Source organism: Chlamydotis macqueenii, chromosome 2, assembly GCF_036417535.1.
Source record: "Chlamydotis macqueenii isolate bChlMac1 chromosome 2, bChlMac1.mat, whole genome shotgun sequence".
In the NCBI taxonomy this organism is placed as follows: domain Eukaryota; kingdom Metazoa; phylum Chordata; class Aves; order Otidiformes; family Otididae; genus Chlamydotis; species Chlamydotis macqueenii.
This window is the reverse complement of record NC_141557.1, coordinates 69989417-70049921: the sequence shown is the minus strand read 5'-3', so window position 1 is coordinate 70049921 and position 60505 is coordinate 69989417. Positions and strand designations below refer to the sequence as shown.

At 41.6% G+C, this 60505-nt stretch overlaps 1 protein-coding gene across 1 annotated transcript; it reads right to left on the bottom strand.

Annotated features, from left to right (window-relative positions):
- Window positions 1-1556: 1556 nt before the first annotated feature.
- ELOVL2 (ELOVL fatty acid elongase 2) lies at window positions 1557-59286 on the bottom strand. The gene is made up of 8 exons (XM_086740225.1): window positions 59219-59286; window positions 29628-29691; window positions 24464-24651; window positions 12461-12538; window positions 11260-11431; window positions 9800-9924; window positions 7826-7960; window positions 1557-4272 (listed from the first exon to the last, which is right to left on the bottom strand). Exons 1-8 carry the CDS (start codon window positions 59219-59221, stop codon window positions 4144-4146), a joined length of 894 nt encoding a protein of 297 aa, XP_086596351.1. The 5' UTR covers window positions 59222-59286; the 3' UTR covers window positions 1557-4143.
- Window positions 59287-60505: the final 1219 nt, after the last annotated feature.

The window sequence follows — 60505 nt, the reverse complement described above, 5'->3', positions numbered from 1 at the left end:
CTTGGGTGCTCTGTAGGACAGAGGTGCTGCTGGCAGCATAAAGCTCTTGTGTCCATTCAGAGGAAAGGCAATGCCTGAAAGCATGTTAAAAAGGCAGTTGGTATTGCTCTCGTGTTTGGAGTATTGCCAGAAGATGAGCTTGGTAAAACAAAATGTGTTTTTGTGGTGTGTGGTTTTTTTTTTTCCCATACAACAAATGTTTCTTAGTGAAGGCAGGTGTTGTTCAGTTGTGATTTTACCTGTTGGGTTGGATGAGGTGCTGCCTCCTCTCCCATTCCCCTGGAGTGGTCTAAGCATGTTATCAAGTGAAAATACTCCTGACAAACTTCACTTTCTATTGATAGAATGTGGAATTTCCTTCTAAACTACTTAAGAACTGGCAATCCTTGCAAAGAAGTCAAATACAGAGAGATTACTGCTTGCCATGAATATAGCTTGAAGTGCCCCATGAACATGTAGTTGCCAGAATCCCTTCTCAGCCTCTATGTTGGTGGGAGCAGCTTTCAGACTGGATCCTCATTATCAGCTGTCACGGCTCTTACCTCTTTCCAAGTACACCAGCAACTTTTTCCATCCGTGGTGCTAGACACCATCTCTGCGTGGTACCATCCAGCACAGTGCTTTACAGCAGCACTCAGAACTGCTCTAGGTAAGTTTGAAATTCTTTTTTCTGAGGTTTGACACATAAAGCGATATTTGAGAGTAAGCGTTGTAACCATGGAGTGTCTCTGCTTTAACGCTGTCCATTTCAGTATCTTAAGGTTTCCCTTAGTGGCTGGAGCCAGGTATCAAGGATTCCTTTGCTCGTGATTTCTGCCTCTGACAGACTGCAAGTTATTGGCAAGCTGAACAGTTCAATCCAGAAACACTTTTTCTGTGGGATTGTGATTGTGAAGGGGAAAGTTCCTGTATGCGGCTTTTATTTTTCTTGCTGCCTGAGTGATTAGCGCACTGATATGTCATGTGGAGAAACCTGATTTCTATTCTCTTTTTTGGTGGAATAAAGTAAAATCTGTATCTCCCACCTTCCAGATGATGTATGTCAATTAAAAGCCTCTCATAGGTGCCAAATCTGGATGGGATTTACTGTAAATTCACATGTTTCTTTCTAGGCTGTGTTGACTGATGTTTTGGGGTTTTTTTTTTTTGTTTTTTTTTTTGTTGTTTTTTTTTTTTTTAGGTAGAATTCCCAAATCCCAACATCATGGGATGTTCAGTCTACCAAAGAAAGGTATCTCAAGTAGGAAACAAAAATGCTGTGTATAGACACTGTAGAAAACAGTTTCCTATCAATCTAATTCTTATGTATGTGTGTAAACATGATATGCAGAAATACCACCTGCCCAGTCAATGATGAGGGCAGAGCACAGACAGCAGTTGTGCAGAAAACACAGGGGAGCTTTACATTGGTGTGCATGGAGTTGGCGTGTAAAGTTGTTTCTCAGTCTGATGTGAACGTCCTAAGAGCTTTCTGAAAAAGTTTCACAACAAAAGTGGTCTCACATAGCCACTTCCTAGCAATTTGATGCCTTAAATAAAGGGGAGTGGAGACAGCCTGATAGTAAAATTTGTTTATTTACAGTGTTATGTATTACAGGAAAATCAGTTTAAAAAGTCAACGCTTCTCTTTCTTCAAAAATGCATCATGAAGATGTTAAGACAGATCTGAAGAATCTGATTCCAGCCAGACAGATCTGATTCCAGCCTTTCTGGCCAGTCTGAATCTGCAAGGTGACCATCTTGGTTCTTGCACTTCCCCCCGCCCCTACACCCCCCCAGCCCTTTGAGTTTCAAGTAAGGCATTTATTTAATTCTTCTTCTTTTGAATGAGGTTTCAACAAAAGACAATATCTGTGGGGTTGATTGCTCTAGTAAACTTAACACTTAGCATGCTGACATTGTCCACCTTGATAGTCAAATGCATGCTTTGCCATCAAAAGGTTATGGACTCCACTCAGCCTAAAATCCATGCTGGACCACACAACTGTTTTGTTGCCTGCCTTAGACGAATGGTTTGGCTAGTTGCCTTGTGTGCTATCTTGCCAAAAGTGTTTGAATATTGCAGCTACTTTAGTTACCCAGTTCATGATGCTGCAGCTTATCAGCCAGGCTGCTCAAATGTACTGCCTGTGCTGCAGCGTTATGGGCGTTTCGGTTTTCTGCTGGAGCAGAAAGGTTTTGTTCACTTTGTAATGGAGCAGGAACTAGGTGGGGACAGATGGGATCCAATGGGACTTTCAAGCACAAATTTGAACCAAACTCCAACCGTGAGACACCCTTCTCCATGCCACTTTCTCGTCTTGCTTTTGCTGGACAAAACCACCTGTTGTTCCCCTATCCTGTACTACGTCCTCAACCTATCCACGAGCCCTTGCGGCTGCAGCCTCTCAGGCTGCTCCCAGCTGGAGTCACTGCCCTGCACCCACATCGCTCCCTGGGACAAACCTTCTTGCCCTTGCTCCTGCAATCTCCAAGACTCCCTGATGATGGACCCATCTATGAAAGGATAACTGACCCCGGGAGGTGGAGAAGAATTGGAGGAACAGGATTTGGGACAGCCTCCTCTCCATGTGGGCCCTCTGTAGCTGCTTGGTCTCTCTGTGCTGGCTGAGCATATGGTTTGTCCCCTTCCTGCTCTGAGACCCCTGTGGGGTGACAGGAGGGAGATGACACAGTCCCTTTCTAGGACTCATTCGGTCCACGGGCTTGCTGGGCTGAGGTGATTCTGAAAGGTGTTTTTGTTGAGAGAATTTATACACGAGACTGGAAGAGACCATAACTACTTCACTGTGAAGAACAGAGAGAAAAAAAGGCTGTGTCCACTTTTAGTAGAGATTTTGAAGTGCAGTAGATGAGAAAAGGGCGAGGGGCAGATCCCCAAAGCTAATCTTGGGTACTCTTCACTTCTAATCATTTAAGTGGGAGGTAAATGCAGCTAACCGAAGCAGAGAAGATGGTGACTGGCTATTGTGAGACACAAACCTTTACAGTTGCAGACAGCAAATATCTCCTTGCTTTCCCTACAGAGGATGTTGCCTCAGACCCACCTGTTCCTCTAGTCAGAGACTGGTCTGAGTAAGGGCCACCTAGCACAGAAATTACCATACAAGGTACTTTGCTCACTGCTGAATTAACTTTTAAGATTTTCTGCGTCTTCCAGTCTATTAATATTTGTCATGTCAGTTTGCTTCAGATTAGCAGTGTTTGTATAGAATTAACTTTGTTCAGGTTTATGCTCAAAGGATTTATCTTCATTAAGTTGCTGAGCTCCCTTTTCTTTCAAAATCCATTTACTCAGAAGTCTATTAATTTATCACATCGGAAGTGACTTGCTTTACTCTGACTAGAGCTCAAAAAACCCCGTATCGTCATGTAATATCATGTATTTTAAATGCCATACTGGGCAGCCGCAGGTGCTACCAGTCCAGGCCTCTGAAATAACGAGCTCCCACCAGCCTTCATGGTGTTTGAGCCAGGTTGCACACATGTAAGTGAGCACAGTGCATATCTCTCTGCAAACTCTGGGATGGTGCACTTGGGCTCTGCTCTCTGTTAGGTCCTTTCCCAAGGCTCCCACAGGACCAAAGGGACAGCTGCACCTTGCTGGTGCCCACAGGAGGGACTGTGCTTTGGGGAACAGCTGGGAAGAAGCAGAGAGGAGTATAGTGATGGAAAACATGATTCACATGCCTTCACCCCCACCCCCCTTGCCTTACATTTCCTTTTCCTGGCCTTGGCCACAGTTTAGCTGAATGTGTTGGGTGCACTGCAAAGCCTTATGTCAAGACCTCTTGCACGCACAGAAACTGCTCACCGCGTTAGTCTGAACAGAGTCCTAACCTTTTGAAGGCATTGATGGATTTATCCATCAAGTGTTTTATAAGGCGTTTTTGTGTCAGCATTAGAGATCAGAAAGTTTTTCTTTTTCATATGAGAAAGATCTTGGCCTTCATGTTCTGATGATGATCTTTGACAGGACAATTCTACACATTTTGTTAAAATCTAAATAGCAGTACATTAGTAAGTGCCTGGTACAAAGAACTGATAAATGTAATCAAATGGGTTTTAAGCTAGAGTTTGTAATTCAGTCTTTTTTCTTCCTTTTTTTTTTTTAAAAAAAAAGCAACACAAGAAATGCTATACTTATTGTGCTTTCTTATTGTTCAGGAATCCATTGGCAGCAGCAAAGTAGTCCTTATGGAAACCGTTCCTAATTTCTGTTGTGACAGGGGTTTCCTTTATAGCTGTTCCTGAAGGTGCTTTCTGGTATGTCTATAAAAACAAAATCCAAAGTAAATATTTGGCTCTTCTAGTGTTTACAGACACTAAATATCATAGAATAGTTAGGGTTGGAAGTGATCTTCAAAGGTCATCTAGTTCAACCCCCCTGCAAGAAGCAGGGACATCTTAACTGCTCAGGGCCCAGTCCATCCTGGCCTTGAATGTTTCTAGCGAAGGGGTATCCATCACCTCTCTGGGCAACCTGTGCCAGTGTTCTACCACCCTCATTGTAAATAACTTTTTCCTGATATCCAGTCTGAATCTGCTTCCTTCTGTTTTAAAATCATTATGCCTTGTCCTATCACAAAAAGACCTGCTAAAAAGTTTCTCCTTAGTTTTCCTGTAGGCCCCTTTTAGGTACTGAAAGGCTGCTATAAGGTTTCCCTGGAGCCTTCTCTTCTCCAGGCTGAACAGCCCCAGCTCTCTCAGCCTGTTCTCACAGGAGACGTGCTCCAGCCCTCTGATCATCTTCGTGGCCTCCTCTGGACTTGCTCCAACAGGTCCACATCCTTCTTATGCTGGGGACCCCTGAGCTGCATGCAGTACTCCAGGTTGGGTCTCACGAGAGCAGAGCAGAGGGGGAGAATCACCTCCCTCAACCTGCTGGCCGTACTTCTTTTGATGCAGCCCAGGATGCAGTTGGTTTTTTGGGCTGCAAGGGCACATTGCCAGCTCATGTTGAGCTTCTCATTGACCAGCACTCCCAAGTCCTTCTCCTAATGGCTGCTCTCAATCCATTCTCTACCCAGCCTGTATTTGTTCTTGGGGTTGCCCCAACCCAGGTGCAGGACCTTGCACTTTGCCTGGTTGAACTTCATGCGGTTGGCATGGGCCCACCTCTCCAGCCTGTCAAGGTCCCTCCGGATGGCATCCCTCCCCTCCAGGGTGTTGACCGCACCACACAGTTTGGTGTTGTCTGTGAACTTGCTGAAGGTACACTCAATCCCACTGTCCATGTTACCAACAAAGATGTTGAACAAGGCTGGGCCCAATACCGATCCCTGAGGAACACCGCTTGTCGCTTGTCTCCTCTTGGACATAGAGCTGTTGACAGCAACTCTTTGAATGCAGCTATCCAGCCAATTCCTTATCCACCAAGTGGTCCGTCTGTCAAATCCATGCCTCTCCAGTTTAGAGGGAAGGATGTAATGTGGAACAGTGTCTAATGCTTTGCACAAGTCCAGACAGATGACGTCAGTTGCTTGTCCCTTGTCCACTGATGCTGTAACCCTGTCATAGAAGGACACCAAATTCGTCAGGCACGATCTGCCCTTAGTGAAGCCATGTTGGCTGTCACCAATCTTCTCCTTATTTTCCATGTGCCTTAGCATGGTTTCCAGTAGAATCTGTTCCATGACCTTGCCAGGCACAGAGGTGAGACTGACCAGCCTACAGTTCCCTGGGTCTTTATTTTTTCCCTTTTTAAAAATGGGGGTTATGTTTCCCTTTTTCGAGTTGGGGGGAACCTCACCAGACTGCCAGGACTTCTCAAATATGATGGACAGCAGCTTGACAACTTCATCTGCCGGTTCTCTTAGGACTCATGGATGTATCTCATTGGGTCCCATGGACTTGTGCACCTTCAGGTTCCTCAGATGATCCTGAACCTGTTCTTCTGCTACAGTAGGCAGTTCTTCATTCTCCCAGTCCCTGCTTTTGCCTTCTGCAACTTGGGCGATGTGGCTGGAGCCCTTGCCAGTGAAGGCTGAGGCAAAAAAGTAATTGAGTGCCTGAGCCTTCTCCATGTCCCTGGTAACCAGGTCTTCCATTTCCTTCTGTAGAGGGCCCGCATTCTCCCTGTCTTCCTTTTATCCCCAATACACCTAAAGAAGCTTTTCTTGTTGCCCTTGATATCCCTGGACAGATTTAATTCTGTCAGGGCTTTACCCTTCCTTACCTGATCGCTGGCTGCCCGGACAACCTCTCTGTAATCTTGCCAGGCTACCTGTCTTCGCTTCCACCCTCTATAGGTTTCCTTTTTGTGTTTTAGTTGGTGCAGGAGCTCCTTTTTCGTCCATGTGGGCCATTTGGCATTTTTGACCAAGTTCCTCTTTGTCAGGATGCATTGCTCTTGAGCTTGGAGGTGCTCCTGGAATATTAACCAGCTTTCCTGGGCCCTTCTTCCTCCCAGGGCTTGATCTCATGGTACTTCGCCCAGCAGATCCCTGAAGAAGCCAAAGTCTGTTCTCCTAAAGTCCAGGGTAGAGAGCTTGCTGTGCACCCTCCTCACTGCCCTAAGGATCTTGAACTCCAGCACCTCACAGTCGCTGCAGCCAAGGCTGCCCTTGAGCTCCACATTCCCCCCCAGCCCCCTCCTTGTTGGTGAGAACAAGGTCCAGCATTGCACCTCTCCTCGTTGGCTCCTCTATCACTTGCAGGAGGAAGTTGTCATCCACACGTTCCAGGAACCTCCTGGATTGCTTATGCCCTGCCGTGTTGTCCTTCCAACAGATGTTGGGGTGGTTGAAGTCCTCCATGAGGACCCGGGCTTGTGACCATGAGGGTTCTCCTGTCTGCCTGTAGAGGGCCTCATCTGCTTGGTCCTCCTGGTCAGGTGGCCTGTAGCAGACAGCCACGGCAATATTACCTGTCCTTGCCTTCTCTTTAATCATGACCCATAAGCTCTGTCAGCTCCTCATCCATCCCCAGGCAGAGCTCTATGCGCTCCAGCTGTTCATTGATATAAAGGGGGACATCCCCTCCTCATCTCCCCTGCCTGTCCTTCCTAAAGAGCCTATATCCCTCCATTCCAACTCCCCGGTCAGAGGAGCCCTCCCACCAGGTCTCCGTGATGCCAACAAGGTCGTAGCCCTGCAGGCGAACACACATCTCTAACTCTTCTTGTTTGTTGCCCGTGCTACCTGCGTTAGCATAGAGGCACTTAAGCTGGGCCCCGAGGAAGCCGACTTGCTTCCCTTGAGCTGCATGGTTAACTACTTACGGTTAACTGTAAAATGGAGCTGCCTGGAGTTTGATGATGCAGAGGTTTGTATTTGCTTCAGGCTGTGTTAAGGGAACTGTATTATTTTCGCTGCTGTGGGTGATATTACCTTACTAGTATTACTGTAATACTTCGTGATGTCAACAGAGATTTTTAAGCCCTTTTCACTAGAAGCTCTACGTATGCAGGCAGGCTGGAGCAGTCTCTGCTAAAAAAGGGTGAAGTAAACAATGCAAAGACAGAGCTGTTTGTTTGTTTGTTTTTTTCCAGGAGGAAGGAAAACTCAAGAAGTTGCCCAACAGAGCAAATTCAGTCCTGAATGCAGTACTTGCTATATGAGTACAGAATTGAGCCCTGGTACAGGACTGCACTTCACTGCATATGGAAGAGCTGAGCTGCGACGGGGAGGTCACCACTGCTGAATATCTATTTCTTGCAGATGCTACTGCATCGGTCATTCTTAACTGACATGACATACATGTTTTAATACAAACGTATTTTAGGTAGTGATGCTTGTTGTACCTGAGAGTTCATCAAGACTGCTGTGCAAAAGGTTATTTTTTTCCCTCACCCTTGTCAGACAGCTCTTGGAAGACTGCTTACCTTAATGTAGAAGTTTATGAAGAGAACGACCAGTGTGGCCATATAGGAGGACTGGAACATGAGGCAGCCAAATGGGAATCCACATGGCTTCACAGCTGCGCTGAGTGTGTGCACAATAGTGAGGAGAAACTGGATCTGGGGAGGAAAGATCAGTGTATTTGGTAAGCAAGGGTTGGTGCTAGCTAAATCAGATATAACAATGTCACCTGGTCCTGCTCTTTGAAAGTTTGAGTACTCTTGATAACTGTCCTGTTCTGAACCTGTGAATGTATTGTGAGGGTTAAGTTAAAATGGTGCTCTTAAGAAATTTAAAACATAAGTGGTCAGAGATTTCTAAAAATTACAAGTTTATAAATCTATCTGGCAAAATGAAAGCTTGCCTTTTTTTTTTTTTTTTTTAGGTATGGGTTGTTTTGTCTTCCAGATTGTGTCATGCCAGGTACAGCATTGTCTCTATTACTGGGCAGAAACTTGAGAAAACTCTGAAATTCTCCAGGCAATAGCTTTAGAATGTCTGAACAGAAAATGGAAATCCCAGGTCTGAGGAGACATTCAGGTAGGCTTAATGGAGTTAAGATGGGGACAAATGAAGCAAAAATGAGATGGAGAAGGAATTGCAGAAGACTCTGTATTTAGGACTGTGAACCACAGCCCACGTTGGTGCATCTGATTGTTCCCAGGCTGCTGAGCGTGCCCTCAATCCAGTGTGCTGGGGTGCATTTCAAACAGGGTAGCATATTTCAACTGCAGGGATGATCTCAGCTCAGAGAAGCAGCATTTGCTAAATGCGTTTCTACACAGGCATTTTTAAGTTTGCTGCAAACATTTGAATCCCAAATAATATGAACAGGCCCTAAGATAAAAAGGTGAAGGGAACTTTAATTTCCGTCAAGCCTTATAATCTTATTGATAGAAGCTTTTGATGTGGTACGGCAACTGTTGGAGTAGACTTTTAGAAGACAGACAACTTCTGTCTTGTCTAAGAGTTCGTTTACATCATTTTGTTAGTTGTACCGTGGTGTGGTGGGTTAATCTTGGTTGGCTGCTAGATACCCACCCAGCTGCTCTCTCACTTCTCTCCTCAGTAGAGCAGAGGGAGAAAATAAGATGAAAAAACTCATGGGTGGAGATAAGGGCAGGGAAGGTAATTGGTAAAACTTACCAATATCCATCAAAGGCAAAACAGGCTAGACTTTAGGAAGATTAATTTAATTTATTGCCCATTAATAACAGAGAAGGATAGTGAGAAATAAAACAAAACTGAAACCACCTTCCCCTAAGCCTGTGTTTCTTCCCAGGCTCAACTTCACTTCTGACTCTTCTACTTTCTTGCCCCAAGAGGTGCAGGGGAATGGGAAATGGCAGTTGCACATTGCTTTGGCTCTGCCGCTTCTTCCTCATCACATTCTTTCCCCTGCTCCAGTGTGGGGTCCCTCCCATGGGAGACAGTCCTTCATCAGCTTTTCCAATGTGTGTCCTTCCCACGGGCTGCAGTTCTTCATGAACTGCTCCCGCATGGGTCCCTTCCACAGGGTGCAGTCCATCAGGAACAGGCTGCTCCAGTGTGGGTCCCCTGTGAGGTCACAATTCCTGCCAGCAAACCTGCCCCAGCACGGGCTTCTCTCTCCACAGGGCCACAGCTCCTGCCAGAAGCCTGCTCCAGCTCAGGCTTCCCATGGGGTCACAGCCTCCTTGGCAACCACCTGCCCTGGCACGGGGTCCTCCAAGGGCTGCAGGTGGATCTCTGCTCCTCCGTGGGCCTGTAGAGTTTCTACTGTATTGTAGAAAATATTTCTGAGCATAGTTTCCTTTATTTATACCAGGCTGCACTAGTGACTTATTCTGTATGAGAGCTTTGTTATATTTGTATTCTAACTGGTTTAATTCTGCAAATGACAATACTTATCTATCATTCAACTCTGTCATTTTGAAGGATTTCTGGTTATCAAAAATGACATTAAGATGGATACGTACCAGTTGTGCCTGAGTGAGGTACTTCTTCCACCACAGATACTTGCGCATAGAAGGGATGACTGACAGTCCGTAGTAAGAATACATGAGCACGTGGATAAAGCTATTCAAAGTGGGTCCAAAGAAACCTGTAAAAGTACAACAAGGGAAACTTTATATGCCAATTGCTAAAAAGTGAGAGAAGATATAATTGTTAGCAATGTCTCCTGCATAAGGTAAGTCTTCCCTCTGTGTTTATCCTTTGCTAAAGACATTAGTGATGTGAAGAGATGCTGATTACTGATTAATTACTTGGCTACTGGTTTTTCCACTCCGTTAATCATAATAGTGCAAAGTTAGTGCGAAGCATGGGGAATATGTTCAGACACAGTAGAAAGCACAAACTCTCACTAATCTGTTTACACCTTTGTAGGAATCACTTGTAATTTCTACAAAATCCTTTATCTCTGCTTCTACTTATAACAGTCATTTACTTTGATTTTGCGCTGTCCATCATAAGTGCCAACAAATGTGAATTCTGCTTTTGGTTATGAAAAACACCTACAACAAGTTGCTTTACAAAATATTACAGTGGATTGAGGTGACTCCCTTTAATGGCTCAAAGTAAGAAAACTGATTGTCTTCTCAACTCTGATGACAATGCCACAGGAAGACTCTGGCTGTATGTTGTGTGTATGTTGTGAGACACCTGAAGTAGTTCTCTGCTGTTTAGACTTCGTATACAAATGCCAAGTGAGCAGTCTGTGGCACTGTGCATCATCTCCACCTCAACAGAGGAGATGATGACAATTGCAATATCCACCTACAAGCCAAAGCGTTTAGAGATTGCTGTTGCGAAATATAATGAACCCAAAACATAATAAGGCAAAGGATGCTGCTACTTCTGCTATTTCAATGTGAAATGTAAGACTGCGTTTATTAGTTCTGGTTGTCCAGTAGTTCTACTACTTGAATGAGATGTATTCTCATTTAAAACAAAACCAAACTCAAACTAGTAGTTTAATTAGCAATTATGTAATTAAAGTATCTCGCTAAATGTCAGATTGATGCATACAGGAGTCAAACTCGTAAAAATGCTATTGAGTTCATTTGTCATGATTGACACTGACTTTACTAGGGCCATGATTTCCTCCTACATCTGCTTTTGGAGTAGGTCTTGCATGTGATCACTCTCGTGTACTACTCAGCAGTGTTATCCTGTCTAAAAGTGGTTTAAAGAGAAGTAAATATGAGGGCTTGTGGCAGCTAAGTGGAAAATCTAGGGCCTAATACTCAGATATTACTTTGCCCTGGACCTTTAACCATGCTTTTAATTTTACTGCAATCTGCAGGTGTTTGGCAGTTCTGAAAGGCTTTGAATGTTAATGATGCTGCCAGTGATATGCTTGCTTTGCATGGTGATGTGGTTCTCCTCCAGCAACAGGTGACTTATTCCCCAGGTGATGAGGTGAACACAGACTTACTTTGCCCACAAGGTATCCAGTTCAGCACACACCACCAAATGTTAAACATAGTGGCATGGTGATACACGTGAAGGAAGGTGATCTGGCTGCTTTTCTTTCTCAGTACAAAGAAGATAGTGTCCATGAATTCAATTACTTTGGAAAAATAATACCACCACAGCACCTTGGCTACCTGTACAAGCAAGGACAAAGGAGCAGAAGATCAGTATCTGTCCATAAAAGGGTTCAAATACTGCTGTACTTCATCAGTCCCTCAGTATGCAACTTCCCAAAAGACATTAGTATCCCATTGAAGGAGGAGCACAAGCTCTTGCTTCAATTTTATTCCCATTTTGAATGAAGCAGTTTAGAAAAAAAAAATCATTTTTAATGTGATTGTATAAATATATAATTATCTAAATATAATTTTAAAAATACAAACTTTAAGGGTTTTCTAATTGTTCTTTTTTTTTCATCACAGATATAGTAATGTGGGTGTTTTTGTGGGTTTTTAAAAGGGTGCTACCATTTACACTTTCTTGGCAATGAACAGATTCTGCTGGAAGCTGCTTCTTTTTAAATAATCCGACTTTGACACTCCTCTAGAGCTGAGACACTTTATCAGAGCTCAGGATACGTCCCAGGACAGTTAAAGACAGTTCCCACATTGTTGATCGGAAAAGGTATTTAACTGACCTTTTCCTTGCCAAAAGACAGACAAATTTTGAAGACTGGGGAAAATGATAGAAGTTAACCAATCTTTCTGCCCTTGAGCTCTAACATTATCTGGAAAGCAGCCTAAAGTGAGGAATGACAGAGTTAATACACAGAATTGCTGTGATGCAGAAATAAGGGCTGAAACTAGAGATAAGCCAAGGCAGCACAATGTCTGCAGTTTTCCAAAGTTTAGAGTTGGGCTTAAATCAGTTTCTAACAAGTGTTACATTTCAGGTGACTGATTTTTCTTCCAATTTCTTAAGTGATCTATATTCTGTTTTAACAGTAGGGCAACACTGTTTTAGCCACAGATCTTGATATACAGCTTTTCAAAATGCCCCTTGTCATACTTTCTATGGCAAGGATGCCATTAAAACCCTCATGTTAAAAATGTCACTGATTGATAACATCCTTATAATTTCCATGAACCCAGTATTGTTGCACCGGGGATGCAGAGGGAAGGACTGCTGCGGATGCTGAGGGCTGAGTTGCTGCTCTCTCTCACCCGGATGTCGGCCTCCCCTGCGCTGTGGAGGTTCTGGCACTGCAAGTTGTAGCCTCCTTCCCATGTGGCAAGGATGAGCTGGAACAGAAAACACAGTAATTGTGTTCATGAACAGATGTACCAGTTTGCTTTTACCAGTTTGCTTTTGTGTTTACTGAAAAAATCAGCACAGAAGTATGGTAGATTCCCACCCCTTCCATGAACTGATGCTCTTAAACCAGACAACTTGCTTTGAAATGGAAAAGGCATCAGGTTGTGTTGGAGATGTACACTGAAATGGTATACCTTTTACATTTCTCTGGCTTTAGAGACTTTCAAGGCATCTATTAAAATCTCTTGTTACTTAATGCAGTGATCCTCACTCCAAAGCTCCTGCCTGAGTATTGTGTCTCTGTCCTGAAGCAGTATGAACAGAGCTTAACATAGCTACTTGTGCAAAACTGACCTTGAGAAAAATTCCCTGATGCCAAGCAAGCAAACGGAAGGCAAATCTAAAGTAGTGCAATGGAGAAATGTTTCCTAATGCCTTCCATGTGTCTCTTTATCATACACTGTTAAATGCAGGAGGGAGCAGAGGAGAGTGGGCATAGTGCTGAATGGAGGCATGAACAGACACACAAGCAATTTCTTAGATTCAGCAGTTGTCATACTGGGAAGCAGATAAAGCAATGAAATGTCAGGCTATCACACTGTGATGGAGCAGAAGGTTTCAAGAAAGCCATACAGTGGCTTTTGATGTGGAATATTTTTACAGTAATGACCAGCTAAAGCATTCAGCAGCCCCTTTGAAATAGGGAGCATAATCTGTTGTCTATAAATGCTGATTTTTAAAAAAGTCTTGCTTTTTCTTGAATGTGTGAAAAGTGGATTTTGGGGCCAGATTAAACAATTCGTGTTCTGGGGTCTGTCTCCCTCTCTACAGAGGCAGCAGTAGAGTGATGATGGGAGAAGTACATTGAAGTGCTGTGCTGTAAGTACGATTGCAAGATTCTGTGAGAAGAGGGTTGTTTTCAACTCTGTCACTACATTCACAGGGAAGGTGTGTATCAGCGGCTGTGCAGACTTCTCCCTCCACTTCAGACTGAAAAGTAGTCTCCTGTGTTGAATGTGTGACAGTCTATAAAAAAGCAAAGCAGAGATATTCTCAGTGACCAAACAGTATCGTATCGATAATACTATCTGGAGAATTAGCAAATATCCCAGAATGCTTAGTATAAATTCACATTACAAAGCAACAAAACCTGGAGAGCCAGGATCTTCTATTATTTTTCCTCTGAATTGCAATTCTGTGATTGTCCTTGTACTTCCAACATAGCTGGGGTATGTGGCCAAAATAACCCACAGAGATTGCAGAGAGAGATGAAAAGACAATAAATGAGTGTGTTGCAGATAACTGCTCTATAACAACCAAAACTAGCCCTCTCCTCTTTGGAACAGCCCATGTGTTGGTGGATTGGCCTGAGGTGTGCCAGGGGTCACCAAACCAAACAGAATGGGACTGGAATCTGAAAACAGGGGAAACAACAAAAACCCAGCTAGAGATCCTCATACGAATGCTCATTGCAGCTGAGAGCACATCTTATCTTGTCAAGTTGGCCTCTGCTTGGATGTTGTGCCTGCAGGTGTGCAGGGCTGGGTCATTCCTGCCCGCTGAGTAAGAGGCAGAGGGCGTGCAGCTCCCAGGTGTCCATCCTGCTGCATGTCCTTGGTCCTCAGATCTGTGCCTGTGCTGTAGCTGGCAATAGGTAGCAGCTTCACAAGGGATGGCGAGACATTACTGCATGGTTGCTTTTCCGGGTAGCTGCTCTCAGTGCCTTCTGTGTGTGCTCTCCTGCCTTGGATTTTCTCTCCAAATGGGAGGTGACTGAATGATCCCCAAACCGAGGCTTTTGGAATAGGCAGGTACAGCATCACTGACAGGCTGTTGTTGAAGATTTGTTCTCAACTCTGTCCTGTTACTTGAAAAACGCTGAAGAATATGGAATTGTCATCTTGTTCTTGGCAGGGAGCAGTATTTTACCTTATGAGAGGTATGCAATTTTTAACATCTTTTTTCCAAGATTAATTCAAACAATTTCACCTGATTGATTCTATTGCTGTCTATATCTGTAAATTCATATCTTTCCTATGCTTAAATTGGTCAAATTTGTTCAAGAAGATACTCTTAGTGTACAAAAAGTATATTCCTTTAGTGTATCTTTGGGAATCTTCTTTTCTTCCAATTGCAAATACTCTTTACTCCTTCAACATCTTTTTCTCTTCCTTTAACAACTAATTTTTTTGCTTTGCTGAAGATACCTAACCTCATAAAATTTTCTGATATAGTAGATGAAATGTTAGTTCACAGAAACATGCTAGAAAAATTTGCTATTTTAAATTTTTTGATTAGTCTGTTTTACAAATGTTCTGATTTGTCTATGATTATAATAGATTGATTTTAAAAAATCTCTTTTATGTGTTGTTTTCTTGTGTGTTAAAGGTTAGGATACTTTCCTGCTGGTGCTGAACTGGCCTGCTTAGTTGTATCTCAAGATTTTCTTCAAGTATTCCATTCATAGCTCTCATGTTGGAAAATGAGATGAGAAAACCCTTTAAAGGCTCAGAAATAAAATGTATAGATAAATACTTCCTTTCAATATCATAAATTTTTAACTTAGCATTTAAGAAATCTGCAACTCATCACAGATGGTTAGCACACAAATGGAGAGCAAGCTTTGGGGTAAGAATACTGCTCTGTGACTGCAGGGTTTTCTTTAATTTCTTTTGCATGTTATTCCATGGTTCCGTATAACGCTAGATTTTGCAGATCACAGTGTGTGCCTATTCCCCAGTCACTTGACTCGGTAGAAGAATTCCTTCTGACTTGTGTCTATGTTTCAAGAGCCAGCAGCTTGGAGTGATCTGTTTTTACTGTCTTAACCTTGCTCTTTCATGTCAGCTCTTCTGTAGCTTAACATTCCTATTCTGTTGCAGGTGCCTTACATACTGTTGGGTGTCCTTTAAAGGAAAAGGGCAGAATCCACTTTGAGTTTTGACTGTTCTACTTTGCAAACTAATTTTCAAGATTTCTGGCTAAGGTCCTAATAAAAAATTAGTGGGGAAAGTTGGAAGACAGAGAGTAATTTTTTGGGATCCTGGTGATCCTAGGCTGTGATTTTCATGTTAGCTGTCAATGATGTGGAAGGTAAGCAGCTTATGCAATGGTACCAAATGAGCCAGCTGCGTATCTGGAACAGAAGCTGGTACTCTGATGGAAGGTGTTCAGTCACTAGGTTTCTTCTTCTCTGATACCAAACTCACAGGTTATTTCTACCATCTCTGTATGTTCCCTTTTACATCCTGAGCACCCATGACTCTGCAGAGCTGATGGTATTGTTAATCATGCAGAGATGATGCAGGTGCAGGATATATTAGAGAGATGAGAAATTCTCTCTCTCTTTCAAAATACAAATTCTCTCTCTCTAGGAAGCAATTCTTTGAACGCTTTGCATTCTTGGCAACCTATGCTGAAAATAATATTAACACATGCATTGTTGGAAGCTATTTACAAAATCAGATCACGCAAAGGGGAAAATACTGCCTTGTGAAAAATTTCTACTAAGTAGCAACATCCTGTTACTAGTTGAGTTTTTGTATTTTGCTATTGCTCTAACGTTCTTAACAGATTCCAGTTGTTACACCAACAAACGATCTTTACTGATGTGCTTGAATATAAACAGCACAAGGATTCATAACACTTGCTTCACTGCAGTTGTCTAACTCTTGTTTTGTTTTGTTTTATTTTTAAAACGGGAAATCAAATTGTTCAGGAATAAGAGCTGGTTCCTCTGTAAGAAATCTCAGCAGAGTGCGGCAGCAGGTACCAGAAGATGGTGCCGAAGACCCTCACCTTGCTGAGTAGCAGGCTGAGCATCAACAGTGTAGACCCAGGGGCCTGTGCTCTGTTCATTTCAAGCTTTTGGCCTCAAAAATCAGACAGCTGCAGCTTGTTCCTGCATCTGTTCTCTACAGGTAGGCTAGAAAGGAAAGTAATGTGATTTTTTTTCTGAATGAATATTCCTATTTCTACTGACTGTGTCTTCTCTGAGCTCTTTGAGTTGTGGAAAAACTCTGTGCATTTTGGGCTTGCTCAGAGAAAAAATACCTGGCAGCAGGAAGGTATTCCCCCTTGTCCCAGGGCAGGAGAAAGACAGAGGGTGAGGCACCAGCACCTGGAAGATAAGCAAGCCTTGTAAGGCATTCGGAATATTCTCAGTTTACCCGGAGAGAGGGTTGGTGTTTGCCGTCTCAGGGAAATGCACAGATCTTTCCCACCACATCCATCCTTCTAATATTTTCGTTCATTTTTTATGCTAGCATTTATAGCTCCATTCACTATTTCTTTTCAGTTTTTAGTTCCTGGTTATAATTCCAAATCAACACTTTGCCAAAGCTTCGCATATACCACTTTACCCTCCAGAAGGATCCTATTTGATTTCTGGTTCATGACTGTATTCTCCAGCTTGATCTGCCTTGATTTTTCCCTGTCAGAGCCATCCTAAATAGGCCCCTGAAACACCTTAGTATCAGTGAAACAGTTCAGCCGAAACCAAATATTGGAATTAATATTCAAACAACTGGAATTCCTCTCAAAAGTTCAAAGTGGGAGGACTAGATGACCCTTTTAGTCATATGACTTAGTTTTAGGCAGTCCTGCAAGGAGCAGGGAGTTGGACTCGATGACCTTTATGGGTCTCTTCCAACTTGCGATATTTTATGATTCTATGACAAGCGCTAGTGTCCTTCTTGTGGACAAAACAGAGCAAGAAGCCTCTTGTCATTAATATGTATATGATGTTTTCTATGGAACTCCAGCCCTCAGGCCAATTAAAACATCTTGATCTGACCACTGTCCTCAAGCAATGGAGGTCTTGCTAAACTAAGGGCACTACTCTATGGAAAGGGTCTATCTTGCAGTGCTGTGAATCACCTATTTACCTTGGCTGTAAGAGATTTTTGTTAGTCCTTACAAATAACACCTCCTCCCTATATCTCTAGACTTGGACAAAATAGACCTAAAGCAGTTATGTGCAGGTCAGATCCCAAGGAAAAGGAGTTTAAGCAAAAGCTTTAGGTCAGTGTCTTAGGAAGGAGAGAGTAATGACTTTGTTTTCTTTGCCTTTTTTATTTTAAGTGAAATTTAGAATGAAATGACTCAGAAGGTTATCAGTGTCTAAAAACAGAGACCAGATATTAATCGTCTCACCTAACTTTCCTCTTTCAGTTCATAAAGGGAGAAATCAGCTCCTTGGCTGTAACATGGCTCAGTTCCAAAAGCATGCAACAGCTAGATTGCCTTCCCATCCCAAAGAGGCTGGGGTGAAGGCATGCTGCAATGCTACTGAAACAATTGTGCTTTTATGTAATAAGTAGATGAATAGAGGAAAGTACCATTAATTATCCTTGATTTATTGTTAAATCAATCTCAAACAATACCTAAAAAGCTTTCAGATGGGTTTTCTGGCCTAGGACATTCAATAGTAAAATCATCTGTGAATGGTATTTGTTGAAGAATATCTTTCTATATAGGCTGCCTATTTTTAGACAAGTCTCTAAGAATTGAGGCATAATTCCAGACTTTAGATGGATTGCTGAGATGAAGAACAGCCTGTGTTTCTAGATTGCTGCTCTTGTGTACTGAAGATCTCAAATAAACTGTAGTCTGGCAAGGCTATAAACCCCATAAGGAAGCTACGCGGGCTAGATTGTTCAGCCCAGGCCTGTGGAGGATTCCAGGAGCCTAGTCTCAACCCTGCTGCTTGGTCAGTACCTCAGTTTCCCAAAATGTAGTGTTACTTACCAATGGTATTGTGCCAAACAAAAAATGGGTGCCGAATAGGAAAGACTCCACAGGATTTTTCACAATTAAAATATTTCTTTGTCCCTCTTTATGTTGCAGCCAAGATACTATTTCATGGGGATAGAAATGTAAAGAGTGTGCTTTGGGCTACTCGTTGGTAAGGTTCTACACCTCTCCATGGGTCTATTTTGAGGTCCGATAATTACATGCGTGGTGGCCCAAAACCATATTGGCTAATTCTGTAATACACCGACTGGAGTTTGCTATCCTGACCTGCAATACGTAGAGCTGGGCTCTGTGCTGGGTCTGTCATCCTGCCTGAGCATCCTAACTAGAAGGATACTGGTTATTCCAGAGCAGAGGAAGTAAGTGGTCCCATGCTTTCTTCTTATTTTGAGGTCAGAATGTTCATAGTTTCAATTAATGTCTGAATATTTTTTCTGTCAACAAAGACTCTTTCAAATGTAAAGCCATGCTGTTGAGAAACTCCTAGCCAGCTCCATTTAATACCCCTTAAGTAAATGGGAGACTGCTAGAAGGATTAGTGAACTAATGACTTCAAAATTACTTGAACTTACGAATGCTAATACTTTTGTGTGTTGCTGTTGTCTGGGATAGTGAAATAAGCAAAAACAAATCCCTTCCAGGCCTATTTTCTATTAATCTTTCATTAAATGTCCCATTTTAAATAACTTCTATACTTTGTAGTTACAGTGGTTCTATCTGAAGCTTTGCACATCTGAAAAAAACTCATCATATAAAATTTTACTCTTGATATCCGATAAAGTTCTACTGAAAGCTATTTGAATTGAGCAGGTGAGATCCAGACCACTGCCTTTTTCATGAGTAGGCTAAACATTTTACCTAAATGCACAGCTCAGAAAGGTCAGTAGAAAAGACATGGAGAGCTCAGAGGACGAAAACTGAGAAGTGAGAACAATGTGTCCAGTTAGAACAACTGAAGGTGAGAACAGCAAAGTCAGCTTCTCAGTTCTCCAAACAAATTGTCTGATTAAGATTAAAGAACACCTAGGAATTTAACTCTATCCAGACAAAGTTCTTACTCGCTCAAAAACCTGTTTACTTTGTCCTTATGCTTCATTACTTTACATTGCACTCTGTGACCTTTTGCTGTCTGGTTTGTATTTCTCACTTCTCCCTCTTTGAAATGATGGAAAAGCACACCTGATTTCTTCTGGTTTCTCACTTTGCTCTTCTCCTCTTGCTCCCCTAAGGCTAAGACAGTCTTTCTGTCGTAATTCAAGAATTACTTCAAAGGAAGCCTTCACCTTAAGCACCAATTCTTACGGAACTAGAATCAATCTTTTTTTCTCTACTAAATTTACATTCACTAACTTCTAGACAATTAATGAAGGACTAAATAATTGGCTACAATCTTTAAAAAAAAAAGAAAAAATTATTATGTTGACGTTGGATTTATATAGTAAAATTCCAGGATAGTCAAGTCAACTAGGATCTCTGTCTTTTTTTTACCTTTCCTAATCACCTGCACTGTTAAAATTTCACTTAGACTTTCTGCTACTCAAGCTCTGTCTTTTTAACCTTTCCACAGTTAGGAAGCAATTTTTCTCTCATGTCAGCCATTAGAATGATAGAATAAAACAGAGTTGAAGTGCTCCTTCTATTTTTGGTTTGTTCCTTCATTTTGCCCACAGTTATTCCAAATGCAGGCATTATACTGGGCTTTCTAGCATTTTGTGAGACATAATCCCAGTTGCAATGTGTAGGGCTAAAAATGGTGGCTGGTGGCCCTGATCGTGCCAGCATTGTGCTTCTGACTTTCCCTGCTATCAGAGGATACAGAGAAGGCAATTCTGGTACTCCTGCAAATCCTCTTGTTGTCTTGGCATCTATGGATCTGCAAGTCATGACTATAATTTTACTTACTGTGGGTGAATTTTCAGCTCCTAGAAACAGGTAAAGTGAAGGTAATTAATTTTTTTTTTTTTTTAATCCTTTAAGGTAAAATACTTTTCTCCCAGCTTCACTGAAAAGGTTAATGGACTGGGCTTGCAATACTTATGCAGTTCTGTTCTTTCCTCTTTGCTTTGAATTGAGGGGTCCTTACATGCAAGTCCTGCTTCCCCATGTGGATGTGGTTGCTTGCTTACAAATCCTATGGATTTGTAATAAGTCTGTGAAGTTACCTGGGGATACAGGCAGCTCCAGACATCACGCCACCCCTATGCTAATGACACACATCTCTAGATCTCCTTTTTAATCTGACCCAGATGGTGCCAGTGTCCCGGTTTTCTCAGTGTCTGATCAACAAAAGGCCTTGGGTGAGAGCTTGATGACTAGCTGAGATTTAATTTAAATAGGGCAGAGGCGATACTTACTGCTGAGGAAAGCAGCCTATCACCATAGTAAAGATTATGTGTTTTCCTATCAATGAAAGAGAGTATCCTCACCCGAGTAATTTCACAACTCAGAGATCAGCATTGGTCTCCTTTGTTTCAAGTTTTAATTTATCATTGGAGTTGTGACAGTTTTATCCTGGGGTGAGCTTCAAAACCTCATCTTGGCTTTTGGTGCCTCAGACTGTATCCCTAGACTGTGGTTTGTGAGTTGACTTGACATGAAATAATCTTAAAATATGCAAAGACCTGATTGCTTTTCACAGTAAGCTGGTTTTCTGCTTATATTTGGTACTTTTAGGATCTTAAGCAGAGATTTTTGTAGAAGAAAGGCTTTTTTCTTTTTCTTCAGTGAAATTGGTAGAAGTTTTGATTTTTATTAAAATAAAAAGGCTGATGGTTGTTTTTCTTTATGCATATTCTTGGCAGTTACTCGAAATTGTTGGATCAGTAGACTTGATCTGGGTCTACAAACACTTAATGGTACAGAAGAGTACACAACCAATAACAAACCTCTGAACCAGGCAAGGGTGGAGGGAATTGTCAGTGCACCTGCAGCCTGCCTAATTTAAGCACAGGACTTGAGTCCAAGCTTCAGGTACTTGAAAAAGCCATGCTCTGAAACCAATCTCCATTATATTCAATGTGGAGAGGTAAGAGCTTTTGATGACTTCAAGAAAATCCATTTGCCTAATTCAGAAGCCTAAATTAAGGTCTAATAAACTGGTTTTCAAAAGTACCTAACTCTTTCTTGAGACAAAAATGTTGAGACGTCTCAGTAGGATTGAGGGCAGCTGGGCAGGGCTGGGTTTTTTTAGATCTTGTCCTTTGGGGATGGTAGGGGTATCTGACTTTATGCTAATGGCCCATCTTAGAGTTGTCCTGGAGCTGTACCTCCAAGTACTTTAGGGATTGGTTGACCTCAAAGCCCATGGAGCTAATACTGGCTCCCAGATACCTCATACCCACGGTGAAGTGTGTGGAGCTCTGGCTCGAAAGAGGTATCTGCCCTTGGAGATTTAAAACCAGCCCTTTTGTTATGACTCCCTGCTATAACCTTTGTCGTTGTGCCTTGAAGTTGCACAAATTAACTGTGGTCAGAGATCAGCTAAAGTAGGTCAGGAGATGAAGGTGAGGAGACGACAAATTGCAGCACAGGTACCTCTGTCATCTGGTTTGCCATGTTTGTCATTAAAGCCATCATGTGGGACAGTCTGATACACCCTTCTTTTGAATGAGATATTTTTCTTTTGAATGTCTAAGAAGCACCCACTCCATTCTGGAGCTATCAAAAGAAGAAGTGTGTGGCACCTTATAAACAAAACCAAGAACTATTTGTTGGTTTGTTTGGGTTTTTTTTTTTTTTTTTCGTGGTTTATCTCTGTTATAGAGCTTATTGTTTTGTGATTTATCTGTGTTCCAAAGACCAGAGGGGTTCAGGTGAAGTGGGAGGATGAAGGAATAAGACAACTGTTATAGATGTCTCTAACTAGCAATTCATCCTGAATCACACTCACTGGAGGGATCAGCTGTGTTTACATAAGAAACTACTGTGCAGAATGCTCTAAATATAGGTAACTCCTTCCCTAAACAGCTTACTGTCCACAAAAGACAGAGAGAATATGGGCCAGAGAAAAGCTTTGGACATTTTGAAATACTGAGTCACTATAACTTTATTGAGTACTGAAGATGATTGCTGCTCTCCCATTTGCCTGTTTTCCTTCAGCAGTCATGTGCAAGCTACCTCAGGCAAATCTGCAAGTCTTAAACTTCCATTCTGCTCCTTCACAGGAGAAATTGTGATTGAACCAGGCAAGTAGACTATGAAAAAATACAGAGCCACTATTGTGGACTAATGTTTCATAAAGTGCAAAACCAGCCTGGCTGACAATCCAGAGCTAAAACTGAAATCTGCAGTAAAACAGCTGTCAGTGCAGATCAGTCGTGATGTCCTTCAAGCTCCCAAAAAATGCAGAATGTGGAGCCACGAGCCGCTGCCAGCCATAGCCAGCTGCAACGTGAGGTATAAATCAGCAGCCTCCAGCTACAGAATCAAGGTCCAAAGGGACTCATCTGAGGACTAATGCAATTCAGCTATCTTCTGCAGCAAAGTAAGCCTGAGGAAGGACAGGGGGGTGAGGTGGCTGAATGGGAGCTGGCTCAACACAATTCCTACAAGGATACAAAGATGGCAGAACACAAGTTTACTTCATCCATGTGAGACCTGCTAAAATTCTCTTTGTTCACTCATTTACTTGTGGCAGGCCAAATCAGCCTGCAAGGGTATTTTTGTTTTCTGCCGAGTTAATCCTTTTTGCTGGGTCCTGCTGCTGAAGACAGTTATCTGTATACCTTCCAGCAAAATGGGGATTTAAACATCAAAGCGCTAGTTTAAATTCTGGAGGACAATCAGTATGGAGTCATCAAACCTTCCAGCAACCGTGCTGATTTCTCCTTTGCTCTGGGTCTGGTGCTGCACTGTCAGACGCCCACAGCGACCGCCGAAGGTGGCTGGAGCTTTGACCAGGACGAAGCTCTGTGTAGCGCAATTGGTCCCTTGCACAAAGGCACAAACCTAAACTGCTGTTCAGCCTTTTGACTAGATCAGTCACTTGGTGTTTAGCTCAAATTCTTTTAAAGCTTGAAATCTTTGGGGTCCTGTTTGGTTTCTGCAAAGTTTCTTCTCTGGCTGCCAGAACAGTTGGTCCTGGTTTTTCTCATGGTAACTGCTGTTGTGGCCAGAGAGCAAGAAATGCTGTGAGGCTGTGCAACAACGTCAGCTCACACCTCTGCAGGTCACACCACGAAACCAAGCATATCCTTCAGCCAGGGCTTCTCATGCCCAAGGCCACTTTTTAAGCCAATTCAGATAATGTTTTGTTGTTTTGTCTTTTAGTGTTTGTTTTTTTAGGGCTGCAACTGATGGATGTTAACACTTTAATATTAAAAGTAGCTCAGTTATCACAAGAGCTCAATAGGGAGCTCCCAAATAAATCAAAGTAGTGAGTTTTGGCTTCTGCTCCCCACTGGGGAGATGAAAACACATATGTCTCTGCTAAGGAGCACTGTTTGAGTCCTCTGCTGTTGCAAAATTGCCAGATGGATTCAAACCTCTCTTCTGGATCTGAATAGATCCTGATTTCTGTGAGCATGTTCCTTCCTGATAAGTACTTGAGAAATAATCTATGTGACCATATTCATCCTCCAAGTCTGATAGCATTTGCTTTTGGCTGAAGTGGCAGGTTTTTAACATCTCTCTCCTACTGTCTGACTACATGAGGAAAGAGGCTTAGTCAGGACAGCAGAAAAACAACATTGAATTGACAATACCATAAAAAAAAAATTAGTACTCTCATCTATACATCTGTTCACATTTAAGCATAGGCATTTGTACATAGAAAAATCATTTCATACACAGTCATACGAATGAAATCCAATCCATGGGCATATTTGTGGGTTCTGAAGAATGAGGTGTAGACACGTTTGAGCTGAGTGACTGCAGCAGAGCAGTTTGTCTACAAATTAATGCTTGTAGACACTGTCCTGGTAGCAGCCAGCTGTACCCAGGTGGGGATTGTAACTCAGGAAGGACCATTAAAACATGCTACGATCTGAGCTGAGAAGGTACAGTTCACTGTCCAGTTGCAAAAGGACTTTTCTTGATCTTAAATTTACTTTGCTGCTGATGTTAAATTTCCTAGCAAAGCTATCTGTTGCTAAGATATTTCTGCTAAAAATTGTATTTTGCTCACCTTTCTCAGCCGCACTGCATGGAAGAACACTTACCTCTACGAGCATGTACAAAGAGAGCAGTGTAATCCCAAGGTTGTATACAATGAGGTGAGCCCTGAGAGAGAAAGGAGGCCTGTCCTTCATGAACTTGTTGCCCAGCCATATGCAGAGTAGGTATGCTCCAGTAAGGAAAAATGTGGGAAGGTAAGAGTCCAAAAGGAACCATCCTCTAACCCTGGCATCTGCAAAAAAAAAAAAAAAAAAATACATGCAGCAGGCAATTAAGGCGGGTATGGTAAAGTGTTGCTAAAATAATGCAGGTCACATCACGAAAGATGTCTGCTGAAAGTGTGAGAGGGAATCTGTCACGCTTTGCTCAAAAGAGCTATCCATTGCTTTAACCTTCCCAAAACTGCATACTAATTCAGAGAATATGTGCTGAAAACTGCATGGAATTCCCTAATAACTTAAGGTCACTTAAATCTCTTCATTTTAACAGGAAAGAGAAAAAGAAAAGAATAAAACATTCCCACATGCTTTAAAAAATTAATTTAGTGTTTTAACTTAATATTTAATTAAATGATATCTCATTCTGCTCAATGGATGATTTGCAGATAGTATTAAATACTAAGTATGCATGTAAATTTGCTAGTTCATATATTAATTCTGCATTTGCTATATAAGTATGAAGGTATATAACATTTACTAGAAAACATTTATACAAGGGGAGGATTGTTTTAAAAACATTAAATATGAAAAACAAATGGCAAATGTTTACTTTGGTTATCAAAGATATTTGGCAAGGTAAGGGCTTGCTTTCTCACAGTTTCTGTCCCATTTGCCTGGTCCTGAAATGAAATATTAAGGTCAAATCCTGCTTGCCTTATTCACACAAGTAATCCCATTGGCAGTAATCAGATAGTTCAGTGTATATGAGCAAAGCCTAATCCTGTATGTCAATCTGGAGGCACTGCTTCATTGTCCTATGGGCAACTGGATGTCATGAGCAAAAGAAGTGTATTTTCTTTTTATTTTCTCTTTTTTTTTTCTTTTTTTTCTTGAAGGTGGAGCAAAATTTAGAGTTAGTTTTCCACAGCAACAGTCTTCAGACATTTATCTATGTAAAGAACAATGAACATCATGGCTATTGTGCTGATCACAGTAGTTCTTTCTGCTCTTAGAAACTGTTTTAAATTACTTCTTAGTTTATTTTTTACAAAGACTAAGATTATGTTAAAAATTGTAACAGAAAAAAAAAGATATTCACAGTGCACGAAAAAACATTTTAGTACTTTTTCTGCATGTGTTGAGTTTGGAAAGGACTGGACAATACATGATGCACAAACCAAAGGCACCCAAGCATTTAACAAACTGTTGCTATTTGCCATTTTGCTTTACTGTATTCCTTCTGACTATTCTTTCATCAGAAATCTATATGTATAGGTATACAGAAAGTGAGAATTTAAGTGAGTTAGAGTAATCTGCTTATGAACAGGTCTACTAACATCATCTTTCTTTCTTATTACGGTCTCACTCCGCTTCCCACCTTGCTGCCATCGCAGTGGCTGTAACACTCATCTCTTGGATTTGGGCTCCACATGGGATGTAAGCTCTTTTGCAGGAAAGACTTTAAACCAGACCTAAGTTATTGTGGAATTCCAGTGCTCTCCTGGATTTGACTCTCCCTTCTGGGCTCCCAAAAGCCTTGAGAAGAGGTATAGGATTAAAACAGTCACGGCAGTATAACCTTCTATGACAAAGCACCATCCTTCCTTTAGGGTGGCCTTGCTTTGCTGTGCATTACCAATCTAAAGCGCTTGTTTTCTGTCTTCAGATCTCAATCTCTATTTAAGATCACCTCAGTGTGAGAGTAAACGACTTCCAACAGTGCTCTTAAAGTTAACAAGCCACATGTGAAGCTATGGAATGGATATTTTTGGGGGGATTCTGCTCCCATGTGGGCTCCAAACAGGTTCTTCTCCCATATGGGCTCTAAACAGGACACAGGAATCAGAGGACAGGTAAAGGTTGCGTGTGCAAGTGTTGATCTAGTGTATGTTTTAGGAGCATAAGGATTTAATTTATTTAATTAGTATCCTAAATGAAGATGTGGAAAGCAGTCATGTCAGCAAGGCTGCTATCTAAAGAAGGGTCTCCCCATCCGAGGATTGCAACACTTGATGCATAAAGGTTACTTGCACAAAGACCAACTGGCATCAGGAGATAACAAAATGGAATGTTTCCTCAAAAGGGAAAAGTAATTGGAAGAGATGAGAATACAAATTAAACTAAACAGCATTAAATGCTGCCCCAGTACACCCTCAGAAAGTTTTCACTCTGCTGTGAGTGGCCACAAACATGTGGGCTGATCCATACAAAAGCAGAACTTGTGTGCTCGTGCAGGTCAGCATGTCGAGTATTTTTAAGATCTGTACTATTTCTGTTTCAAGAGAAATTATTAAAATGCATACCCTTATTGATTATTTTCCATCCCAACCTTGGTACTTTGAAGGGTGAGGAAGTTATTGGCAGAAAGTGGTTTATAAACAGCAGCCAAGGAATGTGACTATTCTATTTCCATTGACACTTACCTGTGAATGACAAGAAGAGGAAGGTTTGCATGTGGTGAGAAGAGAGAGGAAAGGGAGTATACTTCAAAAAAATTTATCGGAAGCAGGGGAGATCAAAAGTATTTCTGTTGACTGACAGTTCGATCTTCATGTTCAAGTACTATAAAGGTAAGTTATTAATAGGAGAAAGGACTATTTTTACAATGCTGAACCCACACAGCATCTGAATTTGAAACCAAGGCAGTGAATAAAGCCACAGTGTGAAAGCGCTGGACTGCGGCAGGGGAAGGAGCAGGCGCCCACAAGCTCTGGTTGCTCTGTGAATAAGCTCATTCACAGTCACCGGCCATGATGTGCCAGACTCTTGGAGTGAAATCTTGGCTCCTTTAAAATGAGTGGCAGGCCTCCCAGGCTCTTTAAAGGAATCAGGCTTTTATCAGTGAGGTTTAGAAACATTTTCATTCATGTTTCTGTATAGCTTTGGCCAGTTGGTGTCTGAGTATATTCAGATCTTTTTAGGTGCAGAGGGTAGATGGTTTTGCACCAATGCTTTGCTACCGTTCATACTTAATTGAGAAGAGGAGGATCCCTTATTAATTTATTGTAACTTTATTAAAATATATCTATTTTTGACCACCTCTGTTTCTTTTACAGATAAAACAAGCAATCAATTAACTAGATTTAGCTGTTGCAATTCAAAATTCCTTAATTTTGTGTAACACCAAACAGTACTCTGCAGATGAAGGCAACCCTAGAAAAATGCTTTCTTAAAGAACAATATAGCTATTTCATTGTTTTTAATTTTGCCTTGAGCCTTGATAATCTCCTATCCAGAATAATATGGACTAATATCAAATTGTAAGGCTACTTCTTATTAAGAGATTCAACTGATGGGCATGTATATGGCTTCTAATCCCTGATTCAAAGGACTTGGTCTGCTAGCTCAAGAGCAAACATTGAGGTAAATTTGTGTACAAAGTCCAGCTGACAGCAGTGAACAAAGGCCCAAAATAGGCCTATATATAAATCAAATCCAGATCTTTGATAGTATGTCCCCTATTCTAGTAGTGCAGTACTGCAGCTTGTGTTAGCCTGGTACTGCCAACAGGAGCAGAAATTGCCTCTGGGAACCGGCACGTGGCTTTCTATCTCTTCTCATGCCCTCAGCCGTATCTGGTAATGATGGCTAACACCAGTATAGTCATACCAGTATTTCAGAAGTTACTACCCAAAATATAAACCATAAATATGGGATTGATTTTTAAAAGAACAGAGCACTGTCATCTATCCTTTTAAGCCATGCTGCCGCTGCATGAAGTATTGTGCACTGTGGGTGAAAATCGGTGGAGAGAAAGAAGGTGAACAGTTTAGGTTTAGACAGTTGGGGAAGCTCTCAAGAATTCATTAGATTTTCATTTGTGGGGTCATTCTATCCAATTTAAAACAGTTTGCAGTTTATTGTGAATTATTTATGTGTATAAACTCATTGGAGGGAGATATGTTATTCATGAAATGTATGATACAGTGTCATTATACCACCAATTAAATTAAAGGTCATAGTAAAGAGGCATGGACAAAATCTGCTATCTTCAGCACTGATGTCTCGAGAGGGATGGTGATGTACTTAGCAAGTAATACAAATAATACTTATTTAACTAGAGTGCTTTCTAAAAGCCCAAAGGAATCTGTGTGCTATTTTACATTGGATTAACTACAGTTCATTCCTTCAGACAATTTGTTCTGGACCAACGAGGAAAGAGGAATGCAGGAGAATATCATGTTCATTTGAAAAAAAAATAGTAGTATTTTTATGCTTGTGATAACATTTATTTGTTGATATTAAAATGCACTATTATAAAAGCCATTAATAAAACTTAATCCGTTTTAATCACTTCTGCTGCAGTTCCCAAGCTGTTCAGTGTTTCCGCACCAGAAATCTTTCAATCTTCACATCTAGTGCAGAGATGATGGAAAAGATTTTGTAGGCAGCCAGACAGCTAAGAAGAATGACAATTTCTTAATTTTTAAGAATGCAGAAAGAATGTAGAAAAATGTATCTGTCCTCCCTCCTCCTTTTACTGAAATTTCAGATGTGATCCTGCGGGGTGCTAAAAGCCCTTTCTTGCTTTTGCTCTGAGCATCCTTCTGAATTAGGCTATTTGATAGGTAGCTGGACCAAACAATAACTGGATTATGAATGAAAATCAGTCCCAAAACAGATCTCCCACTTTAACAAAAATCCAGGCTTTCAATTTTTTAAATCTACATTAAGATGTAAAACTGAAATCCTTTGATATTCTCCGAAACAAAGGACTCTCAAATTTAGTGATTTTTTTTTAAGTTTTAAAAAAATTCAGTTTCATTTCTTCTTTCACCTTCAGTATAATCTGTGATTGGTTTTAATTGGTATTACAGGTAATATGGTGTCAAACAGTCAAAGTGAAAATCTATTTACTTTCTATAAATGCAGTGCATTAATAGATTTCCTAAAATTGCTCCTGCAAATACTGTCATTCTATCTAGTCCACATTTTTCAAAGAAAAATTATTCAGATATAAGATTTTTACTGTTTCTATTTATTAGAATATTTTTGAGTGGTAATCTAGGTAGGTATTATTTCCTAAAAGGGCTGTAGCAGAGCAGCTTACCTCGAGGTCCAAACATATAGTCCACAAACGCATTTACTTCCTGGTCAAAAGCTTTCAGATGCTCCTAAAAAATACAAAAAGGATATGTGACAAAGACATTACATTGTGGCTCACATAGAGAATACAATTAAAAAAACCTGAAAAACTGTCAAAGACCATGTCATGCTCAAATATTTCCAAACTATGCAACATCACATTTACTGAAAAAAAAAAACCCAAACCTCTTAAAAAATTAATTTAGGGCAGATTGTGGTCTAGATAACAACAGAAGCCTTGTTACTGGAAACTGCCCAAACCATAGCTCTTTAGGAAGGGAAATGAAGGTTTTGCAAATGAAAAAGAACAAGTATCACAGCAAACCCATCTGTGACGGATGTTATTTTCACTTTAATAAATATGCTTTTTTTGTTTGTTTCCTCAACTGAGTTTTGTGTGTTGTTTTTTTTTGTAGAGAGCAGCTGGCAATTCCTTTGGTAAGCTTCACAAAGCTGCCTGGTTGCAATTGGCCTAGTAGCAGCACATCAGCTGAATATCTCGATGCTTTACTCTGAAAGAGGGAAAGCTTTGAGGTGAGCCAACTGAGATTTCTCTAAATCAGGAACTGAGATCCTAAAAAAGTCTGCAGGAGAATCCAGACCTCCAGTAATGAATTTCAGGCCGTGTAGGGAGGGAGGAAGAGGAGGCAGGAAGAGGAGGGCTACATTATAGAGACTTTGTGTTTTGAGCTTTAAGTCAATAAAGCCGCTAAGTTGGCAGGCTTAGCAAGTTTGTGTCTGTCTGTGACTGAGTTGGAGCTAAGCCATGATCAATACAGTCCTTCCCTCAGCTGGACGTGGTGGCCTCTCCAAAATACTTCTTCCCAGACTCCAGTTCTGGGCAGTGGCTTTCTGCATGCTGATGCCTGAACAATTCTTTGCCTGAGGTCAGTCAGGTTCTTCCTCTGCTTCTCCCAACAATGCCTGCTGTGCTTGGTGAATTAATTTCAGCACTGAGCAAGAGCAGCCAAGCTGAGGAAAAAGACACGGAGAGATGCTGAGCATCTCCACAGGGCAAGAGCTGCGAAGGGCTGTGTGCACCTTTGAATGACAGACATCTCCACAACAACCTGGGCTGCAGTCACCATTAGCAGATCTGCCTTGTGAATAAGCACATTTGCACCCTAGCAGGTCCAGCCCTGGCCTCTGCATTCCCCTGCTGAGGTTGGGTTGTGGTCTGGGCAAGGAGAAGCTCCTGGGACTCCCAAGCCCCTTGTGTTTCTTCCCCTCTTATGTTTTGGTCCTCAGGATGTTCAAAGTGGACAGATTTTGTGTGAATACATGGCAGCAAGAGGTTTTGCAGCACTATAGGCTGTAAATGTCTGTCTCTGCAAGATGCTGCTGTGTTCATCTTATCTTAAAGAAAAACCCAACAAAATCCCTGAAACTGAAAGTATATTTATAGATTTATTTAACAAAAAAAATAAGGGACTTGCTCTGAAAAAGAAAGAATGAAACTGACGACTTATGATACAAGATTTTGCATACTTGCAGCATGGAGGAAACTAAACTAGCTTTTAGGAAAGGGCTCTGACTACTGCCCCAGGAGATAGGCATTTTCTTAATTTCAGACAATTTCCTCAGCAGCATAAGGATGGCTTCTATCACAGAAGATGGGTCCTTTTCCAGGTGTGGGACCTGTGGAGAATATCTGCTTCCATTTTCACATCCTTGAGCTATGCAGTTTTTCTGCTGTTATTTCATGACGAAGGTACTGCCATTTGGGAATGCCACACTGCTATTTGTCTGTGATGTGCCCACCTCCTGCATTACTTTGAAACAGAGCTACTCCTGTGCTCGAAGGTTTTGTGGTTTGACTTAACTGACTGCTTTGGAAAAAAATACTTTCATGGATTGAAGTGACTTGTAGGAATGAGCATGCAAAGCTACTTGCTTTCATGCTTACATTATATAAACAAATCTTACATGTCAAGAACAAAATAATAAACAATGTATATTCCTTTCATACTAACATACTGTAGAGAAATCTACTCTTGGCTGCATTGAAATGGAAATTACGGACTGAATTCTTCTAGCAGTTAGATGGAGGAATTAGAATTGTAGAATAATTGTTAAGGAAAAAACAGCAGAATGAAGACTTAAAAAAAAAGAAAATAGAGTCATAGAATCATTTAGGTTGGAAAAGACCATCGAGTCCAGTTGTAAACCTAACACTGACAAGTCCATCACTAAACCATATCCCTAAGCATCACATCTACACATCTTTTAAATACCTCCGGGGATGGTGACTCAACCATTTCCCTGGGCAGACTGTTGCAATGCTTGATAACCCTTTCAATGAAGACTTTTTTCCTAGTATCCAATCTAAACCTCCCCTGGAGCAACTTGAGGCTGTTTCCTCTTGTCCTATCACTTGTTCTTGAGAGAAGCGATGGACACCCACCTTGCTACAACCTCCTTTCAGGTAGTTGTAGAGAGTGATAAGGTCTTCCATAACCCTGCTCTTCTCCAGACTAAACAACCCCAGTTCACTCAGCCGCTCCACATAAGACTTGCTCCCTACATCCTTCACCAGCTTTGTTGCTCTTCTCTGGAAGTGCTTCAGCACCTCAGTGTCTTTCTTGTACTCAGGGGTCCAAAACTGAACACAGTATTTGAGGTGCAGCCTCACCAGTGCTGAGCACAGGGGAACAACCACTTCTCTACTCCTGCTGGCCACACCATTTCTGATACAAGCTGGGATGCTATTGGCCTTCTTGGCCACCCAGGCACACTATTGGCTCATATTCAGCTGGCTCTCGACCAGCATCCTGAGGTCCTTTCCACTGGGCAGTTTTCCAGCCACTCTTCCCCAAGCCTGTAGCATTGCATGGGGTTGTTGTGACCCAAGTGCGGGGGTTGTTGTGACCTGAGTGCAGGACTCAGCACTTAGCCTTGCTGAATCTCATACAATTGGCCTTGGCCCATTGATCTGGCCTGTCCAGATCCCTCTGTAGAGCTTTTCTACCCTCTAGCAGATTAACACTCTCACTCAACTTGGTGTCATATGCGAAATATACCAAGATTGCTTTTTGCATAGATTACTGTCTTCATTGATCCAGCTTGTGGCAGTTGACCTCTTACACCTGGCTAGCATGAGCAGAAAGCACTCTGAGTAGATGAGCCAGTCTAAAGTTAAATCTACCTCATTATGAATGTGCTTAAATGACACAGTGGGGATTTGTACCAGTTCCTAACTCTGCTCTATCTTAGTTAGCACTAGGCCAATTCAGTGCCTGGTTTGCTTTCATTGGTAATTTGAGAGTGGAAATTTTTAGGAGGTGTAGCAGAAGAAATGAACATGGTTCTTAAGAATGTCCCAGCATTTGCCTCCCTTTTTAGCTTTTTTACAGGTTATCTTAGTTTACAGAAACAAACATAGAGATTTACAAGATATAGATATACAAGGTTGTTGAAGACAATACATTTGTTCATATACCTAATGCTAGCACTAACATTTTGGAAAAAAAAAATTCTTACTTTAAAAAAGGTAGGTCATTTTGTGTGACTAGGCTTGTCACCTTCCTGTCAACACCACTACAAAAGACCACTGTATTTCTGGGTTTTAGAACACGTCCTGAATAGTGCCTCTGGGCAGATTAAATGCAAATGTCTTGCTCAACATGATCTGGTGTGTTTCTAAAGAAAAGCAAATAAAAACAACCTGAACAAAACCACATGCTCAGACGACTCGCTTCTCTCTGGCAAATCACTGTAATAGCCTTTATCAATGAAGGTATTTGAGTTACAAGGCTAAAGATTAACGTGTGTTTCATGTTTTTCCTCCAGTTGTAGAGGACATTGCTCTGGGCACTGGCAATGCTGCAGTTTGGCAGAATTTCAGACAGATTTGTAGAAGATCTATTTACCTACACTTACAAAAAAGACATTAGGTTATCTGAGCAAATCAAATCACCCAAGTGGAAAGATGAGGAGGGAGCATAAATCCGATAATGATAAAACAACATAGAGTTCTCTAATGAATGTCGGTATTTTTGCAATAGAAATTGAAATAAGTGAATAAGTAGCATGGTGCACATATGTGAGTTACTGTTTTCACGCTGATTGCACTTAAAACACTATTTCAAGGTCAGCAGGTATGGAAAAAAAAATCACTTCTCATTCTATGCTTATATATCTTTGTTAGTGTCGATCTTCACTGAGAGACCAATGTCTGATGGCTTCCTAATAGTTTTAGTAAAAGTAGCATAAGCTATGCAAAAATAATCTACAGGCTATCTAAGCAATGCAGGTATCAAAATACCTCTGATTTGTCCAAAATACCTTTGATTTCTCAATATACTAATGATGTGTCTTTAAGTATTATCTACTGACCTCTGAAAACACTACCTCAAGTGATTTAATTTCCCTTTATATAGCTACGAGAAACAGGCTACCTGGATCTGACACAAACACACAAAAACCCCCTGTTTTCTTTTACAGAAGCAAATGAATGCTTGTCCCTGTCAGCTATTATTCCCGGTGACAATCTTCAAAACCCCCCCAATTACTACCTTAGTGAATTAATACTACAGTCTAGAAACAAGGACTTCATAGCCAAAGTAACTTGTTTGATCTTTTGGAACCAGGAATGACCAGCTACAGGCTAGGGAGCCCGTTGAAAGTCCTAGGTCCTAGTAGCTGCAGTCACAAACCCTTCAGAAGGAGAACTTGCCCACAGGCATGGGGTCTCCATAACCTGTGTTAGTCTAAGAATGGATGTTCTAAAATTAAAGACACCTTGAAATTCAGAGACAGCGATACCAGGCTTCTCTGAGCTGGGATGAGGAACTCGTATTCAAAATGTTCTTCATGTGCATAAAGTACTGTTACGGACAAGAACTGTGACTAAAAGATAAATAAAAGGCAATTATTAAATATACACATGCATGCTGAGGTATATTTGTGAGGCTTTTTCTTTGATTATGTGGATTTTAAACGGCTTTCTGAAATAAACTTCCTACAGCTGACTAAACTGCATTCAATCTTACTTATGCTATCTGGAAATCTTTTGCATTAGTGGGTTTTTTTCCATGCAACAGCATTGAATGTCATGCAGTATATAAAAAATCCAAGATAGTTTGTTGCTTATTCTCACCCAGCCATAGAGAAATTATAATACTCTATGGACAAAGAGATTTTTGTTTCAGGCTTCAAACAGAAAACAGAAATAAGTGTCAGTCTCTGCTCTCCAATACAGCTCCTGGAAGAAAATGTGATATTTGAAATAATCATGATAGAAAATATGAAAATATGTATATTAACTGTATGGTGATTTTTATTATTTAGATAGCCACTTTTGCTTAATTCCCTGAAGATTTCTGCTCCATAAATAGTCAGTGACTAAGCAGTACTGTAATTAAACTGAATTTATCAGTGTGTTTAAGGTCATTAATTTTAGATGCCTTCACATATTTGAATATACAAATATTAAAGAAGTATTGGAAAACTGTAGTGTCTGCTCCAGAATGGCTGAAATGGAATGAAATGAAGCAAAGGGAAGTCAAAGTTAAATGTCAGGACTGTGGCATAACTGCTCATAAAACTAATTTTTTAGCTTTTTATTGCTTGGACCATTTCAATTTAATCTGGAACAAAGGTGTACAATGGGGGACAATTTTTTTATCAACAGATTGTTTCAGACCACCTTTTAGGTTTTTGCCATCTTTATCTTCTATGATTTGTGTGTTATATCTGTAGGGGAAATAAGTGTCTAATAATCCCTAAAGAAAGCACTGCTTCAAGGATTACTATACACAAACAGCAGAGAAAGACGAAGCTAAAGGTAGAAAGGTGAGCCAGAGGTTGCTATGTATTGTGTCACTATAACAAGGGTGATATTCAATGAAATTGGGAGACAGAACATCCAGAAGTTGATAATAAACTGCTGCTTTATGTAATTTATAATTAATATAATTAATATATGGAACTCACTGTTGGAGAACCTCAGAATAGGAAGAAACTGGAGTGAGCTCATGAGAGAAACAGACAACTATCTGGGGGATAAGGCTGCCACTATGTCCCATGGATGCACAGGAGGGAAGGAAAAAAGTTAGCTAAAAGGGACATGATCTCAGATTTTTTTTTTAAGCATTTCAGATTAAACATTTAAAGAATCAGAAAGTGGACCCTTTGATATTTCTATGTCCCATGTTCTGGGACATTCTTTCAGCCCTGATGGCTGACCAAGATTAGGGGCTAGCTACATTGCAGTCTTAATCAGGACAGATGTATTGCCAGAGCTCCCAGTAGAAGGACAGCCCTCCCACTGTGGTAAACTGGGCTGGCTAAAGAGCTTTTTTTGCCAGTGTCAGATGCATCCACTTGGGATGTTTTTGCTGGCATAGCAATCTCACTGCCTGATTCCTTCATAACAAGCAGCATTGCAAAACCAGCAGACTTTTGTAACTGCATCAGTCTTAAGAAGGCATGTAATTTGGGGTGACAGAAGCAACCGAAGCTAAGCAGTACTGCAGCAAGGGGAGTTCTGCTCGTGGTTCGGGTGCAGTGAGATGCTCAGATAATATGTGAGCAATGCTTGGTAATGCTCCTATTTTGTGGAAGATAACCAAGAAGAGCTAATAGAAACAATAGTGATGACTCCATCTAAAGACATCGTTATTATGAATTCCGAGAGAAGAGAGATCTGTATCTTTGTTTTGGAAATGCAAGTTGCATAATACATTTTAATTTAATGGAAAAATCTCCGTTTGAAAAATACAGTGTGGTGGAGAAGAACCAAAAGAGGGCTGTTCCAGCTTTAGTACAGAAAATAAAAAATGAATGGTCTTCATGTATTTCTCTTCCTATTTCCTTTCTTCTTAAAGCTTTCACAATGAACTGTAAGCACTCCAGGAGAGAAAGATGCTGTTATTCTGCTCAGTAAATTATTTAAAAGACTTCAAGAACAGCTTTGAAGATAACAAAGAATAGCACTGCTTATTCTTGAGAAACATAGTATTTCTAAAATATTTCAGTAAAAGCCATGTCTGGTCTGAAAACAATTTATTTGATTTTCAATGTTTTTCAACCACATTATATTTCATTTCTATTATTTTCTCATACTATGCTTCATTCCACTGTTAAAGCTTGCATGCATATGTGCAAAAGTCTGGAAATTTTCCAGTTGACATTATAAAATTCAGCACTTTTTGTGAAAAAAAAAAAAAAAGGCAGTATCTTTGCAACTGAGGGTTATTTTTGCATGTATTTGAAAATTACTGACTGCAGGCTAGCATCCTGCACAAGGCTGGTAGCTTGCAGGCTTGCCTGTTACCCAACAGAGTAAGTCAGTAGGGGAGTTAATTCATCAGATAGGCTGGTTTTCTCTAGAGGGGATTGAGAACAGCAGTTTGAACAGTGATTACAGCCAAAAGTGCTGAACGCCTTCTCCTGTGCTGATTTAGTCACTGCAGAGAAAGCAGAGTTGATGATGGTGTTACTGAGGGTGAAAAGACAAAGGGAAGGTGGCTGCAAAGGAAAGGAGGGTTCACAGATTTTGCCTTGGTAGCTGCTCAGGTCACACTACCTGTGAGAAAATGCTGTGTTTTCAGTGACTTCCTCAATAAGAAGACTGGCTAGCAATTTCTGATATGAAAAATGAATGGAATTAAGTAAAGTTTGGTAAGCATGGAAAGACACAGTTAAACGTAGCCCGAAGTTTTTTTCTTAAGCAGTTACTGCATTTGGGCTGTCTAGGTGGCTTGACTTTGAACAGTAGATAAGATTTTTTTCTTTCCTGAAATATATAATCTCTCCTCTGTCTTATGTTCTTATAATTTTGAAGTGGGGGCACTTGCGTCTAAAGGTTCTCTTATTTTATTGCTATTCAGATAAATTCACCAAGTGGTTTAGCAATGCCTGCAGGAAAGGGGTAGGCTGCTAGCAATGTCTGCACTAAGCCTGAAGCAGAACATTTGACTTGCCTAAGTTACCAGGAGCATGTTAAAAGATGGTACCTACACAGGAAAACTGAATTTCTTCAATTTCATCTTGACTTTTAGTTCTGTATTCTCTCTACTTGGACATGTCTTGCAAGGAAGAGTTAAATCTTCAAAGAGGTCTGGGGTGTAGTGTTGTGGTGTGTGATGCTGAGGTGTCTTGATGAGTTCCACGATCCCAAGTGAGATGTCCGAGCTCCCTACACAAAGCACAAGACCTGGATGCCTGGCTCTCTGCTCTGTGCAGACAGATGGCCTTGGAGAGAGTACAGGAGCTCCCTTTCCGGAGGGTGGTACTGAAGCAGCTGGCTGCCTCCTCCTGCTTGTGACGTAAAGCCAGTGACTGTTTCTGGAGCTGGGTACCTACACAAGTCTTTCTTTTCCCTTGCAAACATGGCCAAGATAAGAAAGTGGTACCTGTGTAAAAGCAGCAGCCAATGTGCCGGGTGCTCCTGTGATACCAGTGTTAACACCTGCCTTCCAGCTAATCTGTCAGTGGGCTCTCAGCTTGTAGTCTCCATCTGCCCTGAACCTTAGACTAGCAGTTAACTCTGGAATTTATTCTTCTTCGTTTCTTCTACTGCAGTTCTTGTTTCCCTAAGAAATACTTCAGAACATGGCTGAGCAGTGACTAGAATCCAAATGTTGAGATGAATTCCAGTTCCAGTTTTCCCCCTTTCTTTGATGCTACTGATGCCTGACTATGCTCAGAAATTTAGGGGGATGTGCCATCCCAAGTGGTTAGGGAAGTCATAAAAAGATGTGAGGTAGGAGTTCAAGTTAGGTAGAAGAGCAGTTTGAAGCTTGGTCTCCAGTACAACAGGTGAGGGTGGTATGCATTCAATTAATGGGAAAGACATGGGCTTGGTGGCATCATAGCTACCTATGTTGGTGGTTTGTGGTTTTTAGGTTTTTTTTTTGGTCTGTATATGGCAGTCTGAAATCCAGGCTTAGAAAACCATGTCCCACAGGGGAGGCAGGGCAAGGAAGGCATGGTTCAAGAATGTTCCCGAGGTTTAGGAGCTCAGACCCGTAACAGGTGCTGTTACTACTGGAAACATGAACACCTAAATAATTTAGGAGCTTCCAACATCATGTGGCAGCTGGGGTCTAAATTTTGGGCAAAGGTACCCTGAAAAAGCAGTTCAATGACTGAAAGAATAAAGCCAACAAACAGCCCCATGCAGCATCTAGTTCTCCCTTCACATCCACCCCTGCTTTCACAGCATTTTTGTAGTGCTCCGTAGTTTCCTAGTGTATGTGCCTCAACTAAGCAAAAATCTAGTGTCATGATGTGTCAGATTTAAACTGTAGTTTTGAAAAGAAATCCAGGAAAATGGCACTTCAAAGCACAAATTCTAGCCTGTCGGGTTTTTTTTCTTGGTTTGCTTTGACTTAATGTTAGCCATTTGCTGTATTTTTATTTTCAAAGACATTCTGCTTTACCTCTAGAAACAAAAGCATCACTCAAGCTGCTGCTTCCATACTGCAGTTGCAGTCAGATTAAAAAATAAATAATAAAAAACCCACAACAAATAAACAAAAAACTCCCAACCTAAACAAATCACAACAGGTTGGTGTTTTGTGCAGTAATTACCCTTACTGCAAGCTGTCTCCATTAGGCTTAGGCTTGTAGAGAAATCTTTAAAATTAATAGGAATCTCTGTGTAAGACCCATGAAAAGGATAGCAAGGAGAGCAGAGTTCTATGTGCTGCCTGCCGTAGCTCGTCTGTGAGTCCTAGTATGCTGAGATCTGTGGAAGGTATCTAGATGTCTCTCTGAAAGGAAAGGGCTTCTGTGGGACCTGAAGGCTTAGAGGTGTGGCCATTATATATTTAAGCAGCAACTGTGTCTTGAAATCTTCTGCTTTTTCCTTGGAGTACAGGCAGGCAGGTGCTCCTAAACATGCTCTGTTTCAAGGAAGGGTAAGGCTCTTCAATTAGTTCTCTCACCAGCTGCTCCATGAGTGTTCAGGAATAGTATTTCAGAGTGCCTCTTTCTTCTGTATAATTTTTCTTTGTTATTTCCTGTAATCCCAGGCTCATACTCAGTGTTATAATGGTCTCTGCCCTGCTGGAGTTGATTGCAACAGTGCACCAGAAATCTTTCCTGTTGCTAATATCCCTCTGCTCTTCAGGGAGTTAGAAACTGGTATTTCGGCTAATGGGCACCTAAACCAAGTTTCCCTGTGGTCTCTATGTGAATAAAGCCACCTTTATGCAGTTCCACTTGTGCTGATGTCGTAGTTCAGCCCTGATCAGGACCAGACTACACAGTCTGTCTCTCGCTCCCCCCACCCTCCAAGAGAATAGGAGGAGATGATATAAGAAAAAAAACAGCTCAAGGTTTGAGATAAGGACGGGGAGAAATCCTTAAAGTTACCGTCACGGGCAAAACAGACTCGGCTTGGGGAAAACTATTCATTTATTTCTAAAATTAGCAGGAGAATGAGACAGGGAACAAGATAACCTCCCCCCACCCCTCCCTCTTCCCGGGCTTAACATTATCTCTACTACCTTCCCCTCCCGAGCGGCACGGCGGGGGGAAAAGGGAATGGGGGTCGCGGTCAGTTCATCACGCGTTGTTTTATGCCGCTGTTTCATAGTCGGGGGAAGAACTCCTCGCATTCCTCCTCTGCTCCAGCGTGGGGTCCCTCCCACGGGCCACAGTCCTTCGTGAAACTGCTCCGGCGTGGGTCATCTCTTCCACGGGGTGCAGTCCCTCTAGAACAGCTGTCCCAGCGGGCCCTCCACGGGCCACAGCCTCCTTCGGGCCTCCACCTGCTCTGGCGTGGGGTCCTCCACGGGCTGCAGGTGGATCTCTGCCCCTCCGTGGACCTCCATGGGCTGCAGGGGGACAACCCGCTCCACCATGGTCTTCACCACGAGTTGCAGAGGAATCTTGGCCAGGAGCCATATTACTCCTCGCCCTCCTTCTTCACTGACCTTGGCGTCTGCAGCCGTTCCTCACAACAGGCTGGCAGACACCTCTCAGGATCCTTTTTACATCTTATTCACTTCTCATCTCCTCTCCACTTCTTGCAGCCGGGCCGGGCCGAGTTGGGCCCAGTCGGTTGCCCGGCGGGAGGCCAGAGGGTGAGGCCTGCAAGGCCCATGAGGCTCGCGCCTCCCCCTCTCTGCCCCCCGCTCAGCTGCTTCACATCTTCTCCTCCTCTTTTTCCTGTTTTCCCCTACTTAAATACGTTATCGCAGAGGCGTTATCACGGGACATTCTGCTACCAATTGGCTCGGCCTTGGCCAGCAGCAGGTCCGCCCTAGGCCCGGCCGAGTCCACTGAACAAAGGGGAGCGACTTCTAGCAGTTTCTTACAGAAGCTACCACCTTAGGCCCCCCCTCACTAACAAAACCAGAACAGCTGATGGTACTTTTTGTGGTACTTTTCCACACAAACAAGACTGGAATATTAAAATAATAGGAACCGAGAACCGGTAAACATTTCTCCTCATTGCCCAGGGTGGAGAAACAGCAGAGAGACTCAAACCAATAGCTCCCATGGGCAGATCTAGAGGCTTCCACAGACAAGAGTAAGGCCAGAAGGGACTTACCACAGACCTGCCCTGAGCTAATCTCCATTTTCTGCTAGAGCATCTAGTAGCAGAAAGCCAGTCCCATCCTTCAGTATCTGTTCCTGTGTTATATTCAGTATTTTTAATAAAAGTGCTTTCCTTCAGGTGAAAGGGAAGCAGACAATTTTGAAGCTTGAAGGTTGAGAAACTTCCATGCCCTCCTCCTTGGAGCATGAGTTTGGGTGGCCTACGTAAGAGTCAGAGGACATGGCTCTCTTAACAACCCCCTGCTTAGGCATGTTATGGTTCTCAGGGTATTACTGACAGAGAGCATTAAAAGAAACAGTGGCCTACTAAAAGTAGAGCCTTTGTTGTGCCACCCATAAGGCACTCATTTTCCTTTACATCAAGGAAGTAGAGCCCTTTGGTTAGCTTGCTCATTGACCCCCAAATCAGCATGTGCTGTGCAAGGGGCTCCCTTTCTTCACGTGGACCGAAATGGGCGCCTGATGCAATTTGCTGTTGGTAGTGATACACCTTCATCACTAAGTTTAACACAAATGAGCAGACAGGTGTGCTAGGAGCAAAAGAGGGCTTAGTAATGGGAGAAGCAGCATGTCTCTCCATCTCCCTTCTGAATCTTGGCCCAGTTTCCAGCAACGCTTAAGTCAGTTATAGTGGAAAAATACACACGCAGAGCTGTGCAGCAACAGCATTCCCTCCGGCTGGGGAGTGTGAAGTACAGTAACAAGCACAAGCTCCAGGTTAACGTGCTGAACGCTAACAGAAAGTTAGCAGGACATACCAAAACCAAGTTAAGCACATGTTTCTCAGAGGTTCAGCACCTTTGATTTCTGTGCCAAGACCTATTGTTACTGATGGTTACTGGTAAACCTGCCCTTTCTGGGAATTGCCTCTGATGGAGCAGGAAGGAAAACACCCCTTGGGCTTGGCTCCCGTGCCTGCAACAGCTGGTCCTGCAGTGGAATGGGGCACAAACCTGCTTCAGGAGGCTTCCAGGCTTCAGTGGGTCACCTCTGGCTGGGAGACCAACCCAAGGAGACCAGCTGTGCTTGGTCTTTCACACAACTGCACTCCACCCTGCTCACAGTCATAACCAAAACACAGATGCACACCTCATGTCAGCTGTAATTCATCTCATCCTCACCTATAGCTGCAATATCCACCCTCAGTGTAGACTATTTCCCTGGTTTTTAAGGGAAAATTGCCTATAGGCAACCCTTGCTGCTGCTGTGATGCTTCTCTAAAATAAAAGCTTATGGAATTATAATGTTTTCTTGCTAATGAGGTGGTTTTGGGAAATGTAATAGATGATAACTCAATGCAATGAAAGGAAAAAAATTAAATTTATTTTTAGGCTTTCCCAACATTTACCTTCCTAAAAATTGTCATATAACATGGAGATCAAAAAAAGCTTTCTGTACAAGTTTGCATTTTCTCTTCCTAACTAACAAAAAATACTCTTTTTTTTTCCTTCCCCCTCCAAAAGACTGGATACTATAATCTTTACAAACTATCACAGTTCTTATGTCTCTGTGAAAATGCTAGGTTCTAGCTGCACCGAAGCAGAATAGCAAGTTCCATCTTGTATTGCTAAGTTGATAACAATATGTTAAGAAAATCCAAAACCTAGCATGTATTTATTGCAGTTATATATATGCAGAGTGAGTTGTGCAGCATTTTACTTGGTGTAAAACTCCTGAAACCAGATTGCCTGGCTTTGGGGGTTGTCATCAGGAGCAGGCACTTTGTGAGCACCCCAGTTCTACATGACAGGCCTTTACAGCCAGGAGACTCCGGAGAAACACTCTTCTCTCAAGCTTTATCAGTTGTTGGTTGATGGTTGGTGTCCTCCTGTAAGAAATGGGACTTCGGGCTGTTTTCAGCTGAGGAAACAACATACTCCAGGCTGTTCACTTCTGGAGAAATGGCACTAATATTTAGGCTCCTGCTGCTCTGGGATTTTTAGTTTTGTTTAACTAGAGGGCTCTCCTCACTTGGTTTTGTAGTCTCACTCAGTGCTCTGCGTGCTCATCCCACACATGGGAAAAAGGACGTAAATGAGGAATATCTGCTTATGGCTTCTGTCAGGGCTCAAATCAGGTTGAAGCACCATCAACACAAAAGGTGAGTAAGTTCTAAGAGACAGAACAATTTTCATGAAAACAGTGTAAATATGTGAGCTATTTCAGACATCAGTCTTTGTTTCTGGACTATGAAATTTTCTAGGAGTCTTAGAAAATATTAATTTATCACATGACATAGGGTGAGTCTTATTTTACCTGCCACACTACTCTCAGATCATATATCATTGTGAGATAAATTGCTTTTCCAAAATTAATTAGCTGTTTGGGTTTCTTTTAAGTATGAGGAAAAAAAATTTGGAAGGTGTCTGCACTACAATTGCATGGGTTAGAATGAAAGTGATTTAAGAACCCATTAATATTTACTTAGTTTCCCGAAATCTATTCGTAATTTAAGTACTTGAAAGCATTCAGCCTATTGCACATTTTTCATTGGTTTATCTTGTAAAAGGCTGTGTGTCACATTGTCTCCAAGCAGAAAAATTCCCTTTCTGGAATCAGTGTCTGCAGGATTTCCCTTCTACAATTTCCAAACTTTTCTTGCTTTGTTCTTTACAATCATATTCATAGAATCATAGAATCATAGAATGGTTAGGGTTGGAAGGGGCCTTCAGAAGTCATCTAGTCCAACCCCCCTGCAAGGAGCAGGGACATCCCTGACTAGATCAGGTTGCTCAGAGCCTCATCCAGCCTGGCCTTGAACGTTTCCAGGGATGGGGCCTCCACCACCTTTCTGGGCAACCTCTTCCAGTGTTCTATAACTCGCATTGTAAAAATTTTTTTCCTAATTTCCAATCTAAATCTACCCCCCTCTATTTTAAAACCATTACCCCTAGTCCTACTGCACCAGGCCCTACTAAACAGCCTTTCCCCATCTTTCTTGTAGGCCCCCTTGAGGTACTGGAAGACCACTATCAGGTCTCCCCGAAGCCTCCTCTTCTCCAGGCTGAACAGCCCCAACTCTCTCAGCCTGTCCTCATAAGAGAGGTGCTCCAGCCCTTTTATCATCTTCATGGCCCTCCTCTGGACCTTCTCCAACTGGTCCATGTCCTTCTTGTGTTGGGGACTCCAGAACTGGACACAGTATATTACCTAATTGCTAAAATAATACATGGCAATTGCAGCGCTCAAAATAGAACTCATCTGGCCTTAAAAGAAGAGCGGGGAAAAAAGAGTGGCTGCTATGGCCCAATTTGCAGTATGTGTCAGTCGTGTACACTTCCAAAAAACGTATCTTTATAATCCATCCTCTTGCTTGTTATTGGAATTTCAAAATGAAACTGTCACCAAAGCAGATCAGTGCAATCCTTTTAAAAGTAATCCTGCTCAATTCTACCTGCTACACAGGGGAACATCAGCTTAAGTTGTAATTAAAGAAGATTTCTTCAGGGAGATCTCAGATGTGGTCTGTCAGTTCCCAAGAAAATGGTAGCAATTATTGACCTCATTTTTCCTTTGCTCTAACAATCAGATTTTAAATGACAGTATGACCTGAGACAGAGCATGATTCAGTGACTTTGTGACAAGACTGTATGACTGTGAGGGAATAAACAAAAAGGAAATTAGTCAAAAATTAAAGGGTAGATAAAAATTCTGCCTTCTCCTAATAGCTGGAGTGAATAAATAACTTCCTCAGGCAAAGCAACAGTCCTTGGGAACCAGTCCTGACTTGAATAAGAGAAAGCATTTGAGGCAGAAAGGTCCTTAAGTTACAAGCAAAGAACTCCAATGATTTTTCTTTTTTTTTTTAGAGAGAGGTTAATTCTGTTACAGTTGCTTCCTTAATGGTCTGTTCAGCTCATGCTGACTTTACAAGGCATTGGGAAGACAGATCAGTATCAGAATTAATTTTACATCAGCAACACGAAAGCCTGCACAATTTAACATACCTGCTTCCAAGCAACTAGACTTGGTAAAGGATACCCAACCAAACTACGTAATGAAGAAGCAGTGTATCACTTCTCATTATATAAAAGCAAGACAGCCAGCTGCACTTTGAGAAGCATGGGAAAATAATTCTACCAGAGCAAGGGAGGGTCATTGCCCTTTGGTTTTTGAACAGAATATCCTCCAAAGATGTGCCTGGGTACACAGTGTCTGCCCAACATGTGCCATCTATGCAACTACACAGTTTTTGCAGCAAAATGCTTGCATCTTAAATTTAGACTCACCCAATGAATAAACAAAATGGGGACAAGGAGCACACGAAATGGTAGGGGAGAATTATAGCAACAAGTTTACAAGGCAGCTCAGTTTTCTGAGTATGCCACATCTTGATAATTTTGTTTTCCTTGCTATTTGCAGACAGATTTTGTCACTGCTGAGAAGCTGATTTCGTAAGTCAGTATAGTGCATGCAGGGCTTTATTTTGTACTTGGCGTATATGTTTGGATATTTTTCTGGAGGAAGCAACAGAGACAAATACAGTACTCTTTCTAGTACTGTAAAAGTATCTTAATTTTCTGTTGTAACAAACTTCAAGATCTAAGATGAATAGAAGATCCTAAGGCTCTGCACAGGATCTCATGGCTTGTTGGACAATGAACCTTAAAAAAAGAACCAACCCTAAAAGCAAGAGCTCTGGTTTTCCCACAATTCTGGCAGCACGGTAAGACAAAGGGCACTCTATGCCGAAGAAGTAGGTTTCTTGGTTGCCGTCCCAGATGTCTGCAACATAACACTGTGTCCCCACAGCAGGGATTAATGTGCAAGGGACTGCCTGCCCCTCCTGTTACAGGCAGGGAGGATCAAAAAGGATTTTCTAAAATGTGTTGTTTCCTGACTGGGTCTCAGTTTTGCCTGAGTTTCTCAAACAGCTCGTACTCGTGCTGCTGGACACTCGCCTACTAGGTGGGGGACAAGGCAGGAGGATTTGAAAACCCATGTGGGTAGCATTTATAGCTTCTCTGGGAAGACATAAAAGTAGGGCTGTGTGGTTGTCTCCTTAAAATACACTAAATTAAATGAAAATAAAATATAAAAATATTTAAAATAATTTTTAAAAAACATAGTTTTTTCTTTATAACTTACACTCTTTGACAGAGAGTTGTCAGCAGCCCATCAGAAAACTGTAAGTCAGAAACTTGTAAAATATTAACTACTAACTAATTAATTGCTTAGTTAAGACCTTTTTCTGCAATGCTAATTCCCTTTATAGACACTGTGCTGTTTTGTACAGTGGGGGCGAGTCAGTGGCAGCTTCTGTGAGAAGCTGCTGGAAGTTTCTGCTTTCACCACTGGACTTGGCTGGGTCTAGGGAGGACCCGCCGCTGGCCAGGGCTGAGCCAATTTGTGACAGAGATAACGCCTCTGTGATAATGTATTTCACAAGGGGAAAATAAAAGAGGAAAAAAGGAAAAAAGAGTAAAGAGGCAGAAGGAGGGGGCAGCGAGGGGGAGGCATAAGCCTTGTGGGCCTTGTGGCCTTCACCCTCTGGCCTCCTGCCGGGTGGCCATCTGGGTCTGACTCGGCCTGGCCTGGCCTCAAGAAGTGAAGAGAGAAGATGTGAAGAGAACCTGAGAGGCGTCTGCCTGGGCCAATTATGAAGAATTTATTGTGAGCGGAACCCCAAGCTGAATGAAGAAGGAGGGGGAGGAATAATGTAGCTCCCAGCAGAGATTCCTCCTCTGCAGCCCGTGGAGGCCCATGGAGGAGCAGAGATCCACCTGCAGCCCGTGGACGACTCCATGCTGGGGCAGCCAGTTCTGGAGGGACTGCACCCCACGAAAAAGGACCCACGCTGAAGCAGTTCAGGGGAGGAATGTGAGGAGTTCTTCCCCTGAGGAGGAAGGAGCGGCGCAAAGCAACGTGTGATGAACTGACCATAACCCCCATTCTCTATTCCACCCTGTGCTGCTCGGGGAGGGGGGAGGTAGAAATAATTGAAATAAAGTTAAGCCTGGGAAGAGGGAGGACTGGGGAAAAGTTGTTTTGTTCTCTAATTATCCTGCTTTGAGTTTATTAATAAAAATAATAAATGAATAGTTTTCCCCAAGTTGAGTTTGTTTTGCCCATAACAGTAACTTCAATGATCTCTCCCTATCCTTATCTCAAATCTTGAGCTTTTTGTTATATTTTCTCTCCTTCACCCTCTCAGATGGTGAGGGGAGTGAGTGAAAAACTGTGTAGCTTGGTCCTGAGCAGGGCAAAACTATGACAGACACACTTTCGCTATGGACAACAGTGGCAGAAGATTGAATACTGCCTGTGAAGGTAACAAAAATTAAAGATTTTGAGAACTGTTGGCAAAACTGACAGCAGTATACATGTGTGTAATTAATACCTATTTTCAAATTAAACCAATAACCAATTCACCTAATTAGGATGTAGGGAGTAAAATAGGCTTCTAATATATATAATGTTAAAGGTACTGTACGTAACAAAATTAATTAAATGCAGCACATTTTGTTTGCATTTCTATTGCATTTTCTATTTAACTGTGTACTGTATATATAGTCCATGTATAATGAAGCTCTGAGGTTCACTACTATGCTCCTAAAGTATTTTAAAATGACCACAGCTAGTGAATATGTACAGAAGTGTATTTTAATATAAAAAATTCTAGGAGTAAACAGACAATTATAGCATAGGATACTTCAGTTTTTCAGGAAAAATAATTGTCCTGAAAATACTTGCATCCTCATGAGTAAAACCATTTGCAGTTGATGCAGTTACTAAACTACAGTGAATAAAACCTATACCAGAGCTAGAAAGCTGTTGCATTTTAGGCATCATGACAGTTGCTTTGCTGGCTGAAGAGTTGGGTTCCTGTGCACCAGCTTCTCAGCTGTGCTTCCTTTGTGCTGGAAACACCACCACAGACCTCCTGGCAGTACTGGTTGTACAACTGCTACATATTTCAGATAAAACGACTCTAGTTAATTGAAACGATCCAAATAGGAGCTCTTTGGCAACTGGGCTCATCCTGAGAAAAATAGTTATGCAAAGCTCATGTGAGGAGACAAGTAAGACAGTGACCTGCAGCAATGGGATGGTGCTGTGTGATTGGCAGTGGTAATCTCACCTACTGGCACAGCTGGAACAGGAGCTGGCAGATGTTTACATCCTTGGCTGGCTTTTGTAGTAACTTCTTTAGTATAGATTCCTCAAACTAAACTCCCTCTGCATTTTTACTGACCTAAATCACTAAGTTATTTTCATAAATTTACATGTTCTAGAAGTTAAAGTAATGCTTTCACTGCCACAGCAAAACTAGAATTATATTTAAAAAGAATACCTGTAAGTTAAGATTATTACTGACTTCCGTAAAGTCAGAAAACTCATAACGGAACAAAATGGGATCGCATATCTATGATAATGCCTATGCATTTGCTTTGTCTCCCAAACCCTCCATAAATACATTATTTAATCCTCATGTAAAACTACTGAGATGCATTCTGCCCAGCTGTATTTCCTTTGTGGAAAATTGTACCTATAAATATTTAGTCGGTCCTTCCCCAAGGCACAATGCATCAAAATCTACCCTGATATAAATATCCTGTGTAACCTGCTCAAGTTATTGAATTATATGAGGTATAAACCAGGGCACATTTCCATTTCCTTGCCATGTGGGAATGGAGCTGGAAGAAGCAGGAGATCTACGGGGGTGGGGGGGAGTGTTCATTGCATAATTATAACCCAACATGTATAGGGAAATGCTGTGCTGGCTGCTGAAGAGACCAGCAGAGCTCCACACAGGTGCCATGGTCCACTTGGCCAGACTCACTGGACCCACTGCCAGGGGTGAAGCCCTTGTATTTTAATTTCCCTTCAAAACTTGGAAGGAAGGAATCTGGCAAAGCAGTTTAGTGCTGCAGGTTGATGTGTGTGTGTGGTTTGTTTCTGTAGCTCTCCATTCAGACTGGTGACATAGGTCATGTTGTAGCCTGCTTTAGCCACGGCCTTAAAAGTAACGGCACTTAATTTACCAATTTTTTCTTATAGTTTGTGTGAAGGAAATCTGGTTGTGTTTATTTGCCCATTAGAGAAATGAGTTGTTCTTTTACAGCCACTTACTGCACCGTTTCTTGCCTGGTTGCTGCCCAAATGCATAGACCCCTTTCTGAACTATTTATAGGGATGTAAGTGGAAAAAGGGGAAGGAAAAGAATGGAAGAGGAGGAGGTGTTTGTAGCATGCTGCTGTGGATTAGAGAGTCCAGATTCAAGCCTCTAAGGTTTCAGCCTTAATCTTCCAACACATGCAAAGCCTTTCAATTTCACTTTGAGGTCATTACCCATGTACAAAACAGTCTAACTGCTGTGTGAGGAATGCAGGTACGAAACTCAGTACAGGCAGCATTTCAATTAGGTAGTTAAGAGTATAATTCACTCTTGGAAAAAAACCTGAGGTTTTAGGTTGAAATATCTGCTTATAAAATCTAAAATCTGCACATTAAATTTAAAATCAACCAGATTTCAAGCTTATGAGTTTTAATAGACATTTATCTTCTACTTCGTCATTTGGTGCTACATATAATTTACAAGTAGCTGCTGATTTAAAGTGGAAAAATAAAACCAGAAAAATTCTAAAAGTTGAGCATGTCACAATATCTAATATTATGGAAAGAAAATAGGACTAGAAGACATTCAGTGCTTCAGTGGGTATGCTGGTCTTGCGATACATTTTGTGTCTCTGTGATTACGTCCAGTATTAGAAGATCGGCTTTCTCAGTAGAGGCTTTTCACACAGCTTTCTTCATCATTCAGGGAGATCATCTGATAGGATCAGCCTAAGCTGACCTGTAAAATCAAGTGTCATCGCAGTTGGGAATTTCCATGTGACATAACATCTACACAAGAACGCTGCACAGCAGTGACTGACACACCCTTCTGAACTGATTTAATTATTAATTGAGTCTTAGAGCAAATAGCCACCGGACAGATAGAGATCATGTGGAAAAATAGTTTCCCTCGATGGTTAAGTATCGACGAGGTTCAGCACTATCCTGTAGTGGACAGGAGGAAAAGAAGAGTTCCTGGCAAGGTCAGCTTGAACTATCTGAGACCTGATATACATCACAGGCACCGATCAGGTACCTCTTTCCAGAAAATGAATATCCTTGTGAGCTAAGGTTTCCAACAAGTGAAGCAAATGCTCCAAGTCTCTTTAGTTTTCCTACTCTTTCAAAGAAGGAGACGCATCACTTCTTACTTTGCACCAAAAGTGTGTTGCTGGGAATAACTATTTGAAGAGATGACACTTTCTTACAAGTAAATGTAATAAAGGCATTTTTTTAATAGGACAAGTTAGAAGCAGCATTGTTGGCACCTGCAGCTGATTTAAGTGTCACTACAGATCTCCTTAAAAACAAATAAAATGAGAAGCTTCTCTCCTCAAAAAAAAAAAAAAGAAAAAATATAGGAAGAAAAACTAATTATCAGGCACAGAATAATTATTTGCCAGCAAAAAGTGTTGTCTCACAGAAGTGGCAAAGGTAATGACGGTAGATCTGGTTATTAAATACCATAGAGAATGGTATTACTGAAAAAAAAAGCAGCAACCAGAGACTTTCCCCTGGAAAACAGACTATAGCAAGAAATACACATCTCTAAGTCTGTGTGATCTGTAAATGTGGTGTGGGAGAAAATGTGTGATAGCCACAAAAGTAAAGTAAGCAAGTAAAATTAAAGAAATATAAGTATCCCTAGTTTATAAGAAAATCTGTCTACTGGAAATTATTTATTTTAGCAAGACGGTAAGAAGGAAACCAGAAGGGGATGTCTGAAGGTGTCCTTTGGTTCTTTTCCCAGCTGGGTATATGCCGTGTTATTTGAGGGCTCTAATTGAATTGAAAGCTTCCTTCATTCTGACTGTGCACATTTCTCCGTCGTATTTTAGACTTGGTTACCTGCAGTATTAACCTGAAGATCTGATCAACTGGTTGTGGATCGAAATACATCCCAGACTGGCTTATTGAGTCAAGTGCAAGATCATTTCAGGTAACAAATTCTCAAACCTCTTCTAATCCTGGATTGATGAATGAAGCTTCATAGATGTTTAATGATCTCACTTTGCTTTCTGCACCACGGATGCCCATGTTGCAGTGAGTGCTTTGTAATTCAGCTCAGTATTGTTAATTTACATGGCATCATTATTTGAACAATGTTGTATCTTCTTCACTTAAATAACCACCTTATTACATCCAATGAGAACTGCTGAGAATCACATTTGCATCAGTGTCTTATTGATGTTGTTTATATTTGGAGGAGGAGCACTGAGGAGTGGTGGGATGCTTTTGTAAAAGAAACAAGAGCACACGAACCCCCAGATTTGCTGAAGACCAGGGGACTGATATGGGTTTCTTGGTTTTAGCTTATCAGGATATTCCTTATCCTACCGAGTGCTCAGTTGTTGAGTTGCTCAGTTGAGTGCTTTCAGCAAGACCTAAGGTTTAATGAGCCAGAATTTTGAAACACTTACACCCCTTCAAACTCATGAAAACACACCTGGAGGCAAAATGGGATAGTGCTGTGTTGTTTCTACCTTCTACACTGGTCCTCATGACATTGTTCTTTGGCTTGGCTTTTAACTTTGCACCTTTCCATCAAAACAGTTTCTGATCTGAATTCTGCCATCTCCCAAAGGTGTTTGGCAAACAGAAGGAAATGGCTTCCTGCTTGATGAAAAATAAATTATTTCATTAAAAATTTGTATTAAATGTAGTCCTAAGGGGACATTTCAAGTGATACTCGATTTGAAATAACATTATGCTGGTAATTTAGTAAATGTAAAAAGGGGAAAAAAGTGGTACTTTTCCCTCCAGGGTAGGCTATATGGGATATTTTTGAGTTGTTCTTTTAGTTGTTGTAAGCAAAATAACTTTCATCTAGTCTTTCATCTTTCAAGGTTTTTTGCAGATACTATAAAAATGCAGGATTACGAAGTCTCCAGCGGTAAGGAAGAAATAACTGCATTAAAACCAAAAGTTTTTTCAATATCACTTTTCACTGAAATGGAGAACTACTCGTATTTTGCAGAGAAATAAAGCTAAATGCTACTTTTTCTATTTCCTTGCACAAATTGCCTATTTTTTTAGCCAAGTTTCAAATGTGTTTTAGCACCAAGAAATCACAAGCTGTATCTCAGCTGTCAAAGGGTAGCATGAACATCTTGTGATGCTTTTGACACATATCAGAAATTTTTTTTTTTAAAAAGCAAACCTTAGAGAGGATATGTAACTAATCTTCTGGCAGAAAAGAGAGCTCTGGAAATTGAAGGAAATGCCACAAAACTGGAGACATGGTATGCCTGATTTGTCTGGTTTTGAGGATAGGCTGATTCAGTGCTACCTTCTCATGGCTCTTAATGATAAAGCTTCCAGATAAAGCCACTATCTCCAGTATTTGAGGAGGCAAAATTTCCAAGGGTATTTTTGAATTTTCTAATACCTTTTTCAATGGAAGGATTTGATTTTTGGGAGGAGGTTTGGATTTCTTAAGTAACGCATATAAAATAAGGTGTCTAATATTTGGAGAGTGATGATAACTGCTGAAATCGAAGCCACTTGCATACTGACAGGCTGGAAGACATGCCTCATTTCTGCTTTCAGCAGCAGTAGAAGGTGGGGAGAAGAGAGGAACCTATAAACATTCGGCTAATCTGAACAGGGTTTTTATATGCTTGTTTTCTGATGTATTTGATTTTTCTTTTTCTTCTTCAAACTTGAAAAGGTGGAGTTTTTGTCTGGTTTCATGTATAGCCTTCTGTCAATATTAAAAGATACATCTCAGATAGAAGTCTAGTCAAGGTAAGAAGGGCTGATTTTAACATTTTAAGACACAGTTCAGTCTCCGGTGTAACAGCAAAGTAACACTGAAATGCTACTCTAGGAAGGCACGTAATCCTAACAGCTGAGAGGACAGATACAGCTGCTCCTACAAGCATTGCACGGGATATTTTTCATACTAGACAAGCTTCTGAACTTGGGGAGGAGGGTAATTCTGAATAGCCAGTCAGTAGTGCAAATTGATTAAGCTAGTTATTACATAAAGAGATTTGAATAATAGATTGACAAGCACATAAATATGAAAATAGACCTCATGGCTTTTCCCCCTGGAATTGCATGGACTATTGACAAACACTGAAAAAATTAAACTGTGTACATAATAAAAAACTGTTCTGTCACAAATAGCAAGTTCTAGAGGATGCAGAACTCGCATGACCTCACACCTCACCTTTTAAACAGCAATAGAAGTGACTTGGTTGACTGCAGCCAGCAATCAGAGAGAAAGCGGGTGTGGATGGTGCTATTCAGAACTGCCTTACCAAAAGATGTGCCAATTCTCTGACATGGAAATCACCCTCGACAACTTTGCCAACCATTTATTCCCTGCCAGTTTGAAGGCACATTGCTTTTTGAAATGGTTTTATCTATGATCACAGCAAAATGCAAGAAAGAAAGTTTTTTTTTTACTTCAAGCTGGCTGTGAAAATGCATGTGTAATACAGGGAAATGAAGAAACAGAATCTCAGGCATGTTTTCCAAAGAGTCACTTGAGAACACAAAACAAAATTTGAAGAGGAAAATACCTTCTTGTTCTCTTAACTAGTCCTTAATTTTTTTCTTCCATTTCTCCCTTAAATCTTTTAGGGCAAAAACCTAATTCATGCTTTGGACTTCAATCATAATTACAGAAGACTGAGTCAGGAGAGGAAAGGAGAAGACAGTTGGTTTTCAAGTTTAATAAGGAAGACAAAAAGAGAGGATGGAAGTTCTCGTATGTGTCCTCCTCCAAAACAGTTCTACATTTGCATCTTTTAAAAACTTAAATCAGGCTAATGAACTCCAAGGACACCTCTTCTTAAAAGTGTATTGAACCCCGACAATAGAGCACAGTCTGCTGGCACTAGATAAAAGGGTTGCCAAGCTAATTAGCTCCCTTCCTCTGTTAACCCCAATAGTATGTATCCTAGAGTTTAATCCACCTATAACTGGAATTTGAAAGCCCAAAACTCTTAAACCCCTTATACCATGGAAACACCCAGACCGCCACTTTTCTCAAAACAAAATAAAAATGCTAATGACTACGCTGCGTGTTAAGGCCCTAATAACACAAGATGTCTGTAAACTGCATCAATTACTGTCACATAGGGGAAATAAAAACAACTGTGTCTAAGTTACTCCCTCCGTTAGGTTGCCATCCCACACTGTCTTTGCTAGCTGCGAAGTGTCATGAATGGTAGCTACTGACTAATATGCTTTAAGGGGGCCTGTAAGAACTAGGGAAAGAATGGTTTTGTTGCACTTCCTTATGCTTGGTTTTAGGATATTTATTTAAAACTTGGCCACTCTACTTCCAACTTCCATTTCTTGCTGTGTTTGGCTTTCAAATAACAATGTAGAATATTAAATAATTCTTTTTTTTCATTTCCATATCTGTCCTTCTTATGGGAAAAAATAAAAATGTCTCCCAACAGTGATGAAAACAATCTTAATTTTTTCTTATTCTTTAATTACACATCTTCATATAGCCATTTCTGGCACGTGGGGTTTGATTTCCTTCAGTTTGGGACACCTTTACTATTTTATCATGGTCAGTTTTGACTGAGGAAGAGGAAATGCAATACAGTTTAAAGTCATTAGCTGGAAGACCCTAATATATTTTTTAAAATCACTCAGGTGTTTTTAGATTGACATCTAATCAGAGTACTTTCAGTATTCATGCGAATATAATGTTAATTATCATATTACTGGAGATGTAGGATGTAAAGTGTTCCCTCTTTTCCTCCTAGCTCTGAGCCCTCAAAAATGAAAGTGTTTTTTTGCTGTGTTACTCAGGTAGATAAGAACCCCTGCAGAAGACTGACTGTTCTCTTTATTTCATATTGAATTCTGCTTGTCAGCTATGCAGCTGTCCTGTGGGTAAAGATGCAGTCAGTCAGATATTGTGGCCCAAGTATTTAGCACATGATAAGGCAAGCCATGGGGGGCGTGTGCAGATAACGGATTTATAAGCTCAGCTGTTGCCAAGCGCTTACCAATTGGCTGATAAATCTGATATGCTTGAAGTCTGAAGCACATGGCATTTATAATATGGCGGAGTTACAGTCTCACGAAGTATTTCTTCTTTGTTGGCAGCTGGGCAATCCTTCTCGTGCCCTTCCACCATTGCCTCACAAGGCAGACTCATCCAAACAGCTTTCTGCCTGTGAACAACCAGTGGTACACTTAGTTTCATCCTGCTAATTTCTCTCCCTTCTCCTTTACCTTCTTTAATTACAAGTCAAGGCTGCACTTGTGACATACTACTTTATCACTGAATATGGAATTTCAGACTCCATGTGTATGAGATTTGTTTCTAAATGCCTATTTGTGCCTCAAATTCCAACTCAGTTTTACAGGCAGTGACTAACAAAAACTCTCATACAGCATGGCATGAAAACGTCAGGCAAAAATCCTACCTGATAGGATCTGTTGATTTACACTTGAAGCTGGCTTAAATCAGGGAATAAACCAGCCCTTTATATTTACAGTAATCCAGAGTTCACTAATACCTGAAGAAAATACTACTGCAGGTTTTGAGGTGGGTTTTTCCCCCCTCAGCTTTTAATGGAGTCAGAAGTTCAACTGTAAAGCGTTTGCATCTGATTAGCTTTTTTCTTTAATAAAATCAAGAGATGCTAATAAACTAAATGAACGTAATATCAAGTGCCTGGTGAGCAACAGGAGTCTATTCACAGCTTAGATTGCCTGTAATGAAAGCAATGAAGTGACCAGTCTTAAAGAATCAGAGGATCTTCCTCGAGATGAAAGGAATCAACGTCAAGACCAGCATGTAGGTCTTTATAAGCCAGTATCTATAAGTCACTATGCAAATGAAACACTGGACTCTTACTTCAGGTCCTGGAGGTTTTTTCCAGCCAATCCCTTAACACTGCATCATGTGCAAATATCTTCAGTGCATCTGCTTGAGTTTCTGTGGATGTACTCACATCTCTTTGTCTCTTCTATATGCAGTTTCTAAGCGTGTTTTCTCATAGTTTATTAATTCTGTATCAACTGGCACAACCTTGGCTTGCTACCTTGGTTCTGAATGGCAGGGCTGCTGAAGTCTGCTGCCTTTTCACTCTGATGGAGCTGGAGAGATCTTGTTAACAGCAGGTGCCGACTGGCTCCTGTGTCAGTCATGGGTTTGTGCTGGATTGACCTCTGTCTACAGAAAATCTTCTCTTTCAGTTTGTGTGGCAATGTTCAGGGGCTGGAACATCGTCTTTGCAATACTCAGGGCAATTAACAAACACTAGTGGACAATAAGGCAGGGTTTTACTTTGGCTACTGCCAAGAAAGAAGAGAGATTTATTGCTGTCCTGGGCTCTTTCTGTATGTCCTGCAATCAATGTGTGCCCATATCAAGCATCATACCCTGATGTGGTGGCCATGATGCTTAGGAATGCTTAGAAGAGTTGTCTTTCTTCATTGCTTTCGGATTACACCAGTTATCAAAGTCTCTTTGGAAATTTAAAAAATATGCTAGCTCCTGTCTATATAACCCCTCTGCAACTGGATTATTGCAGAGGTACAGATACTTGAACCTACTAAAAACAGCTTCACACCGTCCTTGTTTTTATGTCTACCTTGGTGTGTTACCTAGCCTCTTTGTAAGAATTAGTTGCCATGTACTATGCAAGGTTATACACTCTCTTACTCTGTAAAAGTGGGATTTGACCCCATGGAAAATATACTGACAAATCAAAATTTATAATCGGTTTAAAGTTCAAGGGTGCAGCCAAGTCCTGAGCCAGTGTAATTTGACCTAGATTCACTGAAGTAAGTAGAGCTGCAATGAACTACATAAACAGAAGGACCGTCCCACTGTGGTTGCCTTCATACGGTGGGGATGACAAGGAAATGCTGAAAGCCTGATGAAGGCCATGGTTTGCTGCTTCAGCAAAATTAAGTTTCACAAGCATGTTTCCTTACGTGACTTTCTACAAATAATAGTGGTTTAACATCCCGGATGCTGAGGAAACTCTATCAGTTGAGTTGAAGGGACACTAGCAATGTACATCTACTTATTTCTATGCCTCTAGAGAAGGGAGCGCTAAAATACTCTTCCCACTAATTGGCCCCAAAATCCTGATACTTTTGATAGTATCCTTCCATGTCCGTATGTCTTCCCACCCCCAAGCTCTACGTCCACCTAGACATTGTTGTGCTGTAACTTTTAACCCTGCAGTAGTGTCATTGTAGCAATTTTCTTCAAAAGTTCAATTTTATTTTGAGTACTAATGCTCCAAAGACACTCTTTAAAACTTTTAGAGCCAAAGCAACCTTCAGCCTTTATGCCACTTTAAGATTTTTCCCAAATTGACCATTCTCCCCCGAGAATACCTGTATGTGTGAGTAATAAGTCTTGTGAAATCTCAGCAACTTTTTAGCACTAAGGTTACTGGAGAGATAGAAGATCAAAACTTGCTAATAGAAACCCATGCATCGCTCTGAATTGTGATTTCTGAATATTGCTGCCAGCTGTTTCAAGAATAATTTCATCTGAATTAAACAGCTCTAAGAACCAGAAATAATAAGTTAAGGGTAGGTCTCAGCTATCATTTCCATTAGTATAAACATAGAGTTACGAATGCCTGCGGAACCAATGATCTTTTTTTTTTTTTCATTTGCACCAGTATAACTGACTTAATCACAGTTCTGGAAGGAATCAAAATGAAATATTTTAAGTCACTTAAGCTATTTTAACTTTCTTTCCAGTTGACTCAGTGCTTCTGAGCACCTGGGTGTTAGCTGTACCAGTTATGGATAAATAATGCACAATACCTGCTGTAACACCACATCTATGATTCTATGATCTCTTTATAACTGTGTTCTCTGTTCCATAAGGAAGACATTATCAATGGCTGGTATTAACATTTGGCTTTGTGCAGTTAAGGTAATTTAGTCATATATTTTGTTTTAATGTCCCATCCTACACAATAAGAAATAGGAATTCAATGATGTCGTGGAAAGTCATTCTGGAGGTCCTAGAGAGCATAAATTACTGCACCGTTTCTCATGTTTTTCAACAGGGTCTTTTCCTATCTGTCATCCCATGTCTGAGTTGATTGCAAAAACATTAAATAGGAGAAATAGATTCAGACTGAGAGCAGGTGGATATGTGACTGTCAGGAAGAGGACTCAAGTCAATTTCCAAGTTAATGGAAAGACTGCTTTAGTATTACTCATGTCTGAATTGGACGGAGGGGGTTTCAAATTTTTAGGCAAGGAAGGCAGAATTCACTATATATGACGGAAGGACATTTGAAAAAAAAAAAGTATTTTTGTTGTTAAATCATACAAAAGAAAAGCTAACTTTTGTTATTAATCACATCCCAGGCTTCTGGTACAACAGTCTTGGCCAAGTTATTCAGCCCTGCTGCACCTCAGACTTTAAGGCTGTGAAATACAAGCGTGATACTGTTCTGCTTTGTGAGGTCAGCGTTACGTTTAAAGTGCTGCTGTTTCTGAACAGGATGAGCTCCTTCAGGGGAGTTACTATGACTGCAAAGACGCGATGGGCTCTGGGGAAATGGTGCCGCTCGCCAAATAGGCGACTGCATTGTTCCACTTTGAACTCTCTCACACGCTGAACTGGGATCTGAAAGCCCATTGTTCGTTCACTACACGGAAAAGAAAAAAAAAAAAAAAAAGAGAGTGTTCCACTACCGATTGCACGGCTAACACAAGAGCTTCTCTTAACACATTGCCGGCTACAAATCCGTTTATGTAATATGCTCAAGTGCCCCTTGAAACAGAGCGGGGGAAAATTGCACCTGCGTGGAGCGGGGGAGGGCGCAGGGGACATCCCCCCCCAAAAAAAAAAAAAAAAACCAAACCAAAAAAACCCAACCAAAAGGTAGGAATGGGGGGAGCAGCGCCTGAGAGGGAGAAGGGAGGGCAGGGCGGCAGGGAGAGCAGCGGCGGGAGGGGGTTGGAGGGGCAGCCCGAGGGGTGGGCTCGGAGGGGCAGGGGTCCCGGACGGGGGGCACTCACCATGGCGGCGGGGCGGCGAGGCGCTGTCCAGGGTATCGGGCGGCCCGGCTCTGCCCGCCCTGCCCCGCCGCCGCCGCCCTATAAGGCGCCGCCTCCTCCCTGGCTCCCGCCCCCGCCGGCGGCCGCCGGGTCCCGGCTACCGGATTCTGGCTCCCCCTCTCCCGGCGGAATGGTTGTAGGCGGCAGAACCCCGGGGAGAGGTGGGCTGGGGTACCTCGGGGTCCCCCGCCGCGCACCCGGGCGGGGGTTTGGGGGGGGCGGGGGGAGGGAGGTGCAGGGAGCGAAGGGGATCTGGAGATGGCGGTGAGGAACCGCGGGGGAGGTGGGAATGCGGCAGCTGAGCTGGGGAAGAGGGTGAAGGTGCCGTCCCACCACCGCCCGAGGCCTCACTGTGTGTCCTGGCTATCAGACTTCCGCAAAAGACATGACAAAGAAATTCTTTACTGTGAGGGTGGTGAGGCAGTGGAACAGGTTGCCCAGAGAAGCTGTGGATGCCCCATCCCTGGAAGCGTTCAAGACCAGGTTGGATGGGGCTTTGAGCAACCTGGTCTAGTGGAAGATGTCCCTGCCCAGGGCATAGGGGTTGGAACGAGATGACCTTAAATGTCCCTTCCAACCCAAACCATTTGATGATTCTACGCTGAAAACCATTGGGAAGATTCAATGCAGAGGGGTCTCCATTGAAAGGCCAGTTTGGGAGTAGATCGGGGCATTATCTGGCTACTGTGATCCTAATGTGACTCTATTGCATTTAACAGAGGGTTTGGTCTGTAGCTCAGCACTCATATTTGCAGTTGAAGCTCTCTGACCTGAAGCCCTGAATATTCCATGCGCAGTGCCAAAGTGAGATCAATGTCACCCGACCACCTAACTGTGCCATCTCCCTGGACATCTATCTGTTAGGGAGGAATTGATAAGCAAATGTTTATTTAGGTTGGCTAGAGAAACATATAAATCACACAGAGCAGGAGCTTCTGACCTCATCACAACTCTGCCACTGACATAAAACAGAAGGTGGTCAGGAAAGAGGAGAGGCGTAGTGCTTAGAGAAGCAAGGACAAAATTTCATGACTTCAGAAGTTATTTTTGTTCTAAATGCTAACACAGCCTTATATCTCCTATAAAACGCTTACCTAAACAATCAAAACTTATTGAAAAGGTCCTACTTCTTTTCCTCTGCTTTTAATAAAGCAGTCTTTGGCATGTGAAATCAAAATAATCTCTCTCAAAAGATGAAATTCTTTGTTCTGATTTTATTTTCTAAATAAAAAGTTGTCCAAAATAATA

Coding starts and splice junctions, on each gene's coding strand:
- ELOVL2 (XM_086740225.1), bottom strand. Junction 11,432..12,460: donor CAGGGGAGGCCGACATCCGG/GTGAGAGAGAGC, acceptor TTGCTTGTACAG/GTAGCCAAGGTGCTGTGGTG. Junction 4,273..7,825: donor TCATAAACTTCTACATTAAG/GTAAGCAGTCTT, acceptor TTGTTTTTATAG/ACATACCAGAAAGCACCTTC.